The sequence below is a fragment of the Thamnophis sirtalis genome, unplaced genomic scaffold (assembly GCF_051295495.1).
Source record: "Thamnophis sirtalis isolate CommonGarterSnake01/CBP01778 unplaced genomic scaffold, rThaSir2_p1.2 scaffold_15, whole genome shotgun sequence".
Lineage (NCBI taxonomy): Eukaryota > Metazoa > Chordata > Lepidosauria > Squamata > Natricidae > Thamnophis > Thamnophis sirtalis.
The window spans coordinates 43,683,594-43,736,939 of NW_028261395.1; the positions used below are offsets into that span (position 1 = coordinate 43,683,594).

At 45.7% G+C, this 53,346-nt stretch overlaps 3 protein-coding genes across 4 annotated transcripts; 1 reads left to right on the forward strand and 2 right to left on the reverse strand.

Annotated features, from left to right (window-relative positions):
- Positions 1 to 1,529: 1,529 nt before the first annotated feature.
- Positions 1,530 to 9,024, reverse strand: LOC106540609 (uncharacterized). Of its 2 annotated transcripts, none has more exons than XM_014055784.2 (5): positions 8,858 to 9,019; positions 7,779 to 7,918; positions 6,098 to 6,905; positions 3,851 to 4,024; positions 1,530 to 3,354 (listed from the first exon to the last, which is right to left on the reverse strand). In XM_014055784.2, exons 1-5 carry the CDS (start codon positions 8,950 to 8,952, stop codon positions 3,180 to 3,182), a joined length of 1,392 nt encoding a protein of 463 aa, XP_013911259.2. In that variant the 5' UTR covers positions 8,953 to 9,019; the 3' UTR covers positions 1,530 to 3,179. The 2 variants fall into 2 exon arrangements, with proteins under 2 accessions (XP_013911259.2, XP_013911260.2); XM_014055785.2 differs by having other exon boundaries at positions 3,215 to 3,354; positions 3,826 to 4,024; positions 8,858 to 9,024.
- A 222-nt stretch (positions 9,025 to 9,246) lies between these two features.
- ATAD3A (ATPase family AAA domain containing 3A) lies at positions 9,247 to 32,530 on the forward strand. The gene is made up of 16 exons (XM_087701951.1): positions 9,247 to 9,525; positions 12,825 to 12,901; positions 14,766 to 14,867; positions 15,159 to 15,218; positions 16,469 to 16,538; positions 17,541 to 17,706; positions 18,403 to 18,472; positions 19,715 to 19,870; positions 20,924 to 20,980; positions 21,926 to 22,051; positions 22,729 to 22,853; positions 24,153 to 24,204; positions 25,523 to 25,593; positions 28,816 to 28,983; positions 30,453 to 30,561; positions 32,079 to 32,530. Exons 1-16 carry the CDS (start codon positions 9,306 to 9,308, stop codon positions 32,244 to 32,246), a joined length of 1,797 nt encoding a protein of 598 aa, XP_087558077.1. The 5' UTR covers positions 9,247 to 9,305; the 3' UTR covers positions 32,247 to 32,530.
- A 9,488-nt stretch (positions 32,531 to 42,018) lies between these two features.
- TMEM240 (transmembrane protein 240) lies at positions 42,019 to 51,675 on the reverse strand. Its single transcript, XM_014066669.2, has 4 exons — positions 51,510 to 51,675; positions 50,103 to 50,209; positions 44,831 to 45,039; positions 42,019 to 42,167 (listed from the first exon to the last, which is right to left on the reverse strand). Exons 1-4 carry the CDS (start codon positions 51,558 to 51,560, stop codon positions 42,019 to 42,021), a joined length of 516 nt encoding a protein of 171 aa, XP_013922144.1. The 5' UTR covers positions 51,561 to 51,675.
- Positions 51,676 to 53,346: the final 1,671 nt, after the last annotated feature.

A 53,346-nucleotide genomic window follows, 5' to 3' on the forward strand; every position in this document is an offset into this window, starting at 1 on the left:
TGATTGCAGTTTGGTTGGGATGGGTGTGTGTGTGGGGGGAATTAGAAGCACAAGGCAGATCCCAAATGATTCCTTGGTTATTGTCCAAGGTGGTGGCCCAAAATCTGTTGAACACTGTTGTCATTGAATGAAGCACCTATAATAGAATTCCAAAGATTTCCTTGAGACGGAGGGAGAACGGAGGGAGAACGGAGAGCAAAGCCAAGGATATTTCCTGTTTTATTTATGCACATTTGCTCTGTCCTTGGAAGCAAATAGTTAAAGACTGCCAAGATGTAAAACTCTTCTTCAGGCTCACGCTAACCTTTGAGTTGTGGGGCCAGGATCCACATTCCAAGAAATTAGGTGGATCAGGACCATGGGCTTGGCAATGGCAGGACATAATATGTAACTGAATAAAATCGACAGATACGGTTACTGAACAGTAAACTAATAGGCCAATGAACTTGCTTCATCCCAGTCTATTTTGGGTGGCATCAAAAATATTTTTTTTGGGAGGGGAGAGAATGCAACCATTTAGAGAAGTAAAATGAAGCATCCCCGCCATAGATACTAGAGACAATTATCTGGTAAACAGAGATAAAGACAGATATCAAAGGGTAGCTGTGGTGCTCAGAACATCTTTGGGAACAAGGTAACGTATATTGTGCAAATGTAGAGAGGGAGCATTACACGTGGCTGGGTCCATCGGTGAATTGAACAGTGGCCTATGCAAAAGAAATATTGCACTTTTCTGGAAATGTGAGACAGATGGCTGGGCTGCATCACACCCGAGATCATCCAGCAAAATCACATGCACAGTTCAGAAGACACAATCTGAAGCACTTTTTTATGTAAAGCGATGGGCGCCGGAGACGCTGTTCCCTAGCCGTGTCGGCCCTTTGGGGGCCAGTAGTTTGCAAGTGACCATAATCTGACCAGTTTATACAGCACTGCCAGACAATTGGAGCTTAGGGCCAGAATAATGCAGTATTATCCTGACCATCCTGGGAGGCGGACTCCAATCGATTTGTGGAGCAGCTAGCTGGAGATGGTGAACCTAAAATATACAACCAGAAAATCTCTACCATAAATCACTGCATCTTGGACCACCAGCTCCTCAGGATGAAGTTCAGCCGAAATGCTTATTTTCCACGCATGTTTTGTTTAACTGTTTCATTGTGGGAGCCTCCATCTGCATGAGAATTGAATTAGCCCAGACAACAGTGAAATTTCTCAGTCCAAACTAGTTAACAGGAAGACAGGTGTTTGTTTGTTTTTTAAAAAAAGGGACAATTGTAATAATGCAAGTAATGTTGTGGCTTGTCGCTAGTTGTAATGAAACCCGAAAAGCTTTCATTCCTGCTTCAGAATGTGCGCGTGACAGTTGGAAACCATTTCATTTTCTCCATAATTCTTTCATGTACCGTTTTACTAATGCAGTAGCCATTCTCTCTCCTCAGCTTACTCCAACAGCAACATTGTCATGTATCCTTTGAAATAAGGTGAATTAAACAGAGAACAAACGAGCCAAGTAATTCTGAATATTTTTTCCCTCCCTCTGTTGGATGCGGTCCCACCGAATGCAATGAATGCCATGGCAGTCACGGTTCATTTTCAAGGAATGAGACTCGGGAACATCGTGATCTGTTGACATGAGTTTTTTTTTTTTTTTTTTTGAGAGCAGAAACTGGGGAAAGAAAGAGAGATTTAATTTCCTGCAGGGTACTTGAGGGCAGTCAGATCCTGTGTCATGGCAGGAAAGATCAAGCCTACAGAAGTATGTAAACAGCCATGCAATCAGTGTGTGTGTGTGTGTGTGTAGAGCAGAAGTTTAAAAAGGGAGGGAAGAGATTTGTTAATTGGCTGGTCTATATTTTTATTGGCTTGCTAGGATATTGTCGGTGTAATGATGTCTGTACAAGGAATGTAGAAGACCAATTACAAATCCCCCAAGTTTGAAAACAATAATAATAAAAAAGAAATACAATTCCATTGAAGGAGCTAGCAAAATCAGGTAAGAAAGCTTCTACAAACAAAATTGATTGGCAAAGAAAGATATCCATCCTCAACCAGTACGGAATTTCTGGTCAACCGGCAAATTGTTAAGTATGAAACTGGATAAAATGCAAATGTTTCAGAACCTATGTACTCAGGAATGCGATCCTATTAGGTTATAAGGGATTATCCGTAGGGATAAAAGATTCTGTAAATGTGCAAAGAAGTTTGGGAAAGCTGGGTCGAATAGCTATTTCAAAGGAATCTTCTCTATTAACTTTGTTTTTTCACTCAAAAATTCAAGGCACAGGCACGACTGATCAATGAGGATAATTCATCATAGAGTAATTCTTGTTAGGAAGAGGACAGTTTTGATCCCCTGATTGGATTTATTCCATGTCAAGATAGTTTCTGCGGTTACTCACCAAGGACGATACCAAAATGCTTGTGGGCCAGCCATAAAAATGCTTCAATAAAAGATACATATATCTAGAACCTCTCTGACATGTCAGTAACAGGTTAGATATCTTCTCTTTGCAAGTCTAAGAATTAAACGAACCTCAAAAAAATATTAAAAACTACCACTGAAATAGGAAAGCAACCAAGTATCAAAGCATTCAATAAAAGATGGAAAACGTACATATTTTTTCTTCTAGCGTAATATAATTTTTTGTTTGAGCCAAAGATTTTTTGATAAGTAATCAATTTTTTTTTAATTCACAGTGCCATCCTAACCAAAAAATTAAAGCAAATGAGAGAAAATCCAGTGAATGTCCTTTGCCAAACTAGTTTGAGACTGCAGGTCTCAATCAAATTTTGTCTTGAAAAAAGGCACACACGCACACACATCAAAGCTGTACACATCAAGTCAGAAAACAATTGCCTTTGAGAAAGAGGTGTCCGATGTTTTGCCTTAATTCTCCCCAGTAAACCAGGATGTCCGGTTACCTCTTTCTCTAGCAAGGAATCGTTGCTCTTTTCATTTCATTTTCTAAAGAGACCCTGTCCTGTGGCACTTCTCAAAGTTTAAATCAGCTCTGAGTGATCAAGAAGGCATACAAATGACCGGACTGGACACTCGGAATCACACCGCTGTCTCCCCCCCAAAACAAGCCATTATTCATTGGGAACAGAGGAAAGCCTGCTGATCCTAACATGCCTTTCTTCTATCTCCTCTGATGCCCAATGTCTCCATAGGCTGTTTACCAGTAGGCCCTGAGGGAGGTGGGAGTGGGCTTCTGTTGCTGCTGGAACTCTTTCGATGCTCTTGCTAGCGCCTCCCTATAATCGAAGACCGACTGTATCTCTGGGCTGCTTCTTAGAAGTCTGTTGTTCTTGTGGGCTTCGTAGTGGAATTGAGAGTCCCTCATTTCGTACCTAAAACCCACAAGGAAGGAAGGAGAAATGGGCTTGGATTCATGCCGCTGAGGGCTCTCTGCTTACAAATGAACATTGCCCACGGAACCCCTGAATTAATATGTCCCAAATCTCATGGATCCAACAAATCTCACCAGATTTCCCCCTGGCCCTGCTGAATCTACTCTCAGCACCCGATCCAAAGAATTTATAGGCCCGGCCCAAGCCTCGGAGACAGAGGTGCTATTCAGTTGGTTCTGACAGGTTCTGGAGAACCGGTAGTGGAGAGTTTGAGTAGTTCGGAGAACCGGCAGATAGGCTGGCCCCGCCCCCGCTGCCTCCCAGCTGATCTTTTGTTGCCCTGATCAGGAGAACGGAGCTGGAAAGCAGATTAGTGGGTTGGGGAGGAATGGGGATTTTACAGTATCCTTCCCCTGCCACGCCCACAAAGCCACGCCCACAGAACCAGTAGTAAAAAAATTTGAACCCCACCACTGCTCGGAGAACATGTCCTCACCACTTGGGCTGGGGGCCACGGGTTCGTTCCAATTCCTGCTGCCTCTTTAATTCCAACAGCCAGCCCTCTTCCACACGCAGGCACTCAAGTCGGAGACGAGCCAGCTCTTTCTGGTAGGGAGACATTTCAATCAGGTCTCTCCCCATCGTGCTTTCGGAAAGCGTCTGCAGGAAGCTGAACCCCAAATAATAATAATAATTAAATGTTAAATATCTTGCAGTTTCTCCAAGTCAACTGGTCTCTACGAGAAACACTGCTCTATGCATAACTTGATTTTATTGTCTATGGGCAGCACAGGACAGTTGTACAAGAAACCACTGTTTTTGTCAGGCAGGACAACGATCTAATAAAAGATTTTGTGGTCTAATTAAGTATTTTGCTGTTTGTCATAAAGCTGGGGAAATTTCCTAGAACAAGGCTTTTGTGTTTGTGGGAGCTGAAATTTCAACACACTACTGTATCCACCTGTTATTACCGTGTTTCCCGAAAATAAGACAGGGTCTTATTTTCTTCTGACCCCCGAAATAAGCACTTGGCCTTATTTTCGGAAAGGCCTCATTATTTTTGAGATTCAGGAGGCGGCGAGCGCGGTCACCTCATGGCTGCTGCTGTGTGGCAATATTTTTGGGGAGGGCTTATTTTCAGGGAAACAGGGTATTTATTTAAAACATATTAGCCGCCTAATTCAAGAGGACCTCTGGATGGAATACATAGCTAAAAGAAAACACAATTACAGTAACAAACATTAAATAAATGTTACAACAACAGGCAGCTGACACCAAAAATACCACATTTTTTAAAACTCGCCCAGGATTAACTTGGGGTAAGATGGTAGGTCAACAAACAAACTCTAACAAAACCAACAAACCGAAACAGGGGGCATTAAATAATAACGAATATTAATTCCTGGTCTTGTTCTGTCTCTTTGGCTCCTCGAAGTTGGTTTCTTTCTCAGATAATCTCTTGAGCTCAGCTGAGGCTCAACTTTTATTATCATTCCACCCCAGGAAAGTGCTCCTTCAGGGTATGATAATGAAGCTACCATAGACTATGAAGCAAGATGTTCCTCATTAGTTCTCAATTCTGATTATTTAAAACAGCCCCTTTTTAATAATTTAAACAATAGTCAAAGACGAACAGAGGTAAATGCAAGCATTTCATATTGACTCATCAGTACCTACCTTACAAGAACACGGATGAAAATTAGCCTCAAATATAAGATTTGGCAAGAGCATTAATTAAGCCTATAATGTATGCAAAAAAGCAACCAATGACAAGCCTTATGCACACAGGAGGCAGATTGACATGAAAACAACCAATGACAAGTCTTATGCCCACGGGAGGCATAGATTGACATAAGGCTGCCTCTGCAAGCAGAAGGGATGCTTTAAATGGTTAATGGCAACAGCCTCAGCAAAAGGTAGGAAACAAGTGTTCCTGTGGCATAGTAAAACTTTAAATGCAGTTTGGATCCACCTGGCGGCCCATAGATAGTATGTGTCTCACAATGGCCGAAGAGGGCATTTTATGGCCATGGTTTGCTGTATTATGATATGTCAGAGTATGAATATTCATAGACTAGAATAGATCAGTCAATGAATAGGCAGAGCAACTGGGTCAGCCAATGAGGACCGTCTGGAAACAGAAACTTAAGCTTGGAATCTGGGCGTCGCTTAGCTGAGAACTGAAACTGACACTAGTCTGTAAGCTCTGAGTCTGCTGCTCTGAGAAGTAAACTAGTCTAAACCTGTCTGTCTGCTCTGAAACTCTGAAATGAAACTAACTGTTCTCTCCTGTTTGTGTTCTGCTTGTAACTTCTACCAGTAGAAAGAATCTACTATTGGTATTGTACATTTATTCATCTGTTATTATGTATATAAAGAAGTTAATGAGCCAAGGTGGCGCAGTGTTTAAATGCAGCACTGCAGGCTACTGCTAGATCAGCAGGTCAGCGGTTCAAATCTCACCGGCTCAGGGTTGACTCAGCCTTCCATCCTTCCGAGGTGGGTAAAATGAGGACCCAGATTGTTGGGGGCAATATGCTGACTCTCTGTAAACCGCTTAGAGAGGCCTGAAAGGCCTATGAAGCGGTATATAAGTCTACTGCTATTGCTATTGCTATTAATGAATCCAGCTGAATCAGTTATCTGTGCGTGCTTCCTGGATTTGATTTTTCTGAACGAACTCTGACATGATCATAGTAATTCTGATTATGTTAGGTCAGGAGGCTTAGAAGCTTCTTCTTACCGTTCATTGATCTCCTCTGCGCTGGGCGAGGAGATATCAGAAGAAGCCAAACTGTAAGGACTCCAAGAGTTCCTCGGTGTCCTCAGTCCAACTGCCTTGGTGGAAGTCCAGGATTTTGATGCTAATGTTCCTGGCCTGAAGAACCTCAACCGCGACTGTCTGCTTGATATGCTTTTCTTTCTGACTCCCCTGGGCTTCCCCAGCTGAGGCGGAGGCTGGGCACAGGCATTAGCCTTAGCCGAGGTAGGTCTCCAGATAGGCCTCGGAGACTGAGAACGTGATCGGAGCCAGCATGGGCGTTTGGCATCCGGAGAGAAGGAGCAGGAGCGGGTAACCTCAGAGTGACTAAGCGAACGGCCTCTGCGGAATGTGAACGAGGATCTTTCCGGCAAGCAAGCTCGGACTGGAATCTTGGGGGGTAGCAAAGACTTGACGCCAATCACATGAGGGGCCCCGAGTTTCAATGGGGCAGAAAGATCCCCTAAGGCAGGAGAGTTCTGACTTATAGAGCCAAATAATCCTGAAGTTTTGTTTAGTGGGGATGAATGTAAGGTTGGAATGGCCAAATCCATCAAATTCAAATTATCGTCTAATGATCTCGCTAGATGCTTTTCTTTCAGTAACCATTCTGTCTCAGTGCGTGACCCTGATGGATGCTGTTTGAAACTTGAAGGACTTGGGTCAGCCACGTGTTCCAGAGCAGAAGTATAATCTCGATCTGGATGGACAGTTAGGCCGGAGGCTAAGCTATCCACCTGAACCTTCAGGTTTCGTAAGCTTTCTTCCAAGTCTTCAATGGTAAAGACCCCTGTCGTAGAGTGAGTCAAGAGAAAAGGGGGGGGAGGAATCCATGCAGTTAGAAGACCGAAAACATAAACCAGCCCATAATGAGCATGACCAAATTTCAATCAAAATGACAAGCAATTATTATTCTTTGCTGTCTTTAAGGAACACACACGAGACATGTGTTGAGTTCAAAAGCTGCCTGTAGCATTCCCTTTTTTTTCCAATAGGGAGAAACAAATGTGGATTTGGAAGCAGCCAAAATGACTGTGAAGAGGGAGACAGAAATGGATTTAAGTGTGGGGTGGAGGACTCCAAGATGTTTAGGAATACAGGTAGTCCTCAACTTGCAACTATTCAGTTAGTGACCAGCCAAAAATTACAACAGCACCGGGAAAAAAATGACATGACAGCTTTTTACATTTACGATCGTTGATCATGTGATCAAAATTCGAAGGCTTGGCAACTGACTCATATTTATGATGGATGCAGACTCCCCGGGATCATGTGATCCTCTTTTGCGACCTTCTGACAGATAAAGTCAGCGTGGAAGCCAGACTCACTTAACAACCATGCTACTAACTTAACCACTGCAGTGAGTCACTTAACAACAGTGGCAAGAAGGGTCGTAAAATGGGGCAAAATTTACTTACAAATATTTCGCTTAGCAAGAGAAATTGTGGGCTCAATTGTGGTCGTAAGTCGAGGACTACCTGTACAGTCCAAAGAAGGTCAAAGCAAGCAAAATGGTGGACGCCATCTTGCTTGTTTTGAAACACTCTGCCGTTTGGCTCTCTTCCTGAGGCTGAGGGACAGCAGGCCTCGAAGTTCAAAGTCACTCTGCACGCTCCCTGGAACTACGAGGCTTCGAACCTGGGTCCCACCCAGCACTCTTTACCATTTTCTTCCTCAAGCAGCAATGACTTTCTCTGCTGGTCATCCCCATGAAGAGCCGGGCGCCTCCCTAGGTTTACAAAGCCGACGTTGTGGGTTGTGTTGGTTTTTCGGCTGTTGCCAAGGAAATCCTTTGAGGCCTCTCTAGAAAAAGAAAGAACAAAATGACGTCATTTTAACGTTGGCTGTTAAAACTTAATCCAGAAACCACAACCGCCCCCCATATATTTTTTTATGAATTATCCCATTCTGGTCTGTTTTTCCCCAAATTTCTTAGCTCACCCCAAATGACATAGGTGGGGCTCTTTCTTAAAAAAAATAATAAAGTGCTTGCAACAAGCAAAGTAGGATCAGAAATACCTTTTTCTTTTCTCTCCCTCTCACACAGCTGAGAAAAATCCCGAGAGAAAAAACAATTCTCTAATAATGAGTATATGCTTGTGGCGGGCATATAAATTTGTTTAATAATAATATTTTAATAATTTAACGTTAATAAAATAAAAAAAATAAAATAAAAGTAGTAATAAATACATAAATAAACGAACAAAACAAACTAAACTAAAATAAATAAATAAAATAAAATAAAATGAATAAATTAAAATAAAATGAATTAATTAAAATAAAATGAATAAACTAAATAAATTGAATAAAGTAAATAAAATAATAAACTAAATAATAAACTAAATAAAATAATATTTAAAGAAAGAAAGAAAACCTGAGGTGCCCAGTACCTCAGTACATCATATTTGTGAACGATCTATGTATTTATACTGAAGCGGTTTAGAAATTCATAAATAAGACAAAAACACATTAAAATACACCTCCACTTTCTCAGGCAGGGAGACTGCAACCTCCATCATCCCCAGCCAGCATGGGCACCGGGGTGGAGGGAAATAAGGCTTTGGAATCCGACTTCTTGTCTGTCATGACCTCTACATACTTGTTCGCCCTCAAGACCTTCCACACCCGAGGGACTACAATTCCCATCCTCCCCAGCCAGCCGCCGCCACCCCAGCAGGGAATCTCCTCAGAAACCTCCATCGGGTGGTCCTCTCGCTTAATTTCCTTCAAAATCCCCGTTACCTGAGGGAGGCTCCGCGGCCTCGCACTCGCAAAGCCTCCGCCTCCGCCATCCGCGGCCTACCTGAGGCGTCGCCTTCATCCTCGGCCTCAGCCATCGCCTCAACATTCCCGTTGCCAAGGAGACGGGCCGCCCTCCTTGGACGGCCGAGACTCGACTAAGATTGGTCCTCTCCGCTTACCGTCCCTATTGCTCGCCCACCCCGTTGGCGCCTCTTCCTTTCGTGCCTTAATCTTCTCCGAAGCACGTGACTGAGGTGGGGAGGAAAGGGGGAGGTTTCTTTCCTGGCTTCCAAACCCTGCGACTCTATGGCTCCGCTTCAGAGTGCCCATCCAATGAGCAGCGGCCGAGAACGGAAGAGGCGGGGCGACGCCTGCGCAGAGCCGTCGGCGCGGAATCCACGTGTGTGCTGGAGAGGGATTCGCTTCTTTGCCGGTTGTGGGGATCATCATGTCGTGGCTCTTCGGGCTGAACCGAGGCGGCGGCGGGGGCAGTGGCGGCGGCGGAGACGCGGGTCCTGGAGCCGGGCTACCCCCGCTGCCTCCTCCGCCCGGCGGGGGATCGAAAGAAGGGACAGGCGAGGGGAGCCGCCCCAAGGACAAATGGAGCAACTTCGATCCCACTGGCCTGGAACGCGCTGCCAAAGCCGCCCGAGAGCTCGACGCTTCCCGTGAGTGGGGGGGGCGGGGCGGGTGGATGGTGGGGTGGATCCCCTCTGGTGGATCCCTTCCCTGGATCCCCCGCTGGGAGAAATCTCGCTGGCTCCCTTGCCCGATTAACAGGGATCCTTTCGCTGGATCCCTGCTGGATCTTAGTGGATCTAGCTTCACTGCGACGACAAAGCTCTGGCAGGAATCTGCCACGAGAAAAAAAATCCCACTGGATCCCCGTGGCTGGTCGTGAATGGCGAATACTGGTAGTCCTCGACTTACGACCACAATTGAGCCCACAATTTATGTGTTGATAAGTGAGACATTTCTTAGTTGAGCTTTGCCATGCTTTACGACCTTTCTTGCCCCTCTTTGTTAAGCGAATCACTACGGTTGTTTAAGTTAGTCTCAGGGTGGTTAAGTGAATCTGCCTTCCCCCCTTGACTTGGCTAGTCAGAAGGTTAAAAAAGGGGGGGGGGATCACATTTATTTACGTATTTATTTTATTTCATCAAGCTTGTATTAAATAACAGATATAAGTATAAACATGATTTGGAATACATGAAATGGACACATTAGGATAGGGACAGTAGGCACGTTGGTGCACTTATGCACTCCCCTTATCACATGACCCTGGGACACTGCAGAGCTCATAAATAGATGTCAGTTGCAGAGCGTCTGATCACATGACCATGGGGGATGGTGCAACAATTGTGAGTGTGAAAACCGGTCCTGAGTCTTTGCACTTTGAACAGTTGCTAAATGAACTGTTGTAAGTCGAGGACTACTTGTACAGAAGCTCTTGGCTGGGATCGTTTCCCATGATCTGCTCCTGGGGAGTGACAGTGGTGCTTGTGAAGTCATCTAATTCCCACATCACTATCAAACTATTCATTTCACAAAATGAAATTCAAGGGTGAAAAGAGTCGGGTTCTACATTTAGGCAAGAAAAACAAAATGCACAGGTAACAATATTAACTGTGGGAGGGATCTTGGAGTCCTAGTGGACAACCGTTCAAATAGGAGCCAGCCGTGTGCAGCAGCTGCCAAAAAAGCCAACACAGTTCTAGGCTGCATCAACAGAGGGAGAGAATCAAGATCACGTGAAGTGTTGATACCACTTTATAAGGCCTTGGGAAGGCCACACTTGGAATATTTGCATCCAGTTTTGGTCTCCATGATGTAGAAAAGATGTGGAGACTCTAGAAAGAGTGCAGAGAAGAGCAACAAGAAGATGAGGGGGCTGCAGACTAAAACATATGAAGAATGGTTGCAGGAACTGGGTATGTCTAGTTGAATGAAAAGAAGGACTAGGGGAGACATGACAGCAGTCTTCCAATATCTCAGGGGCTGCCCCAAAGAAGAGGGAGTCAAACTATTCTCCAAGGCACCTGAGAGCAGAACAAGAAGCAATGGGTGGAAACTAATCAAGGAGAGAAGCAACTTAGAACTGAGGAGAAATTTCCTGACAGTTAGAACAATTAATCAGTGGAACAGAAGTTGCCTCCAGAAGTTGTGAATGCCCCAACACTGGAAGTCTTTAAGAAGATGTTGGATAGCCATTTGTCTGAAATGGTATAGGGCTTCCTGCCTAAGCAGGGGGTTGGACTAGAAGACCTCCAAGGTCCCTTCCAACTCTGCTATTGTATTGTATTGTATTTAGTAAGACTTTATGAATAGTATTCTTCTCATCTTTCCTATTACCTATCTCCTTTTCTACTCATGACTTTGTTGCTTGTATATTTACGATTTATATTGTTTTATTTAGTTTCCTAGTACAATTTAGGTTGATTCTATCACTAAGTGTTGTATCTCATGATTTGTGATGAATGTATATTTTGGTGACTGATTATGATTTATCGTTTATAGCTTTATGTATAATGAGAGCTTATGCGCAGAAGACAAGTTCCTTGTGTGTCCAATCACACTTGGCCAATAAAGAATCTATTCTATCTCGATGCTGGACGAGAAACAGATTCCACAATGCCGAATTTGCACACAGACACTCCTTGTCTCAAACAGCTTTTCCAGCCACCCAAGGAACTTGAGAATACCAGCGACAATGCCCTTTGACCTTCTAGTTCCCATGTGATTTTCTTCAGAAGTTTCTATTGTGTCTTTTGCCCCTGAAAGCAAAGTCAGGAGGGGCTGAGCAAAAAGAGTTTTTAACTCAGAGGCTAAGACGCTGAGCTTGTCGATCAGAAGGGTCAGCAGTTTGGAAGTTTGAATCCCTAGCGCCGTGTAACGGATTGAGCTCCCATGACTTGTCCCGGCTTCTGCCAACCTAGCAGTTCGAAAGCACATAAAAAATGCAACTAGAAAAATAGGAACCACCTTTGGTGGGAAGGGAACAGCGTTCCGTGCACCTTTGGGCGTTGAGTCATGCCGGCCACATGGCCACGGAGACATCTTCGGACAGCGCTGGCTCTTCGACTTTGAAATGGAGATGAGCACCACCCCCTAGAGTCAGAAACGACTAGCACATATGTGCAAGAGGAACCTTTACCTATTTTTAGGAGTGGCTGAAATTTAAACCAGGGAAGAGCATCCTTTTGAGTGAAAACTAGACTTTTATCATTTCTCTTCCTTCTGGCAATGCACAAGCCAGAATCTCTGGTTCGGACAACATTGTGTTATTTCCAGCAAGTCTTATCTGCATATAGTTTAACCATTAGGCAACCAGAATTGCAATGAATTATCATGGGCAAAATCACTATTAGATGGAGAGGAATTTATTATTATTATTATTATACAATTGTATCACAGCGGCTAGTTGTTTCGCTGGATTTGGCATTGGTTACTAGTCGGGCCCCACCAAGGGGCCTAGGACGTCGTAACGTATTTTCGTAATATGCGTGCAGATCCAAGCAGTGCGGCTTTTTGCATTTGACTGATGGTGATTTTGTCAATTTTTAACTGTTTTAAATGTGATTCCAGTGCTTTTGGAATAGCACCCAGTGTGCCAATTACCACTGGAATTATCACTGCTGGTTTGTTCCATAGTCGTTGAATTTCGATTTTAAAGTCCTGGTATCTTGCGATTTTTTCATGTTCCTTCTCGGCGACCCTGCTATCACCTGGTATTGCGATGTCTATGATTGTGACCTTATTTTTCTCAACCAGTGTGATGTCTGGTGTATTATGTGCCAGTATTTTGTCCATTTGTATACGGAAATCCCACAAGATCTTGACCATCTGATTTTCGGTGACTTTTTCATTATTATTATATATTATTGTTGTTGTTGTTATTATTATTATTATTGTTATTATTATTGTTATATGATGGAAAACAACTGATGGGGTGATATTTTCTTTTCAGGACATGCCAAGGAGGCCCTAGGTTTAGCTCAGCTACAGGAACAGACACTACAGCTGGAGCAGCAGTCTAAATTAAAGGTGAGCAAAACATAGAAATTCAGGCTGTGCTGTTAATCAGTTGTCCCCCGCCCTCCCCGGTCCACCTTGCTTGATCATTCCTCATATTTGATGTTGAGACTCTAGAACAGGGGTCGCCAACCTTTCGGACCTCAGGGACCACTAAATTCATAATTTTAAATCCCACCGACCACTAATGATCTGCCTAATGAATGGGTGGGCGTGGCTAGGTGGTCATGTGATTGGGTGGGCGTGGCCAACTTGACTCACCCCTCCCCTGTCAGACACTCCTAGCCTGCCCTCCTGGGCTCCTTAGTCCCCCAACAGGAAGCAGTTGCTGGAGGTAAGCAGCCACCAGGAGAAAGAGTTGGCAAAACAGCTCAGTTCAAGTTGGATCTGGCCGAGAAGGAGGCTCAGCAGAAACGCCTCACTGAGGACTAGGAGCATAGGCTTTCCAAGCAGAGGGAAGACCTGCAGGAGCGGAAGGCTAGGTTACCAGTGCCTGGAGGCTCAGCAGGCTGAGATGGTCAGCCAGTTCCAGGCCAGGATGCAGCCCCACTGGAACGAGGCCCTCCGGCTCTTCGCCACCAGCGGCGCTTCCCTCTAGCCTTCTCCCAAAGCCCCCCACCAGGAGGCTGAAGCAGACCCCAAGTCAGAATTTCTGCCCCCCTCCGACCTCCACAAAAAGACCCCAAAGTGGGAGACTCTCTGCAGCAACACAAGCGTTCATTGCACATATCTGGCCCAGGCGCTGTAGTTTGAGGACCCCTGATTGAGTGCAATATAAAATATGCAAATAATTTTTTCTGAGGACCATCAACATTTTCTTGCGGACCACCAGTTGGTGATCACTGATCTAGAAAGGGTGCAGAGAAGAGCAGCAATGATGATTAGGGGCCAGGAAGTTAAAACATATGAAGAACGATTGCAGGAATTGGGTATGGCTAGTCTAGTGAAAAGAAGGACTAAAGGAGACAGGATAGCAGTTGTCCAATATTTGAGGGGCTGCCCCAAAGAAGAGGGAATCACACTGTTCTCCGAAGCATCTGAAGACAGGACAAGAAGCAATGGGTGGAAACTAGGAGAGAAGCAGCTAGGACTAAGGAGAAATTTCCTAACAGTGAGAACAATTAATCAGCTTGATTTCAGAAGTTGTGGGTGGTCCACGGGGACTTTTAGGAAGAGATTGGACAGAAATTTATCAGAAGTGGTGCTGGGTTTCCTGCTTAAGCCAGGGGGTTGGACTAGAGACCTCCAAGGTCCCTTCCAACTCTCTTTTTCTGTTATTTGTGAAGATTTTCACCTTGATGTTGCAACTTGGCTTTCAGTCACAGGTGGGTTCCTGCCAGTTCGCACCAGTTCGGTAGAACCGCTTCGTCAAATCTACCGAACCGGTTAGAAGAGGTTCCACCAGTGGACACCTACAGAAGAGGTTCCAAAATTTTTTGAAACACTGACACACACACACAGAGACAAACAGAGAGACAGACTCACATAGAGAGAAAAAGAAAGGAAGAAATAAATAAATAAAAAAAGAAAAAAAAGTGAGAGAGAGATGAAAGAAAAAAAGAAAAAAGGGACAGAGAGACAAAAGGAAGGAAAGAGAGAGAAAGAGAAAGAAAGAAAACACATGGCCGGCAAGCCACTCCCACCAGGTCACATGGCCAGCAAGCCACTCCCACAAAGGAGGCCACACCCACAGAGTAAGTTCGAAAAATTTTTGAAGCCCACCACTGCTTTCAGTAGATCAAAAGTGCCAGATTTTCCCTAAGGCGCTTCTAAGATCACCATGATCCAAGTCCCTGCTTTTAGATTAGAGTGAGGCAGCTTTTTCTTCCTGCAGATCGGTTCTGTAATTCTTCCCAATTTTTCTCCTTGTCTTTAGGAATACGAAGCTGCCGTAGAACAACTGAAGAATGAACAAGTCCGGATACAAGGGGACGAGAGGAGGAAAACCCTTAATGAAGAGACAAGGCAACAGCAAGCGGTAAAATGCTATCTTAACAACCGTGTTCCTAACTTAACTACTGCACTGTCCCGCTTAGCAAATGTGGCACAGAAACATCGTAAAAGGGGACAAAGCAATAATTTAATTTTTGGCTCAATTCTCGTACGTTGAGGACTACCTCTGTCAGGAAAATAGATTGTTTCAATATTAAATTCAGCTTGAGCGAAGTTACAGTCTTCTGTGTCTTAAGAGTTTTAATTTTCAAGACCTCTGTCCCTCTTTCCTCTTAAATGTCACTCAATTTCCCCTATGTCTGTTTTTATCTTAAAGAGAGCCCAGTACCAGGACAAATTAGCTCGGCAACGTTACGAGGACCAGTTACGACAACAGGTTGGTCCTATTTCTTAAATTGGGGGGGGGGGGAATGTTGAGATCCCAGAAGGGGAAATATCTACAGCCTGGTACATCTGTGGAGTGGTTAAAAAAAAGACTTAATAAATAGAAATGCTGCTCACACAGATCCTTCACCTGGGTTAGTTAAAAAGCCTTTGTGAGCAAGTGGAATTATTATTAGAAATAAAATGGAACAGAGAAAATTATTTTGTATGACAATTATAAAGTCGGGATTGCTGAAATGCCGCCCCGAGAACCCATCAGAGAAAGTAAATAAGCAAGGGCAACAACGGAAAGGAAGAAGGACGAGGAGGGAAAGGAAGAAAGGGTAAAAGCAGAGGAAGTAAGGGAGGGGAAGAAGGAGAAGAGGGGGGAAGAAGGAGGAGGAGTGGGGGGAAAGAAGGGAAGAAGAAAGGAGGGAGGATGAGGGGAAAGGAAGAAAGGGTAAAACAGAGGAAGTAAGGGAGGGGAATTAAAAGTAGGAGAGAGGGTAAGGAGGAGGAGAAGAGAGGAGTGGGGGGAAGGGGAAGAAGAAAGAGAGGATGAGGAGGTAAAGGAAGAAAGGGTAGAAGCAGAGGAAGTAAGGGAGGAGAAGTAGGAGAGAGGGGAAGAAGGAGAAGAGAGGAGTGGGGGAAAAGAAGGGAAGAAGAAAGGGAGGATGAGGAGGGAAAGGAAGAAAGGGTAAAGCAGAGGAAGTAAGGGAGGGGAATTAAGAGTAGGAGAGAGGGGAAGAAGGAGGAGGAGGAGTAGAAAGAGGGGAAGAAGAAGGGAGGAAGGAGAGGAGGAAAGAAGAAGGCAGAGAACGGAGGTTGGTGAGATGGAAGGAACAAGGTTGTTGCAAAATAAGATGGAGACACGGGGTGGCAAGAAAGTGATCCAAACTGTATTCTATATATATTTTAAGAAAATAACGATAGAGATTAATGATGAACAGATAAATGTTAATAGCAATTATAAGAATGTGTATTTGTGAATGACTCTGAAGGAGAAAAAAAAACCTTAAAAAAAACCCTTTGGAGCAAAGGGAGATGATGGACTGCAGTGTAAACATGGTGTGTATGTGGGGGGGGGGGAAATATACCCAGTAGATGAACATTAAATATATATACATACATACATATACACACACACACACACACACACACACACACATTACTGCTGTTTTTAAGGGGAATAGAAAATCAAGTTCTTTTAAGCCCAGCGACTTCCCAGTCGTTCGCAGACTGAATTCTGTTCTTCTCCCCCAGCAACTCCTGAATGAAGAGAATTTGAGGAAGCAAGAAGAATCGGTCCAGAAGCAGGAAGCCATGAGGAGAGGTAGGGAAAGAGGGCAAAGGGGAATAGCAAGGCTTCGGGCCCACCCACAGGCCTTTAGAGTCAAGATGCAAAAGCTAAGGAGACTGGAGAAAATACCGTGTTTCCCAGAAAATAAGACAGGGTCTTATTTTCTTTTGACCCCCCCCCCAAAAGCATTTGGCCTTATTTTCAGGGAGGTTTTATTATTTTTGAAGCCCCTTAACCTCAGCCTGCAAATCAGCTGATCCAGAAAGGGCCAGAAGTTCTGTCTCTGTTTCTGGCGCACTTTTGCCAGCCCTAGTGGCACTGGGCCTCCCGCTTTTTTTGCAGCCGCCACTAAGAGAAGGCAGAATAGCTGGGGTTTGCAGAAGCGGCCCCCGCGAGGCCGATCTATGTGGATGGCAGGTGCATGGGGGGGCATGTTCCCCCACCCAGGAAATGGCGGGGACCGGCTGCGCATGCGTTTAAATATTTTCAGGGAGGGCTTATTTTGGCGCATACGCTTAAAAGCCCAATTGGGCTTATTATCCGGGGAGGGCTTGTTTTCGGGGAAACGGGGTATTAAAGGGAGGAAGGTAGACTCCCCAAAGAACAGGAAAAGTTACAAGAAAGTAACCAGGAAATAAGGGGATGGTGGGTGGATTTTTGAGAAAGGGAGAAAAATAGATGTTTCCTCCTCTCTATATCTGCTACATCAGCGTTTTTTTAGCCTTGGTGTCTTTATGAGGTGTGAACTTCAACTCCCAGAATTCCCCAGCCAGCGTGCAGAGCCATGAGAAACTTCCTTTCTGTAGCTTTTCATTCTGGGTGGGAGGATCAAATCTCTCATTCCTCCACCAGCATCAAAGAACAACACTCTGCATAAGTGATCTTTGGGAAAGGAGGTTGAACTACAACCCCCATCTTCCCCAGGAGCATCCCACAATCCTTTGCCAGTGGCTGGTTGAAATCTGAAGGCCATTGCGAAATCCCCCCCCCGGCACTCCCCCCCCAATGGATTCAAGCTCTCGGTTTTCTTCGTAGCAACGGTGGAGCGCGAGATGGAACTGCGACACAAGAACGAGATGCTGCGGATTGAGGCGGAAGCCCAGGCTCGCGCCAGGGCGGAACGGGAGAACGCGGATCTCATCCGGGAACAAATTCGGCTAAAAGCCGCCGAGCACCGTCAGACTGTGTTGGATTCCCTCAAGTACGTTTGTGTCGTGGCCCACCAGTTGAGCAGGCAGCAGATTCAGACAGTGAGAGTTTGGGGAGGAACCTCGGCCAGTCGTGGAATCCGGGGAAGGCTCTGATGAGGGCTCTGTGTCGGAGGCAGAGAGGGGGCCAAGGCCGTCTGACAGTTATCAGCTGCCTTCAGAATCAGACATCAGTGAGGCAGAAGAACAGCTGGAGCCTGTTCCCAGTATGCGCATGTGCAGAGTTTCCAGACAGAGAGCAGCTAAAGAACAGGGGTCGACTTGGGAGTAAGGCCACGGGTGGGTGATGAATGGCCCCTCCCAGAGGAAATACAAGAGGAGCGAAAAGGGAGTGGAGTTTGCAGGAGACCATTAGTTCGCTTAATTGGTTTGTGACTGAGACTCCTTGCCAAGTTTTGCAGAGATCAGCCTGGCAGCTCTCCAAAACAGATAAGGTCTGTGACTGTAAATCCTCCCTCGAAAGGCTTTGCTGAATGTAAATGAGCTGAATTCACAGTAACTTAATAAAAGGTGTTTTTTTGTCAGGACAAGGAGTTGCTTCGTGGTTTGGAGAAGCCGAGGTCAGAACAGCTAGGCAGCGATGGCAAAATGTATGGCACTTAAGTTTAGTCAGATTTAAATAAAAATATCTTCCGCATATATTATCTGGACATGCCACTTTTTAAAACGTTTGCTCTTTTCCTCTTTAGGACAGCTGGGACGCTTTTTGGAGAAGGTTTCCGTGCCTTTGTTACTGACTGGGATAAAGTAACAGCCACAGTAAGTCACATATCAAATTTAGAGACCACAACCAACTCACCATTAGAGACCAATGCAAGAGTTAACTTTCTGCCAGAGCTTAAGGCGAATCATGAGGCTGATCAATAAATCTTCTAACACAGCCTGGGCAATGCCACCAGAGGGAAACCATTCTGACCTAGGCTTCTCCAGCAGCAGGAGGCCAAATCCTTGTCCCGATAAGCCCCTTTTATTTAATTGACAGTGAATTCCTCTCCAGCAAAGTCTTTCCTCTCTCACTGTCAGCGTTCCAAGTATCATGTAGAATTAAATCAGAGTCCAAGGCAAAATGATCCTTAAAGTTCCAATTTAATAAATCAGACATCTTAGCACATCTGTGAAAAATCCCAATTCTGGAAGTTACATCGAAGTCCCACCCAGTTGAAAGTTCATGATCTTGTCCGCACACCCACAAATCAATCAAATGGTCCAATCTTCTTCTTCCACGCTGGCATCTCCACCCAGCTACTTTCGGTCAGGTGCGGAGACAAAAGATGACCTTGGGCTTCTAGAAAAGAATGGCAACAACACATTCCACAATTCTACTCCTTTCTATTCCCCCCTCCCAACTACTACACTAATGAAACAGCATAAGCGAAATAAGAGAAAGTGTGGCAGGCCAAAGATCATAAAAGGGATGTAACTGCAGGCCTGACACCCACCGTCTTTCAAGATAGTTCACACTTACCAACCTTTATCAGGTTTGGAGAGTGGCCAGGCTGATATCTTTCAGACACCACAACACTTGGCAAGAATGCAGGAATGAACTAATTGCCTCCTGCAAACTCCACTCCCCTTTTGCTCCTCTTTTATTTCCTCTGGGAGGGGCCATTCACTGTCCACCTGTGGCCTTACTCCCAAGTCGACCCTTGTTCTTTAGCCGTTCCCTTTGTCTGGCAACTCTGCGCATGCGCACACTGGGAACAGGCTTCAGCTGTTCTTCTGCCTCACTGACGTCTGACTCCGAAGGCAGCTGATAACAGGCATACGGCCCTGGCCCCCCCTCTGCCTCCGACACAGAGCCCTCATCAGAGCCTTCCCCAGACTCCAGGACTGGCCCATCTTCCTCCCCAACCTCCTCACTGTCTGACTCCGCTGCCAGCTTGGCTGGCCACTGTCGGGCCACAACACTGAGTTTGTTCCTTAAAAAAAACCCTTACATTGTTAGAATTGTGTGTGGTTGAAAAAAAGATCTGAAAGCATTGCTTTTCTGATTTGTGGCAGGTGGCGGGATTGACTCTGCTGGCCGTGGGCATCTACAGTGCCAAGAACGCCACTGCTGTGGCTGGGCGGTATATCGAAGCTCGCCTGGGCAAGCCCTCGTTGGTGCGGGAAACCTCTCGTATCACCGTCCTTGAAGCACTCAAGCATCCCATCCAGGTAATTTTTCTGCCTTTGAGATAGGCAAGTTAGGAAACACACTGCCTTTCGGAAATGCCACTATTATTGGGTATGAGAACGGACTCTTAAAAGCCTTTGTAATGGGTAGAAGGAATAACCTTGAGGAACAGGAAGAAGAAGAGCTGTGTTCTGACCGAGGCTTCCCGAGAGCCTGAAGCAAATTCCTTATCCCGACAAAAATTGACTGTGAATTCTGCTCATTCACATCCATCAAAATTTTTCAAAGGAGGATTTACAGTCACAAATCTTATCTGACTTGGAGAGCTGCCAGGCCGATATCTGCAGAACTTGGATGGAGTCTCGGAGGGTCACGAACCCATGAAGCGAACTAATGGTCTCCTGCAAACTCCACTCCCCTTTTATTTCCTCTGGGAGGGGTCATTCATCATCCACCTGTGGCCTTACTTCCAAGTCGACCCCTGTTCTTTAGCCGTTCCCTTCCTCTGGCAGCTTTGCGCATGTGCATACTGGGAACAGGCTTCAGCTGTTCGTCTGCCTCACTGATGTCCGACTCTGAAGGCAGCTGAATACTGGCATATGGCTCTATCCCCCTCTCTGCCTCCAACACAGAGCCCTCCTCAGAGCCTTCCCCAGACTCCAGGACTGGCCCATCTTCCTCCCCAACCTCCTCACTCTCCGAATCTGCTGCTGGCTGCTGGCGGGCCACAATAAGCTGCAATAATGAAGAGTGGTCAGATAAAAGAAACCGTTGTCCTGCCCAGAACTGTAACCCGAGGAAGCGTCTCAGGAAGGAAGAGCAGAGAAGCACATTCAGACTTGCAAGAATTGGCTACTGTAAACCTATAATGAAAATAGCATTAGCTTGTGTGTCTTTGCTTTCCAAGTTGAGAGACTGACGGTGGCCTGCTAGGATTTTTTGACAGCCCGTCAGACAATAACCAAGGTGGGATTCTTCAGGGTCTCTTTCTCGCTCGTCAGTCGTCATGTGTTGCCCCTTAATGGATGATCACCCACCTTCTCCCTAGCCATTCCTTACAGAGGATAACTTCTCCTGTCTCCTTGGCTTTCTAGGTTGGGAAGCGACTGGCCAGCAAGGCCCAAGACGCTCTCGAAGGGGTCGTCCTCAATGTGAGTATTAACCAGAGGTGGTATTTCACTTGTTTCAGATTCCATCGTAACGTCAAACAGTCACTTAACGAAGGATTGTAGGTAGAGGACTACCTATAGTAGAAAGGTCCTTCCTTGCTCACATTTGGTCGGCTGGTTGGAAAACCAGGCGTAAGATCCAGAAATCCAGACTGAATGTCAGGGTTCCAAATAGCATCCAAAAGTAAATCAGAGTCCAAGGCAAAAGATTCCTCAAAGTTCCAATTGATTAAGAGAGCCATGTTGGCACATCTGGGAAAACCCAAATCTGAAAGCTTCTAGGTTTGCCCAGAAGTTTCCTTTGTTATACTTTTCCCAAGGACCAAACATCAAAATGAGTAAGTAATAGCCAGGTGGGGAAAGGCACATATGTGCACCGTTTGTATCTCACTCGCGCACACATATGCTCCCTTGGTCATATAGAAAGCCTCTCCTTGAGTAGCAACTAGATTCTGACACACATACCTCACATCTCCCCAGAGGAAACCAAAAGCTTTGTGTAGGCTCCAGTACAAGATTCTGGCAGATTTTACCCTTCCTAACTAATTCCCCTATTTCAATCCTGCCATAATCAGGAATGCACTTCCTGATTGAAAGTTCAAGATCCTGGTCCCAACACCCACAAGTCCATCCCATGGTCCAATCTCCCACTGCCACGCTGGCATTTCCACCCATCCAGTTCTGGCCAGGTGCAGAGACAAAGGATGACCTTGGCTTTCTAGAAAGAATATTGTTATGGCTACATATAACCTAACTCCGTAAGATTCCCCTCTCCCATTTTCCCACCATAGAAAATGCATAGTAGAATAATAGAAAGTTTTGGCAGGCCAAAGATCCAAAAGAAAAGATGGCTTGAAGGCCTGACTGTGAACTTTCCACCTGCCAAGCCTTAATGCTTCTTTTGTGGGGGGGTTGGGTCCTTTGCAGCCAACACTGGAGGAACGGGTGCGAGACATAGCCATTGCGACCCGGAACACAAGGAATAACAGAAGCCTCTATCGGAATATCCTCATGTATGGACCTCCAGGAACGGGGAAGACTCTTTTTGCCAAGGTAATGCTCCAGTTTTATCATTATTCTGTCAAACCCTAACCTGAAGATCTTCTAGTCCCATGATGGCAAACCTATGGCACTTGTCGATCAGAAGGTCGGCAGTTCAACGGTTTGAATCCTAGTGCTGCGTAACGGAGGGAGCCCCCGGACTTGTCCCAGCTTCTGCCAACCTAGCAGTTTGAAAGCATGTTAAAAAATGCAAGTAGAAAAATGGGGACCATCTTTGGTGGGAAGGGAACAGCGTTCCGTGCGCCTTCAGTGTTTAGTCATGCCGGCCACATGACCACGGAGGTGTCTTTGGACAGTGCTGGCTCTTTGGCTTTGAAACGAAGATGAGCACCGCCCCCTAGAGCCGGGAACTGTTAGCACATATATGTAAAGGAACCTTTATCTTATCTAGCCACTGATAAAATACAATCCCATGTTAAAAAATATTCTCTTCCTTGTGCTTTTTACTGTCAGTCTGTCCATTTCTGCACCATCCAATTATAACTACAATTATAGTTTAACCCCTCTCACAAAGTTACATCACGTTCTCTTTCTATAATCTGTATTCGTCAAAACCATAAATCATTAAGTTCGTTTCTTTTAACCCCCCAAAAGTTCATAATCGGCTTTCATACTAGATGTTCTGAATGTACCAAAGCTCTTCATTCACCTCTCTTTTCTCTTTCTAGAAATTAGCCATGCATTCTGGCATGGATTACGCCATCATGACAGGTGGCGACGTCGCCCCTATGGGGCGCGAAGGTGTGACCGCCATGCACAAGGTCTTTGACTGGGCCAACACAAGTCGGAGAGGGTAAGTTGGATATGTAAGATGGAAATCAGGAGCGTTTGTTCTCACGAGGGGGGAGCAAATCTCTCCGTAGCAAACACCATTGTTTTTCTAAAGTAATCCTAAAGCATGATCCAGTTTAATAAGCTCCTATTTTGGATACAAGCTGACGGATATGGCTTCAGTTCCGTAAATGTAGATCAGGGGTGTCAAACTCAAGGCCCATGGGCTGGATCCGGCCCGCAATGTGGTTAGATCCGGCCCATCTGGTCTACCCAGTGCGAAGAGGAAAGATTAGGCCAGCGTAGCTTCAGCCTGGTCTACTCAATGCGAAGAGGAAACATATCAGAAGTTTGGGGAGTGGCATCAAGCTGGCCACGCCCACCCAGTTGGCCACGCCTCCCCAAGGTCAACCACAGTCCTTATGCCGCCCTCAGTGAAATCATCTGCTTTTAAAAAGAAGTGTTTCAAAGTCTGCCTATTCAACTTCGGATAGTCACTCACGCCCTCGTCACCTCAAGACTGGATTACTGTAATGCGCTCTACATGGGGCTGCCCTTGAAGAGCGTTCGAAGACTTCAGTTAGTCCAGAATGCAGCCGCGCGAGCGATTGTGGGTGCACCTAGGTACACCCACGTTACACCTATCCTCCCCGAGCTGCACTGGCTGCCCATTGGTCTCTGGACACGCTTCAAGGTGCTAGTCGTTACTTTTAAAGCCCTGATGGCATCGGACCTGGGTACCTGAGAGACTGCCTCCTGCCAATTACCTCCCAAAGACCTATTAGATCGCACAGACTAGGCCTTCTCCGGATTCCATCTGCCAGCCAATGCCGGCTGGCGACCCCCCGGGGGAGGGCCTTCTCTGTTGCAGCTCCAGCCCTCTGGAACGAGCTCCCCGCCGAGATCCGGACCCTTACTACCCTCCCAGCCTTCCGTAATGCTACTAAGTCCTGGCTGTTCCGGCAGGCCTGGGGCTGTTGAAGTATCCAGCCCCACTTTAATTGTGAATGTTGTAGTATTTTATTTTTTGTATTGTCTTATTTATCCCCTTTCCCTTTTTATTGTAAGCCGCCCGGAGTCCTTCGGGAGGACCTAAATAAAACCTAAACTTCTTTATAGCAATGTTTGCAGAGCCAGATTTCACCAGCCCTTAGCCAATCTCTTGTTTGTGGCCTAAAATTCAGGGAGGAAGGCTTCAGCCTGAATTTCACAATCAGACTCCCAAATTTATCTATACCTAGGAAGCCTATCCAGCCAAAATCTTCAGCTCCTTGCCGTGGTTTTCAGTTACGTTCAGCATATACCTCTTTTCCCTTTCCAGACTCTTGCTGTTTGTGGATGAAGCCGACGCATTTCTGCGTAAAAGAGCAACGGTAAGCACTCGTTCTCTTGTCTGCACGCTCATTCCTGGTTACAACTGGGCCGGTCAAAAGCTTTTTCATTTTGATTTGATAGTTAATACCCATGTTTCCCGAAAATAAGACCCTCTCTTATTATTATTTTTTGCCACCTCACTTGCGCGCATCGCCCCCGGCTTCTTCTTCACTATCAGAGGCCTTCAGGAACTTCATCCAGCAAGACTTTCCTGAAGGCCTCTGCAGCCAATAACAGAGCTCCGGATAAATCTGGAGTTCTCTTATCGGCTACAGAGGCCTTCAGGGAAGCCTTGCCGGCTGCAGCAAAAGAAATGGGCCGAGGTGTGTGAGGCCTGGCTGCAACTATCCGAAGGTAAGTAGTAGGGCAGCTCTACCCCCTGCCCATCCCCACCCTAGCTTAATTATTACCTGTGCACCCTGGAGTGGGCGGGGTCTTAATTAGGGCTTATTTTGGGTTTGGGGCTTATATTGGGGGCACGTGTAAAAATCAAGCTAGGGCTTACTTTCTGAGCAGGTTGTATTTTCAGGGAAACACAGTAATATATTGCAGTTTGTAAAAGCACCCCTGATTCTGTTGATCAGAAAGATTGGCAGTTCAAATCCCTAGCGCCGCATAACGGAGGGAGCTCCCGTGACTTGTCCCAGCTTCTGCCAACCTAGCAGTCCGAAAGTACATTAAAAAATGCAAGTAGAAAAATAGGAAACACCTTTGGTGGGAAGGGAACAGCATCCCGTGCGCCTTTGGGAGTTGAGTCGTGCCGGCCACATGACCACGGAGACGTCTTCGGACAGCACTGCCTTTGGAACAGAGATGAGCAGCGCCCCCTAGAGTCAGGAACGACTAACGAGGGGAACCTTTAACTTTACTACTTAATTACCCACACCCTTCCGCTCAGCGTAACTAAGACACTCCAAATGATTCAAGTTAGTTTTTCTAAGCAGGTTAGTCATGGAGTAGAGATGGGGAGATCAGGAGGGCAAAAACTGATTATGGGAGAGATTGGAAGACCTGAATATGCAAAGCCTTAATAAAGGAGAATATTTGTAGCTCAGGGTTGAAATGAAAAGTCCTTGATTGTCTCTGAGCTTGATTGGTGGTTTGTTTGGTTAGTTTTTTGCAGATGTTTCATTACTCAAACTAGGTAGCATCAGCAGTTGTTGTTTTTTTTTTAAATCATCCAATATCCTCACTGGCTTGAAAACTTTGGAAAGCCAGCATAAGAACGAGTGGAGAGAGATGCATGTGGGAATGAAGAGCAAGGATGGGATTTAATTTGGATTAATTGTTGTTCCCCAACTTTGCTTATCCCGGCAGGAAAAAATCAGCGAGGACCTACGAGCGACACTCAATGTTTTCCTTCATAGGACGGGGCAACACAGCAACAAGTAAGAGAGTTCCCAACACAATAAAGTAACAGAGAGTGCTTCGGAGCGGTGTTTCTCCATCTTGACAGCGTGAAGGTGTGTGGACGTCAACTCCCAGAATCCCCCCAGCCAGCCTTCTAGAACAGGAGTCTCCAACCTAGGCAACTTTAAGCCTGGCGGACGTCCACTCCCAGAATTACCCTGGGAATTCTGAGAGTTGAAGCCCGCCAGGCTTAAAGTTCCCAAGGTTGGAGACCCTTTCTCAGAGCATCTAAGCTCCAGACAGACACCAGAGGAAAACATCACACCTGTGACGTAAGAAACTGGGTTTATTCAGCCAGACTCGGGCACACAATGACGTCATGAAGCAGCAAAACAGTCAATAAGCAGGACCGTTAGCAAAGTGACACGAAGTCAGCGCTGGGAGCTTCCGCCTCCCAGTGTCCTTAAGTAGGTGAGCCACGCCTCTTCCCAGCGCTGGCCTCGCTCGCGGTAGATGGCATGCACCAAAGCTCCGGCCTAGCCAGTTGCCGGGCCAGAACAGCTGTTGCTCACGCTGCCACGCCTCGTACCAGATTCATGACTATCCCTGCCGCTGCCACGTCCTCGCCACGCCTCCCCGCCGCACGGCTGACTCGTCTCCATCGCTGCTGCAGCTGTCCCACCCCTCCCTGTCAGTGGTGCTCCGTGGTTGCAGAGAATGGCGGTCCTGACATCCCCCGTCACCCGTGCTCCTCCCCGCCCAGCTGCGGCAAGCCCGGGACGCGGCGTGATACCCCTGTTCTAGAAGATCAATTTACTGTAGAACCAGAATTAATTCTGGTTTGTTGGGTTGATCTCCTCTCTCTGAGAGATGGGGAGAATTGGCGATAACCCTGTCTCTGAATGGGAGAGAGAGTTGCCTTAGAACCAGATTTAAACAACCCACAGATGTGTCCCAGAATCCTAGAGGGGGGAGAGACCTTAAAAGATCATCTTGTCCACGCACTGATTAGTGCCCTACAACTTCTGTAATGGCCTCCCTGCCTTTGCTCCTTTAGTACCAAATGTTGACAGGATTTCAATCAATCCCACTGGCTGGGAATCATGGAGCTTGGAACTCCAGATGGACAGCTTTAGTTATTCCCGGAAAAGATTTCAAGGAGAGATGATCCGGCTTGCCACTAGAGGCTCAAATTAGACTGCCTATAGCAATAGCACTTAGACTTAAATACCACTTCACAGTGCTTTACAGCCCTCTCTGAGTGGTTTACAGAGTCAGTCCTTATTTTACCCACCTCGAAAGGATGGAAGGCTGAGTCAACCTTGAACCGGTCAGGATCGAACTCCTGGCAGTGGGCAGAGTTAGCCTGCAATACTGCATTCTAACCACTGGGAAGGGAAGAAGGAAAAATAGCAATAGCCCTTAGACTTATATATCGCTTCACAGTGCTTTACAGCCCTCTCTAAGCAGTTTACAGAGTCATCCTCTTGCCCTCAACAATCTGGGCCCTCATTTTACCCACCTCAGCAGGATGGAAGGCTGAGTCAACCTTGAGCCTGGTGAGATTCAAATGGCGAAATTGCATGCAGCCGGTAGTCAGCAGAAGTAGCCTGCAGTACTGCACTTTAATCCCTGCGCCACTGAGGCTCATGAGGCTTATGTCTAAATCCAGAGTCACCGGATAGATAGTAAGACGGGCAGCATATCATTGTAATTAAATTAAAATATTTTCTGAGCTGTTAAAATGGTCCAAAGTTTGCAACAGATCTTCTGCAAGACCTTTTTAGAAGAAAAATATTTAAAGAATATTAAACTCCAGCTTTGTCCCTGTGCGTCCACGCACCATCATTTTTGTTTTATTATCATGAATCATACAACTCCTCTTAAGAGTTTGGATTTGCATTTCTAACAAGCAGGATGCTTTTGGTAGCCACCCTCCATCCAGGATGCCAGTTGCCAACCTCGGAGAATTCCTAAGAGGAAAACAGCAACGTGAAGGAAAATCTTGATTACCGTGTTTCCCCGAAAATAAGACCTTTTGACCCCCGAAATAAGCACTTGGTCTTATTTTCAAGGAGGTTTATTGCTTTTAAGGTGCAGGAGGTGGCACGTGTGGTCACTCCATGGCTGCTGCTCTGTTGCAATATTTTCGGGGAAGGGCTTATTTTAGCGCATGCGCTCAAAAGCCCGATTGGGCTTATTATCCGGTGAGGTCTTATTTTTGGGAAAACAGGGTAGTATTGCGGGACGGGGAACAGCAAATGTCTACAACAGGTTAAATTGTTCCCTTTAATTATCAGCGGGAGCCATAAGTATTATCGGGAGGGGAGTCTAAAAGTGGCCCCCAGGAATTGAACGTTGAATTGCAATTATCCCCAAAAGTGCTGAATCCTCACAGATTGCCATCCAAAACTCCGTTTCGATTCATAATGCACCATTAAACCAAAAGCGTCGTCGTCAGCAGCCTTTAAAAAAAAAAACAATCCAAAAGCAACACCATTGTCAAAGAAGAGCCTGGGGAATGGAGACACGAGAGAACTGCCATAAAATCAAAGGATGGGATGTGCCTCCGCTTCCCGCCATTAAGGGAACGATGATGCCATCCTCCCCTGCCTCAAGAGAGGGATAGTTTCCAAGATCACGGGAGGTGATAGTACTGCTTGACGGTGAGGCCACACTTGGAATACTGTGCCCAGTTTGGGTCACCAAAGAAAAGTTGGTGAGACCCTAGAGCAGGAGTCGGCAACCTCGAATACTCAAAGAGCCACAATAGTCCTAACCAGAAGCCCCCCCGTTCAATTCTGGAGCTGACTGGAAGTCCTGTTCCCCCACCATAGAGTCTCGTCCTAGCGCGGCATGCCTTTTTACTCTGCCTGTCCTAACCGAAAGCCCTACCAATTGTGGAGCTGATTGGTGACAGGGAGCCGCAGCACAGGGATGAAAGAGCCACATGCGGCTCCGGAGCCACACGGGTTGCCAGCCCCTGCCCTAGAAAGAGTGCAGAGAAGAGAAACAAAGATGATTAGGGGTCTGGAGGCTAAAACATAATTGTGGGAACTAGCTCCATCTCGCCTAATGTGTATGTGGGTCTCATGGTTATCCTTTGAGAGCTGAATGCAAGGAAATTTAAATTTAATGTATACTGATGAGTGTACGTTCATGGTGACAATTAAGTTTTTGTTCTATGTTTTTTTCCCACCAGCTCAGGAATTGTGGGTATGCCCTTCTCCAATTCTCAATCTTCTTCTTCTTCCTTGCAGGTTCATGCTGGTCTTAGCAAGCAACCAGCCAGAACAATTTGATTGGGCCATAAACGACCGGATTGATGAGATGGTCCACTTCCAGTTGCCAGGTTTAGACGAGCGGGAGAGATTGGTCCGAATGTACTTCGACAAGCACATCCTCCAGCCAGCCACCGAGGGCAAGCAGTTAGTACAGAACTTGATGTTCTTCCTCTGGTTGCTAATCGTAAGAGATACAGGGGATGGGAGCCAGGGGTGAAATGCTACCAGTTCGGATCGGTTCACCCAAACCGGTAGTAAAAAAATGCTACTGGTTCGCCTGAATCGGTATTTTAAAAAATGCTATCGGTTTGCCTGAATCTGTATTTTAAAAAATGCTAACAGTTCGGCTGAGCAGGTAGCATTGTTTTACTGCCGGTTCTGTCAAACGGTGGGCATGCACGCCTGAAGCGAACCGGTAGCAGACATCAGAGCATTTCACCCCTGATGGGAACCACAGGAAGGGATTGCAGATTGGGCTCTGTCCTTTTCAAGTTCATTTCTGATTCTAATACAGCACGTCCTCGACTTGTGACCACGGTTGAGCCCGAAATTTCTTTTGTTGAGTGAGCCCTGCCCCATTTCACGACTTTTCTCGCCACATTTATGGAGTGAATCATGGCCGTTCTTAAATTCGCTAATCTGTTGTCAAGTGAGTTTTGCCCCATTGTACGACCTTCCTTGTGGCAGTTGTTAAGTGAATCACTGCAGTTGCAGAAGGTCACGAAAGGGGATCATACAGTCCCGGGACGTTGCAACTATCATAAATATGAATCAGTTGCCACGCATCCAAATTTTGATCATGTGATCACGGGGATGTTGCAGCGGTCATAAGTGGGGAAAACAATCATGTCCCTTTTTTCAGTGACGTTGTTATTTCAGTCACTGAGTGGTGCGGTGGCCTAGAGTTCTTATCTCACAATCAGGAGCCTGTGAGTTTGATCCTAGGTAGAGGCAGATATTTCTCTCTCGGGGCACAATGAGAATATTATCTGCTGAACAAAACTCCGCATTGGCGTGCGGAAAGGCATCGGGCCAGTAAAAACTCTGCTAGTTCCATTCAGTTGCCCTGATTCCACCCCACAAGGGATGATGGGGTCATTCAATGAAGATGATTGTTACTTCAGTCACTGTTGTAAATCAAGGAGTACCTGTAAAACTTGGGTGCAGAAGAGCAGGCAAAGCTGGGGGTGGCGGAGTGAAGCGTGTCATCAGCTTAGAGTCGCTGCGTTCCCACAAGCATCCCAAGTCCATCCTCTCCTGAATCCCATTGATTCTTACCTGGCGCCAGCATAGTGTTAACCAAATAGACTTGAATAGATCCCCTATAAGGCCACCTAAGAAATCCTGAATCTTTGCATCTGACGTTGGGTGGCAAGCGCAGAGTATTTTTCACCCCAAATGAGGAACCACCAGAGAAAATAGGAAGCATGGAGAACGCAACCCCAAATTAGGGCTCTGAAGAGGCCAAAGCGTCTGCCTCCTCCTTCCCCATACGGCCCGCAGGCTCTGATTTCCCACCGAGTGGAAAATTAAAAACGAAACGAATGAGGGGGGAGAAGGGAACAAAGCTTTCCTACAGTGGCTGATTCATCTGCTTTTTATTTGGCACCCAGGCGCTTAAAACTGGCCCAGTTTGATTACGGGAAAAAGTGCTCGGAAATTGCCAAGCTGACGGAAGGCATGTCTGGACGGGAGATCTCACAGCTTGCGGTGGCTTGGCAGGTAAGGATCAAAAAAGGGACCCTGTTTGGATCACCTGCCCCATCATCCTGAGCCTAGCGACGAGAGTTTTGTGGAACGGAAAGGAACCACAAGATTCTTGCAGTCTTGCTGAAAACCAGTTTATTTTCATTGACAGTGGAGAAAATTTGCAAAGGGTTCTTTATATACTGATCTCCAGAAATCTTTATCATTCTGGCAGCTAGCTTCTACATCTGCACATCTAAAATCTTGTCCAGAAAGCACAGCAGACAGTTGCCAAGGGGCTTGGCTTCTCATATTAGAAAGGTGCCTTGCTCAGTCTGTGTGGCCTCCAGCAGCTGAATCAGAGGAGGAAGAGGCGTGGGAATCAGTGTCAGCCTCAAGGCAACCTGAGAACTCTGCGGGGGAAGAGGGGATGGAGCAGGCAGAGAGAGAGAGAAAGAGAAAGAGAGAGGCAGAGCATGGGCCATCCATCAGCCCTCAGATGGAGAGTCAACAACCTCCAGGTCTGGAGATGGCTGATGAGGAAGAGGAGGAACAACTGGATCCAGTGCCTGATGGCGCGGAAGGCAGAGGAGAGGAGAGCAGTGGAAATCTATGGGCAGGTCCTTGGGATGGAAGAGCTGCCACTGCTAATGAAGCCCCACCCTAGTTCTGTGGATAAAGGCAGGGGGCGGAGATGAATCTTCTGGACGGATGGACTTGTTAGCCTGCGAGAGAAACTTTTTTCCGGGGCTGCTGGAGCTCTTAAAGGGACCTTTTGAGTTCATGTCAGGCTGTTTGTCCTGTTTAGGGAGCTGGGTCAGAACAGTCTTAATACTGGTGTCAATACTGGTGGTGCTCTGAGAGAAGAACTTATTTCTCTAACTTGGAAGATCTAGTCAATGACTCCTTTAAATTTGCGTTCCGCTGTTTTCTGTGGCCATGGAAAAGCATTTGTAACAAACAACATGGATATAATGGGTACTGTATGTGAGAATGCCCTGGAAGGAAGAGCCGCAGATGAGGCATTTGACAGGACACTGCAGCTGTCATAAATGTGAGTTAGTTGTCAGGGTAATGATTTAAGAGCTGACCAGCTGCTACGACGATGTAATGCTGGGACTGAGTCAGCAAAATTTTTGGGCTGATATCACTTTAAGAGCCTATAATTAGAAGAGGCCCTGTTGGGGCACATCTCCCCTCCGTGTATGCTTCCATGCTGTAATTGCTGATTGCTATTTGTTTGAGGTCTGACTAAAGTATGTGTATGTATATATTCTTTGTAGATAAAGCCACGATTTAAATACAAACATCTGTTTACCGTATTTGCTCCTGTATTGTCTCACATCGTTACACTGTGTGCGCTCTGACAGTCAGTCCAAATTGTAAATCACGTGACCATGGGGATGCTGCAACGGTCATAAGTGTGAAAAAGGGTCACGCGTCACTTTTTCGAATGCCGTTCTAACGTCGCATGGTCGCTAAGTGATCTGTTGTAAGTCAAGGACCACCTTCAACTTCAAGCTAGGAATAACCAGGCCTTCTTCCCTCCCTAGGCCGCAGCCTACGCCTCGGAAGATGGTATCCTGACAGAAGCCATGATTGATAACCGCGTGGCAGATGCGGTTCAGCAGCACCAACAGAAGATGGAGTGGCTGAAAGCAGAAGGCATGGAGGCAGGCAAGAACCAGCCACTGCCACTTACGCTGGGGAAGACTGCATGAGGGGTCTCGGAAAAGGGAGCGGAGAGATGTCCCAGGCCTTTGGGTGGGATTCAGAGATGAGGGGAAGGCCTAGCGCCATTGGAATCATGCGGAAGACAGAATCGAAAGTCCGGCGTCTTGAAGGAGGCCGGGGGTGTTGGTTCTGAGTTCAGGAACCTTGATTCCCTTGATTTCTTTTTTTTTTTTAAATGGACTCCTGGAATAATGATGGGCAAATGGGTCTGTATCACACAAAACAATACATTAAAAAAGAGAATTCCTTTGCCAAAGGACAGCAGCCTTAACATTTTGCATCCTGGTTTCATTGGTTTGGAGCTACCAGTTGTATTCCTCTTTTAGAAGGTCAAGGAGGACCATTTCGTTCAGTGGAAGTCCCTGCAGTTAAGGCCTACCCTTCTCCCTTGGCAGGGTGTGAAATCAGAATTACCCTGGCTGTGTGTGTCTATAGCAATAGCAGTTAGACTTATATACCGCTTCATAGGGCTTTCAGCCCTCTCTAAGCGGTTTACAGAGTCAGCATATCGCCCCCAACAACAATCCGGGTCCTCATTTTACCCACCTCGGAAGGATGGAAGGCTGAGTCAACCCTGAGCCGGTGAGATTTGAACTGCAGAACTGCAGTCATCTGAAGTAGCCTGCAGTGCTGCATTTAACCACTGCGCCACCTCGGCTCTATATACATATATACACACACCCTGTTTCCCTGAAGATAAGACAGGGTCTTATTTTCTTTTGACCCCCGAAATAAGTGCTTGGCCTTATTTTGGGGGAGGTCTTATTACCAGGAGGCTCCTTAACCACAGATCAGCTGATCCAGAGAGGGTTCGAGAGAAGTTCTGTCTCCGTTTCTGGCACACTCTTGCCAGCCCTAGCGTCACTGGGCCTGCCTCTCGTTGCGGCCGCCACTAAGAGAAGGGTTTGTGGGAGTGGCCTCCGTGAGGCCATTCCACATGGATGGCAGGTGCATGTAGGGCGCATGGGGCAAGTCCCCCCCCCCCCAGGCCAGGAAATGGCAGGGATTGGCTGCACATGCACTTAAATATTTTAAGGGAAAGATTATTTTAGCACATGCGCTCAAAATCCCAATTGGCCTTAATATCCAGGGAGGTTTTGCACACACGCACCTGTGAGATCTAGGTGCTTTTTTTTAAAGACCCAGCAATTAAAAAATTAAAAGCCAAATGAAGGTAGCAATTGGTTAGCACCTTATCAAAATTGTCACCTGCTCATAACCCAGTGATGTTTTTTAAGCTGCCCAAAAGTCACTTGGCAGTGATATGAGGTGACATATTAATTTCATAAATAAATAAAACATTTTGCTCTGCCAGAGACTTCTAAGGGACGCTGTGGCTCAGTGGCTAAGACACTGAGCTTGTCGATCAGAAAGGTCGGCGGTTTGAATCCCTAGCGCCGCGTAACGGAGGGAGCTCCCTTTACTTGTCCCATCTTCTGCCAACCTAGCAGTTCGAAAGCACGTAAAAAATGCAAGTAGAAAAATAGGAAACGCCTTTGGTGAGAAGGTAACCGCGTTCCGTGCGCCTTCGGGAGTTGAATCATGCCGGCCACATGACCACGGAGGCGTCTTCGGACAGCGCTGGCTCTTTGGCTTTTAAACGGAGATGAACACCGCCCCCTAGAGTCGGGAACAACTAGCACATATGTGCGAGTGGAACCTTTACCTTTAGAGACCTCTAGGAATAACAAATAAGATAGGTTAGTTTGGAAGAGTTGTCTTAAAATCGAAAGGTTTTTCCTTTTGCTGGATATTTCAGGGTTTTATTTATGATTAAAAAAAAACACCACAGGTTTAAAGCAATTATTTGGCTGTTAATTTTATATGCAGGCGGGGGGGGGGGGGGGACGGAGAGAATTGAACCTTAACAGATGAGAATTAATTCCCTGCCTTTGAAAACACAAACATCACCTGCTCTATTTGGGCCTGGGTTCCACTGTTGCTTCATTCAGTATCCCCCCCCCCCCCATAGAACTGGAGGAATGGGCCCAGTCTGCGAGGGAGGGATAACTTGCTTTGCTCAGAAAATCTGATCTCTTGCAGTTCTCAAAATTAGGGCATCGCCTAGCAGCAGCCAACTTCTACTTTGGAAGAAGAGCTAGATTAAATATATATTTTTAAAACCACCAAACGCTGCTGGAGACAATTTTGTGTCTAACTCATTTGGACAAAATAAACCCCACAAGCCTGCTTGGGAGGAGGCCACCAAATAAATATATGAAAGGGTTAAATATAGTAATATAAATATATTTATATAAATAGTATAATATATTATATAAATAATATAATATATTCTATATTATAAAAATAATATATATAAATATAAAAATAGCATCCTTCCCTCTGTGCTCATTAAAATGCCACTAATGCTGTCCTTCAAGCAAACCTCAAGGAATTAACATGAACGGAGTTAAATTTTCTCCATTTCATTCATTTGACCTATCCGGTCCTCCAAGAAAAAGAGTTGGGTATCTAGAGAGGCTGGAAAAAAAAGCCTCTTTCTCTCTGCCTCACAGTATCCAGCACCTTTTCCAAACACTGATTGGCTGTACCTGGGCTTAGTCACGCCTACTGCCATTAGACTGGCCAATGAGAAGCAACTAGTAACGTGCCAAGATGGCGGCAAAATAGTAGTTCTGGAAATAAATTTCCCTCAGGGTCGATCTTTCGAGCCTTAAGAAATGAATTCCTGAGGTAAAATAAAGCCCAAACCTGGTACAGTAGAGAGACTGAGGACCATAAATCCCAAAAAGCAAGAAAAAAAGGTAAGGGTTGTTGACTCCTGTTTCCACACTGCAAGAGGCACACAAAATGTGAGTAACACAATAATGTCTCCACACACCCCGAACTTCGACAACGACAACCCGACGGGCCTCATTCCTGAACTTCTCCAGCTCAAGTCACTTTCCAGAATAGGGAAGCAGCAGAAATGGAGTCCCCTGGGTATTGGGCAGCCAATAAATTCAAATCAGTAAAATATAGGTGGTCCCCAACTTATAACTGTCCATTTAGTGACTGTTTGAAGATGGCACTGGAAAAAAAAAGTGGCTCAGGACTGTTTTAAGCCCGTTGCTGCATCATGAGATCAAAATTCAGATGCTTTGGCGACTGATTCATATTTATGACAGCCGCCGTGTCCCCAATTTGTTTAACAACCGTGTGACTAACTTAACTGCAGTGATTGCCTTAACTGTGGCAAAAAGGGTTGTAAAATGGGGCATTTTAACCCATTCTTAACAAATGTCTCATTTAACAACAGAAATGTTGGGGCTCAATTGTCATAAGTCGAGGATTACCTCAAATGGCCACCTTCTGGATCAAATCCCGTTCCACAACTCCATCCCCCTACCTTTCTTTGAGGTTTGCCTTTTTTCCTGCAGAAACCTTTTTTTTCCCTGCAATAGCTAAATCAAACTTTGCCAATATATTATTATTATTATTATTATTATTATTATTATTATTATTATTATTATTATTATTATTATTATTATACAATTGTATCACAGCAGCCAGTTGTTTCAGTGGATTTGGCATTGGTTACTAGTCGGGCCCCACCCAGGGGCCTAGGACGTCGTAGCGTATTTTCGTAATATGCGTGCGGATCCAAGCAGTGCGGCTTTTTGCATTTGACTGATGGTGATTTTGTCAACTTTTAACTGTTTTAAATGTAATTCCAGTGCTTTTGGAATAGCACCCAGTGTGCCAATTACCACTGGAATTGCCACTACTGGTTTGTTCCATAGTCGTTGAATTTCAATTTTTAAGTCCTGGTATTATTATTATTATTATTACTACTACTACTACTACTACTGCTACTACTACTACTACTCAGTGTGGGTTATCCAGAGTGATGTTCACAGCTTAAAACTGATGAAAACTGAATAATTCAAGACCTAACTAAGGACCAAAGGATGATTATTGTCTTTTCATCCCATTTTTCTAATATATAACTTAAGGCAAATATACCCAATATTCCCACCTTCTATTTTCTCCGCAAAACAACTCTGTGAGGTGGATTGGGTTGAGAGAAAGAGACTAGCCCAAAGTCACCTAGTTGCTTTCATGCCTATAGTGAAACTAGAACTCTCTGTCTCCTGGTATCTAAGCCAGCACCGTTACCAATACACCAAACTAGCTCTCACATTACTTAACAATATACTAATCATATTATAATATTTGCCTTTGGTGCATATGCTCTCAGTGTACATAAAGAAAGAAAAATGTATTTGTCAAGAATCATAAGAAACAAAACGTCATAGGTTACGAATAAGCAGTCAAATTATACTAGGAAACAAAACAATATAAATTTTAAAGATACAAGCAACACGGTTATAGTCATAAGTGGGAAGAGAGAGGTATTAGGAAGAAAGAGAAGAAGAATAGTAATACAGTCTTAGTAGGTAATATGACAAGGTTGTGGGAATTGTTTAACAGAGGGATGGCATTCAGGAAAAAACTGGCCTCGTGTCTTGTTGTTCTGGTGTGCAGTGCCCTATAGCGTCATTTTAAGGGTAGAAGTTGAAACAATTTATGTCCAGGATGTTAGCGGTCTGTAGTTATTTTCACAGCCTTTTACTATATTAATATTATAATATAGAGAGCATCTGCACCAAAGACAAATTCCTTGTGCGTCTAATCACACTTGGCCAATAAAGAATTCTATTCTATTCTCATCAAATCTGTAATATATGAACATTGCTTATATTACTAAAGCAATAAGTTTTGATCACGTTACTGTGATTATATGCTGTCAAAGGCACTGGTGACATTTGGCAGTTGTAACAGCTGACTGGGTTAAGCGTGTTATGGCAACAGACAGGCATGGTTAATGTTGGCTAAAGGCATTGAATTGACAAAGTCAATGGGGAAACCAGATTTACTTAAAAACCGTGTTCCTAATTTAACAACTGCAGGGATTCACTTAACAAATGTCATTTGTTTAATTGAATGCAAAGTGATCTCCGATACTCTTCTGACAAAACTAAGGTCTAATACAAGGAGTCCTCAACTTATGGCCACATTTGAGCCCAAAATGTGTGATGTTAAGTGAAAAATTTGTTCAGTGAGTTTTGCCCCATGTTACGACTCTTTTTTGTGTGTGCCCCATTTGTTAAGTGAATCCCTGCAGTTGTTAAGTTGGTCAGTCACACGGTCGTTAAATGAATCCGGCTTCCCCGTTGACTTTGCTTGTCAGAAGGTCGCAAAAGGGCATCACGTGACTCCAGAACACGGCAACCATCATAAATGTGAGTCTGTTGTCAAGCATCCAAATGTAAACCACATACAATATAATACAATAGCAGAGTTGGAAGGGACCTTGGAGGTCTTCTAGTCCAACCCCCTGCTTAGGCAGGAAACCCTACACTACTTCAGACAAATGGCTATCCAACATCTTAAAGACTTCCAGTATTGGGGCATTCACAACTTCTGGAGGCAACTTCTGTTCCACTGATTAATTGTTCTAACTGTCAGGAAATTTCTCCTTAGTTCTAAGTTGCTTCTCTCCTTGATTAGTTTCCACCCATTGCTTCTTCTCCTGCCTTCAAGTGCTTTGGAGAATAGTTTGACTCCATGGGGATGCTGCATGGGTCATATAAGTGTTAAAAACGGCCACTTTTTCCAGTGCTATTGTAACTTTGACCGGTCACTAAACCGTTGGAAGTAGAGGATTACCTGCATTACCGTCTAACCAAGGATGCCTGGTTTGTGCTCAATGGCAAACTTTATAAATCTGGAGTAAATGTATGCTTGATGCATAGCATTGCATTCTAACGTGCCATACATTCAGACTTTGGCCATACTGGCTGGGACTGATGGGAAGTATTGTGTTGCATGCTGGGAGGACGCCAGATTGGCAAGTGGTACAGTGACTAATTCCAAGAATGAAAAGGGCAGGGCTTACCTTTACAGAAATCAGAATGAGGCTTGTCTGTCCCAGCTCTCCACCCATTCCCATGTCAAAAATTCTTTTTTCCCCCAAGACATTTCAGACATCATGTCTGAAAGATCACAGAATGCTGGTTTCATTTCCAGTTAATATTAAAGCAGGCTGATTTCCATAAACTCTGTTGTTGCAAAGCTATTTAAACCTTAACTGATTTAATTAGCTCTACAGCTTGTCAACTTGACTCCACATTTTAACCAACCGATTCAGACAGTATCTGTACCAAGTAGCATGGTAGATAAAATAAAAATGGATATCGCCTCTTAAAGCTTCTCTTGGTTTGAAACGTTCATTCCTAAACCGCTTCTCTACACCAGCTGGTTACCTTGAGGGCTTTTTTCTCCCTTCCCACCTCCTTTCCTTTTGTGACATGTCTTTTAGACTATAAATTTAAAAGCAGAGCGTCAGCCATTTTTGAAAGGCTTCTGAGAAGACGTTACCTTTCTGTAGTTTGCCTAAATCAAATGGGATGGAGGGATGGAGAATTATTTTAAAAAGCTAAGAACCAAGAATTTTCTTTTTAACATTTTCTGATACAGTATACAAGCATTGTTGCCAATTTACCCTCCCACCCCCCCAAAAATAATTATGGAGTAGGAACCCCCCTGAACTTCAGCGTTTAAATATCTCGTGGAAAATATTTGAATGACAAAAATATACAAAGCACAATTGTGAAATGTTGAAGCATTTCTGAAAATGTGTGTTTAAACATATATATCTCTCCCCGCCCCTCCTCCCTCTCTTTCTAACACACACACATACAGACAATTGTTGACAAATATTAGCAAATGAAACATAAGATTAGCGAGGTTACCAGTAAATTTCTCATCTTTCATTCATTTTGGGTTTTTGGTGAAATTGTTATTTTTCCTTTTAATCACACGGACATTGCAATCAAACAATAGAATAATCACAGACATTTTCAGTATTTTCCTACGGAGGGGTCTATCCCAATTTTTTTAAAATTCTCTGGGTAACAGTAAAACAAATTGGGAATGCTCTTTTTCAAACCCAAAATCTGCTAATGAAAAGAAAAGAAAAGTAATAAAAACTAATTTGACATGCACTAGTGTTGGTCAGTCGCCTCTCTGTTCCAAAGAAAATGTGTCTAGATTTAGGCCACTGAGTTCAACGGGCTTTGACCACAAGCTGGGTTCATGCCAAGCCTTAAGCCATGGTGAGTGGAATAAAGATTTATCGATTAAAACATAGTTGGTGGGTTCGTACCACACGGCAATCCAACCAACCAGAACCACAGGTTAACTCAACATGACTTAACAAGGCAGGGCATCCATTTCTTTAGAAGAGATCTTGGAGATCACACAGTCAAAAAGTTGGCAACCTGATGCCCTCTTTGATCGTCTGTCCTGATGCCCTAACCATTGAGCATGTTATCTGGGGATTGAACCAAGTCATGGAGGACTCCAGATTGTGTGTCTTCCCCCTCCTGAATTCCAGTCTCCGAGAACCCTGCAGCAGGGAAGCCCTAAACTAAAACTTGCTTTTCCCTCAACTTATGATCTGCTTTCCCCCCTCTGTCCCCCCGGGCCTGGTTGCTAGAACAAACTCAGCTCCGTCTCCTTGAACCCCACCATGCTGGGCTCTCTTTCAGAACTGGTCCCCCCCCAGAATCCCCCCATTTAGCACGATGACATCATATCTGATACAACTACGTTTAGCACAGGTTTCTGTACGCCCTAATTCATGCATGCAAATCCACTGTATTAGTAGTAGTAATAGGAAGAAGAGTTATAAGCCACCTAACGTTGGATGTTCAGATGGGCAGGGTAGACTTGTAGACAAATGTTGGGCACCATCTGGCTTTGTAAGAAGGAAATAAAAAGAAAGGTTTCTCCAGCATCAGCTTAAAAAAACAAGTGGGTGGGCGGGCTGCTTTTAAGAGCTGCAAAACAGGCAGAGGTTTAACGGGTATGGCGGGCATGATTTCTACCTGCCTCTTAGCTCTCAAGCCTGCTTTCCAGATAGCCTCCTTTCCTAGATGGAGGAACACCTTAACAAGAAACCTGCATCTTGAAAAGCCAGCGTGTTCTGCGACTCAGTCGTAAGAAATATGCATTTTTTTTAACCATCATTGCAAGAATGATTTCAGCCAATGTGAGCAATTACGCACAGTGAGACAGAAGAGATTATTCATCTCGGGGGATGACAGTGTGAAGACTATCGGCCTGGATCACCTTAAACTCTAGCTTGTATATAGCCATGATTTGTTGAATAAACCACAATTGAGGGGTGCATTTGTGCTGACTTGCATGGCCAACGAACCCCAGCAGCTCGACCTGCCCAACCTCCTAAGCCCTCCAAATCAATGAACCTTCTTCTGCTGGAGCACAGCCTGTGGATCCACTGGATGGAACCCTGGAACTGGGTCTATTCCCAATTCAAATGCCCTTTTGGCTCTTGGTATCCCTGGCGCCCCCCTCCCTGCGTAACTCCCTTCTCACTGAAGCCATTGCGCAGTTCAGTTTCTGAGGTAGATGGTCTTGTAAATGCAACAGGGTTGAGGCGCCAAGATGGCCGTTGCCATTATTCGGATGGTTCCTGGTGTAGGACAGACCGCTTGAGAGATCTCCAGATTCTTCTGGATCACAACCTCCATCCTGCCACGTCACACAGGCAATGCTTAACCAAGGCTGATGGGATGGGGGGGAACTTGAGGCTATCTCGAAGATCTTATGATGCCCATGGCACAGAAGGACCTATGAACATGGTATCCAAGGAAGGGACCATAAGTGGAAAGAAGTACGCTTTGCCTGCCAAAACCAACTTGACCTCTCTTAAGACTGAAACAATTCTATGAAGCATCATCAACACAGCACCAAACTAAACCGTCTTTTCTAACTAAGAGTCAGTTTCAGTCTTGCTAAGAGACACCTGGATGAAACATTCACAGGATCAGCCAATAGACTAAAGGGAACCTTAAATACGCATATTTTTACTAACATGACCTGCTTAAACCAAACTTCTCAAGGTGGACCTTTTGGGTTGGTGTTTCTTGGAAGACAGCTCGCTCCAGCCTACGGGTGATTACATTCAGCCTGGTGGTTGTGGATTTTGCCTTTCAGAATAGAGCTACCTGTTTCTTCAGGCAAGATTTGGAGGAAAAAAATCTCCCTAGGCTATGATTCAGAAGGAAAGCAAAGCAGAAGTGGAGGCTGGAGAAAACCAAGCTATTCTCAACAGAAGAGGGTCCTTAAAAAGGATTACTCATTGTACCTACCAGGCCATCTAAAATCCAAACCAAATCTAGATTAGGAATGAGAGATCGGAGCACAACGAAGAACCTTCATGGGGGTCGAGTGGATGGACGGGTAAGATACAATTGGAAACAGAGATTCGGAAGTACTCGAAGGCTAAACAGGGCAACATCTGGCCAAATTCATCTACAAAGACCATGTGGACGACAACAAACAAAACTTCCAAATCAACAAAGAAAACCAATGGGGAGAAAAATAGACTGCCATTTGCTATCATCACCAAAAGAAGCGAGGGCCGGAAAGTGTAATGCAAATTTTCTCTTGCACTCTTTCTGTGCTGGGTTGTTCGTCTCCTTTCGTCATATGTACAGGTCCACCAGTCAAATGGTAACCACAGTGCAATGTCTCGTGAGCCTTGGATCCAGGATGGGGGAGGAAATTGTGCATTCTCTGGGCGCAGAGAATTCTGCGGACACACCGTTGGTGGAACTAAGGGGGAGTCTTTAAGTGGCGTCCACCGGGGAGTAAGCAGCTGGACACCTCCCCTTGACAGACAGCAAAAGGCATGTTCAATAGGCCACCGATCCGTCCCAGGTTTCCTTAAAGGTGTCTTGGGCTGGGGTGCCCATTATGATACAATTTCTGTTTGATGTGCACCATGTTTCCCGCGGCTTCGTCGTACTGGTTGTGGTGGCGTTTCCGGAACTCCTTGAAGTTACAAAATTTGGGAAACCAAGACCATGAATTGTCTGGGAAAGGAGAGAGAAAAACACACAAAAAAGTGACTCAGTATGATGGAGACAGATTCCTCATTCAATCCTTCCAACAGGGGTGGGCAAACCCCTTTGATGATTTTGGGCCACAGTCCTTTTGTGAGAAGTGTCTGGCCACTCCAAAGGAAGTTGAAGAAGCCACAAAATATAAAAAGAGAGCTTCCTGTTGGGATTTTCTAACAGCTGGGGTCGTAGAGCATCCAGATTCAGATTTTAGAAGAAATATATATCATTAACAAAGAAACATGCATGTCCCCCCTCCTATATGAATTTACCTAATCCCATTTAAAATCTTTCTACATGACCTTCCAACTGGTGAGACATCACTATGGAGGGAGTCCCAACCAGGATGAGTTAGTGATATACATTTTTTTACATGTTAAAGTAAAGGTAAAGGTTTCCCTTGCACATATGTGCTAGTAGTTCCCAACTCTAGGGGGTAGTACTCATCTCTGTTTCAAAGCCAAAGAGCCAGCACTGTCCCACGATGTCTCCGTGGTCATGTGGCGGCATGACTCAACGCCAAAGGCACATGGAACGCTATCTTCCCACCAAAGTAGTCCCTATTTTCCTACTTGCATTTTTTACGTGCTTTCGAACTGCTAGGTTGGCAGAAGCTGGGACAAGTAACGAGAGCTCACTCCATTATGCTGTGCTAGGGATTCGAACTGCCGAACTGCTGACCTTTCTGATCAACAAGCTCAGCGTCTTAGCCACTGAGCCACCGCATCTCAGGTTTTACATGTTATTGAACTACAATTCCAAATATATCTGGCTGGTGTTATGAGAAACCAGGATTCCTTACTCCTAGGTTATAATATCCCATATTTTAAATCTAAAAGTTCAGTACTATGAGACACACTGACACAGTGGTTAGAGTGTGGTACTACAGGTTGCTTCTGCTGACTGCCAGCTGCCTGCAATTTGGCAGTTCGAATCTCACCAGGCTCAAGGTTGACTCAGCCTTCTGTCCTTCCAAAGTGGGTAAAATGAGGACCCACATTGTTGAGGGCAATATGCGAACTCTGAGAGTGATAAAATAAAGCACTGTGAAGCGATATACAAGTCTAAGTGCTATTGCTACTTCTAAAGGACTTCCATACAGATAGTCCTCGACTTAATGATTGCAATGGGGACCAGAATTTCCATTGTTAAGCAAAGTAGTTGATTAAATAAGTCATGCCTAATTTTACAACCTTTTTGGGGGGGACACAGTTATTAAGCATACTACCATGATGTTCAGTGAATCATGCAGTTGCTAAATGAATCTTGCTTGCCCCACTGACTCGAATTGTGAAAAGGAAGGTTGCAAATAGCAAGACCCCGTGTATCGGGGGCGCTTCAACCGGTGTAAATACCTGCTGGTTGCCAAGCACCCAAATTTTTATCGGGTGATTCTAAAGATGCTATCACATCTGTAAATATAAGGACCTTTTGTAAGTCACTATTTTTTAGTGCTTCTTGTAACTTTGGTTGCTAAGTGAATGTTTGTAGATCAAAGACGACCTACAATGGCTTTCTCTCCCCCCCCCCAAAGCAAAACATCTAGGCATTAACTATTATTCCCTCAATTGTTTCCTTCCATACAAAATGTTCCAGTTTAATCATGTGGGCAACAATTAAACCTCCTACATGTGAACTAGACACGAAGATAGCTTCAATCCAACCAGAACGGCACTGGAATTAGGAATACTTCCAGGCCAAAAGCAAATGGAAGTTTTAAGCAGAGATTAACCATGTAGATCTGACAAAACAAGGCTTCAGTTACAGGATTCCCAGCAAGTTTTCCTCTTTCCAAAGAGGCACCAATAGATAAGCAATTTTGAGCTGCAAAATTCAACAGGAGGGAGCTGTCTGCCTCAGTTCCCTGTTTGAATATTGGGGTAAGAAAAACCCTCCAACAGTATCAAAAAATAAATACATTGGGAAGCTCATTTAGTTGCTGGATGTGAAATTCCAGCTAGCCAACTGTTTAGCTCTTCTACTCCAGTTCTCCCAAAATAGGATGCTTCAAATAAACTGGCCAATGCAGTTTGTATTCAAGATAGAATAAACCAAATGTCAAGGATCATTGGTTGGCTAAATTAATCTCCAATTTTAAACAGGGTTTTCCTAAAAATATATATATATTTTTCCAGGCAATCTTATTGCTTACATTTTAGTTTCTATTTGTATCAGTTATACTGAAAAATATTGCTTTTTATCTTTATAACCCAACCAGACCTTTTGAGGAAAGAGGTGGCATGTAAATTCCCTAAATAAAATAAATCTGGTTCTTTTGCCTCCCACATTATGACCCATTTTTTCCCAAAAAACATATACAGCTGCCTTCTAAAACAAGAAAGTATTTCTAGAGAAAAGAGCTCAGTAGACTCCATAAATTAATTCTATCCATCTCGTAAAAACAGATTGCATGGGGGAAAAATCACTGTTCGATCAGTCTAGAATTTATCATCAATATATTTTATTAGATCCATAAGATTAAAAAAAGCTCTCTGGGAATGTTTTTCCAGATAGATTGAACTTCGAGTCCTGTGGTTGTTCACCTCAGGTTCAAACATTCTCCATGCTTGCCATTTCCCTCACCAAAGCCAGCAATCATTTCAAAATCTTGGCTCATCGACTTGATTTCCACTTACCATACCGTCGGCTCGTCCGCCATGCCCGTACAGCGTAATGGAGCAATCCATCCATCCACACAAGAAACCAGCTTATACAGAATCCCAACAAGAGTCCCAGCATCAGATCAATTTCTTGCTTGGTGACGTTGTCGGTCACAAAGTAGTTCTCGGAAGAATCAACCACCGACTGGTCTCCATCGTATGGGATGACATAATGAATATGATGCCTAGGTGACAGGATTAAAAACAGAGAAACAGATGGATACGAGGGAGGAAGAGAACATCACAGTTGTATGATCAAGAGAAACATTTGGCTTGCCATCCCTGGCAAATATCTTTCTGGATAATGGTTGTTTTTCCAGGTTGAGTATTCCCCTAACTGGAAACAAACTACAGCAAACTGAGGATGGACACCATCATTGGAGGCATCCATTTAGTTGAGGTTCTCCTTCATCTGGAAGAAAACCCTGCTTCGATCTTGACTTAGCTATGGGCTGAACCAGGGATCAGCAACCTGTGGCTCTGGAGCCACATGTGGCTCTTCATCCCTCTGCTGCGGCTCCCTGTCACCGGTCGGCTCCACAATTGGTAGGGCTTTCGGTTAGGACAGGCAGAAGAAAAAGGATGCCACCAAGGTTACTGAACGGCACTGAAAAAAGCAACTGATGGCCATTTTTTACACTTGCAAACAGAGGTAGCATTCTAGAAGATCGCCTGAACTGGTAGCGGAAATCGCAGGTGTCTCCGCTCACCCATGCCCGGCTCTATGGCATCCCATTTAGGTTCTTTTTTCACCAAAAGCACATGCACGGAAGGATCTGCGCATGCGCGGAGGTGACGCGTGCAAGTGAAGCCAGCTCACATTTGCAAACCGGTAGGGAAGGGAAGGGTATACCACCCCTGCTTACAAACCTTTACAACACCCCCTAAGCTCTGGGTGTTTTTTACTCTAATAAATAACTGGACAATCTGTTCCCTGAATTTAAGGGACCTTTCTGAGCTGGATTTCTGCAAGAACCTTAAAGCAATCCCAAGACAATGTCTTTGGCAAAAATTTAACCAGGATTAATCTGGGTAGGGGGTGGGGGAGATCTGTTGGACTTCATGCGGTGTGCATTTGATTTCTTTCAGATCCAAAATGGGAAAATGAGTCACAGGTGGCCCTCAACTCGCAAGAGTTCACTTACTGACTACACAAAAGTTACAACGGCACTGAAAAAAGTGATGTACGGCCATTTTTCACACTTACAACCGTTGCAGCATCCCCATGGTGACGAGATCAAAATTCGGGCACTTTGGTAAACTGACTCATACTGATGATGGTTGCAGTGTCCTGGGATCATGTGATCCCCTTCTGACAAGCAAAGTCAAGGGGGAAGCCAGAGTCACTTCCTTGTTCCCCCCAAAATAAGACCTCCCTGGATAATAACTGCAAACGGGCTTTTTAGCACATGTGCTAAAATAAGCCCTCTCTGAAAATATTGCAACACAGCAGCAGCCATGAGGTGACCACGCTCGCCGCCTCCTGCACCTCAAAAATAATAAGACCTCCCCAAAAATAAGGCCAAGCGCTTATTTCAGGGGTCAAAAGACAATAAGACCCTGTCTTATTTTCAGGGAAACACAGTAACATCTGTGGTATTAACAATTGCAGTGAGTCACTTAATTGTGGCAAGAAAGGTCGGCAAATGGGGCGAAGCTTAACAACTGTCTCGCTTTGCAACAGAAATGTTGGGCTCAACGACGGTCGTAAGTCGAGGAGCGCCCGTTCTTCCTTAGCCAAATGCAATGTCATACAAAGCCAGGCCTTGAGAGCATGGGGAAACATTCCTTCTTGACCTTTCTCCTGTTTCTATCCTTTGCAAATTTCATAACTACCGTTCCAAAATTCCCACCCAGCTTGTGATTTGGGAATTGAGGCAAGTTGAGCTTGTAGGTTTAGAAAATGCAATAGTTGCATTTTGTTAAAAAAAAAAAAAGGTTTGCATTAATATTTCATTCCCTAATTAGCCTAGCCGTGTCTTCGCATTTCTGCCCCTCTGAGTTTCAGACATGAAACTTAGCGCAAGCGAAGACTATCTTAATGGGTCACGGTGGCTCAATGACTAAGACACTGAGCTCGTCGATCAGAAAGGTTGGCGATTCGAATCCCTAGCGCGGTGTAACGGAGTGAACTCCAGTTACTTGTCCCGGCTTCTGCCAACCCAGCACTTTGAAAGCACGTAAAAAATGCAAGTAGAAAAAATAGGAACCACCTTTGGTGGAAAGGTAACCGCGTTCGCCTTCGGCGTTGAGTCATGCCGGCCACATGACCACGGAGACGTCTTCGGACAGCGCTGGCTCTTTGGCTTTGAAACGGAGATGAGCACCCCCCCCCTAGAGTCAGGAACAACTAGCACGCATGTGCGGGGAGAACCTTTACCCTAACACTATCTTATACCCTAGTTTCAATTCCCTGTTTCCGTGGAAAAGACAAACTGAATTTATGTCTTCATCCAGGAAGGCCAGAGTTGAAAAAAAGACAAGAAAGCAGATGGATTGCCCTCTCACAATAAAAATAAGCCAAACTGACAATCTAAGACAGAGAAAGGGCCTTTAATTCATTCTCTAACTATTCAGACTTGGTCAAGGGGACACAAGGCAAATAAAAACTGCTCTTCCTTGCCGCTCTGTTGTGTGTGTACTTCAGTCACTTGTCACCATCCGATCCTCCCTTTCCCAATTTTCAGCAAATGACAGTATTTTAGGACAGCGTGAAGCACATCCTGCTAATCTTAAGCAATTTCAAGCGGGGGGGGGGGGGGGGTTGCAAGATTTCAGCGGTCTTAGCATTCATTCATTTGCAAATGGCAAGGAATGTCTTAGCTCTGTTATTCCAGCCAAGAGACCTACATATAAATATAGAAAAATCAAGAACTGATGTACCACCTCACGGCAGGCCAATTTTCTTATAGAAAAGAGCTTTTACCCTCTTTTAATAGGCATTCTACTTGCTGAAAGCTTTTGATCGACAGAATTTATGTTTCTCTGGGGAAAAGACTGCCCATCCCAATGTTGGAGTCTTATTTCAATTTCCATCACACTATTTTCCCCCTCACTCCTCCTCATCTTTTCAGATCACAACAATTGTGTTAAAATTAGGACGACCAAGGTTGGATAAACCCAGATCAAGCTTGGAATCAGCATTTTTTTTTTACAACAAGCTGTTAATTTGCTCTGTCCTGTAGGGAATTAGGAAGTGAGTCAGTGATTTTAAGCCTTGACTATGGAAAACGGGACTAAAGAAAAAATAGTTGCTGGAACTGTTAAGCCATCAATGCCTCCAAATACTAAATTGTCCTACTAGGTCTGGTTTCCCAACCTCTGCAGCTTTAAGAGGAATTAACTTCAATTCCCAGAGTTCCCCAGCCAGGCTTGGGGAATTCTGGGAGTTGAAGTCCACCCATCTTAAAGCTGCAGAGGTTGGAAAACATTGTATTTAAGATTATCAACAAAGCAAAATGAGTCTCCTCTTGATTCTACTCACTCTTACAGCCTTTGCACTTCCAGTTCCACTCAATTTTCCTCTTGCACATCTGTCTGTGCATCTGCTTTAAGGCATCATTTAACTCCCCTCCCCTCGGAACAAATCCCTAACAAAACGAGGCCTGGCTGGAGTACCTGAATGCCCAAACTCCTAACCCCACCTCGATTAAAATGGGAAGATAAATCCCTTTTCCCCCCAACCTAACCACATCAATATAAACCAGTCAATGGGTTCACACGAAAGCAGGTTTCCCAGGTGCACTGCACCTGGAAAGGATTCTTCACGCCTACTTGGTAGGGTTGGGGGTGGAAAAGCACCTGGTTTTGCAGACCTTGGTGACAGCAAGGAAAGGTTAAGGCTGTTGGTATTTGAGAGCCTCCATATGCAAGGGCAGTCTACTTTGCAGCAGCTAGCAACCTCTGCAAGCCTTGGTTCCCCCTCCTCACACAGAGATGTTGTTTGCTTGGAACCAAACGCAAAAGGGATTTCTTCATCTGGGGTTAGAAAGTCCCTCAGCCTTCCTGCTTGGGTTTGTTTCTGAAGTTGTGAGATCAATTGGCGACTGTTTTGTCTCACCAAGAAGCCCAACTTAGGCCTCAGCTGACGTGGCCCACAAAACAATCCCATGAGCCACGGAAGGCTAGTTGAACAAAACGGTTCTGTGTCCCATGATGACCCAGTGACCACGCCAACAGCCAACCTGCCTTCAGGAAACAAACCTTGTTTACTGAACCAGGGTCATCTCTTGCTGGGGTTTCCAGGTGGACTAGAAACCTGCAGTAGAGGTGGAGGAACTGTTCTGCTGGGTCAGTTCAGGCTGGACCCTTCCCCAGCCTCGTTTTTCTACCAGGGCTTCTTGGGGAGAAAACTTTCAAGCAAGGACAACAGAGCCCTTCCTGCCCATTTCCCCTCCAGAATTCCTGCTACAAGGTAGACTGCTCTTACAGATGTAGGCTCTCAAATGTCAAGAGGCCTCCTCTTCCCTGTGCCTTGTTTTTGCTTGGAGCTCTTTTGAAGGCCATCCAAAGTGCCATTGTGCTACGCAAACATTTGACATCACTGGCTGACGTTTTACCACTAAACACATTCACGCAATTGTCCAAAATCTCCTTCCTTCCTTCCATCCTTCCTTCCCTCTCTCCCTCCCTTCTTCCTTCCCATTATTCTTTCCTTTCTCCTCTTCTTTCTCCTTCCTTCCTTCCTTCCCTCTCTCCCTCCCTTCTTCCTTCCCATTATTCTTTCCTTTCTCCTCTTCTCTTTCTCCTTCCTTCCCTCCCTCCCTCCCTCCCATTATTCTTTCCTCCACCACCTCTTTTCTTTCTCCTTCTTTCCTTTCTTGCTTCCCTCCCACCCTCTCTTCTTACTTCCCATTCTTTCCTTTCTCCTCTTCTCTTTCTCCTTCCTTTCTTTCCTCCCTCCCATTATTCTTTCCTCCGCCCCCTCTTTTCTTTCTCCTTCCTTCTTTTCTTCCTACCCTCCCTCCCTCCCTTCTTCCTTCCCATTCTTTCCTTTCTCCTCTTCTCTTTCTCCTTCCTTCCTTCCCATTATTTTATAACTCTGACCTTCCTCCAAGGCCCGTCATACAATTGAAAACCCAACAAATGCACCAGCCCCCCCCAAAAAAGCTTCAAATTCAAGCTTAACCCAAACTACCATTTCACACTGAGATAGGGCTAAAAAGTGGCTTCCCCTCCCCGAAGGCCCCCCCTTGTCCCACCCCTCACCCACCCCCCAAGAGACAAAGGGGCTAAAAGTAGGGCTTACCTTCCACAGTTGCAGTGACAGACCCTGTCTTCTCCTCTCAGATGCGGTAAGATATAATTATGAAATCGGTCAAGAAGAGCATTCATGTCCATTAAACATGCTATTGCCTGAAAGAGGCCCAAAAGATTGGATCAGGTCTTGGAGAAACGAAGAAGGAAAAAACAACAACAAATGAAAAACACAGGGCCACCTTTAGAGGAACGGAGGAAGGAGAAACTGCCCCGAAAGTGATGCCTTTCCTCCTTCCTCCCCTCCCCTCCCTCCCCCCTCCCCAGCTAATCAAGGCATCTGTGTCTCTCTCAATCCAGTACCTGTAGAGGTTACACAGGCATCCTGTCATGCATGCATTGACAAGAAGAGACCGTTCTCGACCCGAAAAAGCCCAGGACGTGGGAAAGGGAGGGAGGGGGGAGAGCAAGATCAGAGAGGAAGAGGAGAAGCTAAAAAAAAAACCCACGGGGGAAATTAAATTGAAGGGGTTATGGAGGGAGGGAGGGAGGGAGGGAGAAAGAGAAGAGGAGGGAGGAAAGAATAATGGGAAGGAAAGAAGGAAGGAGAAAGAGAAGGGGAGGGAGGGAGGAAGGAAGGAAAGAATAATGGGAAGGAAGGAAGGAGGAAGAGAAGGGGAGAGAGGAAAGAATAGCGGGAAGGAAGGAAGAAGAAGGGAAGGAAGGGAGGTGAAAGAGAAGGGGAGGGAGGGAGGAAAGAATAATGGGAAGGAAGGAAGGAAGGAGAAAGGGAAGGGGAGGGAGGAAAGAATAATGGGAAGGAAAGAAGGAAGGAGAAAGAGAAGGGGAGGGAGGAAGGAAGGAAAGAATAATGGGAAGGAAGGAAGGAAGGAGGAAGAGAAGGGGAGAGAGGAAAGAATAGTGGGAAGGAAGAAGAAGGGAAGGAAGGGAGGTGAAAGAGAAGGGGAGGGAGGGAGGAAAGAATAATGGGAAGGAAGGAAGGAAGGAGAAAGGGAAGGGGAGGGAGGAAAGAATAATGGGAAGGAAGGAGGTAAGGAAGAAAGAAAGAAGGGAAGGGAGGGAGGAAGGAAAGAATAATGGGAAGGAAGGAAGGAAGGAAGGAGAAAGGGAAGGGGAGGGAGGAAAGAATAATGGGAAGGAAGGAGGTAAGGAAGAAAGGAGAAAGAAGGGAAGGGAGGGAGGAGAAAGAGAAGGGAGGGAGAGAGGAAAGAATAATGGGAAGGAAGGAAGGAAGGAGAAGGAGGGAGAAAGGAAATAATGGGAAGGAAGGAAGGAGGAAGAGAAGGGGAGGGAGGAAAGAAAGAATAATGGGAAAGAAGGGAGGAGAAAGAAGGGAGGGAGGAAAGAATAATGGGAAGGAAGGAAGGAAAGAGGAAGAGAAGGAAGAAAAGAATAATGGGAAGAAGGGAGAGAAGGCAGGCAGGCAAAGTACCCTTACCATCACAACCGAAGCCCCCAGGATCAAAAATATCATGGTGTTCGTATTCATGGACCTCGCGGGGAAACTGACAGCTGCCCTGTCACTTTCCTGCAGGCCGCCCCCTCCCAGCCGCTTCCCCCAGAGGAAAAACGAGAGAAAGGGGGCCCAGCTTTCCGCGCAGAGGTCAGAGACGGCCGCATAGAAGCTCTTCAACCCGAACTGCAATTCTGGCAGGGGGGGAACCTCCGCGGCCCCCCCTCCCTCCTGCAAAGCATAACAAAACGCAGGCGGCAACCGCCGCCGCCGCTGCTCCCGCCCCCCCTCCACCCCAGCCCCCCCGCCACCAGCAGCCCCCTCCCCAAAATCTGGCTCCGGCTTCTTGGCTTCCTTCCTTCCTTCCTCTGCACTGGCTTATTCCGATCTCCCTGCCTTCGCCCCGGCCAGAGGGAGCCTCCGGGCAGGTTCAGGCAGGTGCCCAGGACCAGCCGGGGGATGCGCCGAGCCCAAGCCGGACGGGAGGTTGAACATCGCCGATGCTGCACCGTCCGGGGCGAGGAGGAGGAGGAGGAGCAGAGCCAGGGCCGGCTTCAAAGCAATCCATCCAAGCCCCGGCAGGCAGAAAAGCAGCCCCGGCCGGCCCTTGGCATCACTTCCCGCTTCCCGCCCGGTCGGTCCCGTCCGCCCCCCCTCCCCAAAAATAAAATCGCTCCCTTTCCCGAACCGGAGGAGCGATTGGTGCAAAGCAGGTGGTGTGTCCTGGAAGGGGGGGGGGAGAGAATAAATATTTCCCCTCCCCTTTCCTCTCTCTCTCCCTCCCTCCCTCTCTCTTTTTCTCTCCCCCCCCCTCCTTCGGTGGGGGCACCAAAATGAGAGCATCAGCCTTAGAAAATGCAGAAGGGACGGGCTGACATCATAAGCCCCCCTTTCTCTCCTCAAAAGAAGCTGCAAAAGCCGGCGCTTGGGCAAAGAGGGGAGGGGGAGAGCGATGAAGACCCTACCCCCCCCAAAAAAATACACGACGGGTTAATTCACCAGCCTATGCTGTTTTCCTAGCTTCTTAATGCTACTGGGGGTGGGTGGGTGTCTTCCAGAAGGAGGTGTGGGTGGGTGAGGGGAGCACCGACCCCCCAAACCTAACCTGGAGCAGATGGATTTTGGAAGGTGTTCAACCCCTCCCTTTTTTGGTGGGTGCGGGGGGGGGGGGAGTTATGAAATCTTGGGCATCCACCTTGGTCATTATGCAGGCAAAGTGGGGTGCGGGCATTTGTGTGTATGTGTGTGTGTGTGTGAGAGAGGATGTTAATAATAACAACCATAAGGAGGAGGAGAATATAAAAAGAAATGGGTAGCTTTCCGCCCCCCACTACCCCCAAATCAAGCCATACACCCAGAGAGGCGAGCATCTCGAAGGGTCAGTATCAAAGCTTTTCGTAACACCCCACTTTTCCCCCCTCCCCACCTTCATCCTCCTCTCTACGTATATTCTCTCTCCCCCCTTCAGCCCCACCCAGTCCCATTTTAACCCACCCACCCCCATCAAAAAATAAAATAAAAATAAAAGAGCTTTGGTATTTTTCCCCTCCCAGGGCCAGCCGTACCTTCACCTCCTCCCCCCACCCACCCCCAAGAAATCAAGGATTTTTTCTATTTTTTCTTTTACCTATTTGTAGCGGCGTTGATGCTCCATCTTAAAAAGATCCTTGCAGGGAAGGGGGGCGCGACGCCGCTGCGTATCCTTTCTGTGTTTACAATCTGGACTTCCTTTCCTTAACTCTCTGCCCCTCTTCCCCTACCCCCCAAAAAGCTGCACCCCCCTTTTCCTAGCTCCTTTAATCGAAAGGGTGTTTGATCAAAA

Coding starts and splice junctions, on each gene's coding strand:
- TMEM240 (XM_014066669.2), bottom strand. CDS start 51,560: ATGAATACGAACACCATGATATTTTTGATCCTGGGGGCTTCGGTTGTG. Junction 50,210..51,509: donor TGGGGGCTTCGGTTGTGATG/GTAAGGGTACTT, acceptor GGCCTCTTTCAG/GCAATAGCATGTTTAATGGA. Junction 45,040..50,102: donor TGTCACTGCAACTGTGGAAG/GTAAGCCCTACT, acceptor CCTGTCACCTAG/GCATCATATTCATTATGTCA.
- ATAD3A (XM_087701951.1), top strand. CDS start 9,306: ATGTCGTGGCTCTTCGGGCTGAACCGAGGCGGCGGCGGGGGCAGTGGC. Junction 12,902..14,765: donor AGCAGCAGTCTAAATTAAAG/GTGAGCAAAACA, acceptor CCTTGTCTTTAG/GAATACGAAGCTGCCGTAGA. Junction 28,984..30,452: donor CCAGCCACCGAGGGCAAGCA/GTTAGTACAGAA, acceptor TTTGGCACCCAG/GCGCTTAAAACTGGCCCAGT.
- LOC106540609 (XM_014055784.2), bottom strand. CDS start 8,952: ATGGCTGAGGCCGAGGATGAAGGCGACGCCTCAGGTAGGCCGCGGATG. Junction 6,906..7,778: donor GCTGCTTGAGGAAGAAAATG/GTAAAGAGTGCT, acceptor ACTCTACGACAG/GGGTCTTTACCATTGAAGAC. Junction 4,025..6,097: donor GCAGAGGAGATCAATGAACG/GTAAGAAGAAGC, acceptor TTTGGGGTTCAG/CTTCCTGCAGACGCTTTCCG.